General features: G+C 38.2%; 2 protein-coding genes across 2 annotated transcripts; both read left to right on the top strand.

The window, feature by feature from the left end:
- The first annotated feature begins 12,645 nt into the window (after window positions 1–12,645).
- On the top strand, window positions 12,646–34,391 carry DR1 (down-regulator of transcription 1). Its single transcript, XM_060139561.1, has 3 exons — window positions 12,646–13,602; window positions 24,075–24,238; window positions 32,006–34,391. The coding sequence occupies exons 1-3, from the start codon at window positions 13,383–13,385 to the stop codon at window positions 32,150–32,152; spliced, it is 531 nt and encodes a 176-aa protein (XP_059995544.1). The 5' UTR covers window positions 12,646–13,382; the 3' UTR covers window positions 32,153–34,391.
- LOC132514619 (protein C19orf12 homolog) lies at window positions 13,463–20,796 on the top strand. The gene is made up of 3 exons (XM_060139562.1): window positions 13,463–13,602; window positions 16,106–18,010; window positions 19,429–20,796. Exon 3 carries the CDS (start codon window positions 19,478–19,480, stop codon window positions 19,970–19,972), a length of 495 nt encoding a protein of 164 aa, XP_059995545.1. The 5' UTR covers window positions 13,463–13,602; window positions 16,106–18,010; window positions 19,429–19,477; the 3' UTR covers window positions 19,973–20,796.
- Window positions 34,392–72,089: the final 37,698 nt, after the last annotated feature.

Raw genomic sequence — 72,089 nt, 5'->3', positions numbered from 1 at the left:
TGCCCATTTTTCTATTTGGCTATTTATCTTTTTCTTACTGATTTGTAAGACTTCTTAACCCTTTGTCCCTTTTTCTCCCTTCCAGTTTTGGTGTCTGCCTTTTACTTTTTTGGTGTTTTTTTTCCCTTCCAGTTTGGTATTTACCCTTTAATTTTTTGGTGATCTCCAAAACACGTTTTAGTTTTTTATGTATTTTAAAAATCAATCTTTGCTTTACATTTCATGTGCTATAATTCCCATTTCCAAGACTATATCAGTATTTTTCTATATTTTCTTTTAGTAATTTTATGGTTTGATTTTTACATTAAAATCTGTAATCTACCAGGAATTTAATTTGGCACATGGTATATTTTTTTTCCTGTAAACAATTGGCCAGTGGCTCCTTCACTTAGTGTTTAATTTATACTTTTCTTGCTGATTAGGAATGCCACTGTTATTATTTCTCTCCTTGGGTCTCAATAACTTTGAAATTTAATGTGAAACTATAAAGCTGCTTGACAAATCTAACCATTTTCCTTCTCAGTCAGCAACTGTGTGGAAGATGAAGAGACATCGGTTCAAATGCCAGAAAGATACTGAATGAATCTCTGGGTTTTTAAAAATAAATCAAGAATGCTACAAGTATTTTATAACAATGTTATTGCTAATACAGACTTATGGTGTCAGATATTTTAAATTTTTTATTGCTCTGTATCTGGGCTGTAATGACATATATTTTATGATCATATTTTTCTCAACAAGCCAATAATCAATGTATTATATGGGATATGTGCATAAATGTATATACTATCATTAGTCAGAAGGTAAATATTATTTATGAACTTATGAAATGCTCAGCAAATTTCATATACATGGATAACTTTCTGTAACCAGTTCGTAAAGTTAAATGTATTGGTTCATGTTTTTCCAATATAATCAACATAATTACAGCACAGAAATTGAAATCAACTTTGCTATCCTTTAAATTGAAGCTACAAACACATAGAAAAGCATCTGTGTAAAAGACAGGCTTACCTTTGTGCTTTAGATGTCCTTGTCACCTAAACAAACAAACAAATCACAAAAATACATATTTCCAGTCCAAACAATAACCCTACTTTTAATTTTACTGAAGATGAAAGATGTTCACAGATGGTGAACACTGTAAACTGGGGTTTACTTGGGAACTATGACTTTCTCAACCACTTTGCCTGTAATTTATCCACAAATTAAGCTACTTACCGTTAGGTGCTCCTGAAAATACTATACATAATCAATGAATCCATTTTCTATCTCACTGTGATAAATGCTGGTCTGAACCCTGACAATGATTTAGGTCAAATTATATAACCACGATCATAAGGGTAAATCTGCATAATTTTATATGAGGTCACCCCAAGGATATATATAATTCACTTTTCTTCCTCCACATACTTCCTAAGACACTTTTAGAGCTATTTTGGTACATTTGATAAATGTTAAAGATACTTTCCATCAAAAACCAAGATTAAATCCTGCCTGTGAGCCTGACTGAGAAAATAGCTACATAGTTATTACCAAGAAAACAGTCTGTGAATTGCTTGGGCAGAATCTCTAAAGCCTGTTCTTTTCCCAGTGATCATTTACAGTTAAGAAAACAAACCGGGTAGCAAGGGAATTTAGCCTGAAAAAAGGCTTATTCTTTCCCCCCCCTTGAGAGGCAAAGTTGACTTTATCTCTTGGCTCATATTACAAAGTATGGCTGTTCTCCAAATCAGGAGGATAATTTTTTTTTAATGTTTCTCATTTTCTTCTCTTTAATCATGCTTTCTACAGTGTGTAGTGAATATATACCACTCCATCTCCACAGGTCTCTCACTTACCATTTCAGCTACTCTAACTTCCTGTGCTATGACAAGAACTTCTTGATCCATTCCCTCCACTTTTCTTGTAAAATCCCGATTTATGAACTAGAAAACCAGGCGGGTACTCTTTCTCTTGGGAGTTTTCCTGATTTCATGCCTGATCCTTGTCTTGCTCCCTTTACTCTTTTTTGTTCCAGGCTTGTTTTCTTTCCTGATCTGTGGTCTTCAGCTCCCAATCACCGTCATGTTCCCATATGTCAGTCTTGGTGTTCATAATGCAAGGCAAGGGAGGCAATTGTGTGGACCACACATTCCTGTTCTCTTTTTTTTTTTCTTTTTTTGCGGTATGCGGGCCTCTCACTGTTGTGGCCTCTCCCGTTGCGGAGCACAGGCTCCGGACGCGCAGGCTCAGCGGCCATGGCTCACGGGCCCAGCCGCTCCACGGCATGTGGGATCCTCCCGGACCGGGGCACGAACCCGTGTCCCCTGCATCAGCAGGCGGACTCTCAACCACTGCGCCACCAGGGAAGCCCCTCCTGTTCTCATTTTATGGCTTGGTTCAGATACTTTTAATTGGAAGATCCATGAGCACAGGAATTATGTCCATCCTCTGTTCCACTGTACATGCAGTGCCTACCACAGAATGCTCAATATATTTTTATTAAATTAATAATAGCCACCATTTAATAAATCTACTCATCAAATGGCAGGTATGGTGCAGTGCACAAAGGATATGCCCATTTTATAGATGAAAAGACTGAAACTTAGAAAAATTAAATAACTTGTTTTGGTCACAAGGCTAGTTAAAGCTGAAGAACCACAGCATGACTTAATCCCAGGTATGGAAGGCTCACCCCCAATACGCAATCTCCACACTAACAGTGCAGAAGCAGTATAACATAAATATGAGGAACGGTTGTTCTGGAGCCAGACAGCATGGGTTTAAATCTTAACTTTGTAGCTTAAGAGTTAATAAACTTTCTGTTTTTCAGTTTCATTATCTGCTAAGTAGAGACCATTTATTGAAAAAACATTCATTGGTTTCCAGTCATTCTACCTCAGTGTTGTTCTCCAATCTGCTACATTGCCTTTGTTTAGTTTGACACAATTGGCGCTGAAGATCACCAAAGGCTTAGACCTCTACAAATGAAGGCTTAAATTACCCTAGTAGGCAAAGTTCTCAGTCAGCTGAGATATTAGCTACAAGCAAGGAAGCTTGTAATGGGCTGTCATACGTATCAGTTATGGCTTCAATAGTAGCGGGAATATATTGCTGGAATATCTGAAGACTGAAAAATTACCCAATTTTTTCCCTTTTAAAATAACTGTCATTGGGACTTCCTTGGTGGTGCAGTGGTTAAGAATCCGCCTGTCAATGCAGGGGACACGGATTCAAGCCCTGGTCCGGGAAGATCTCACATGCCACGGAGCAACTGACCACCTGTGCCACAACTACTGAGCCCGCGTGCTACAACTACTGAAGCCTGCATGCCTAGAGCCCGTGCTGTGCAACAAAGAGAAGCCACTGCAATGAGAAGCCTGCACACTGCAACGAACAGTAGCCCCTGCTAGCTGCAACTAGAGAAAGCCCGTGCGCAGCAACGAAGGCCCAAAGCAGCCAAAAACAAATGAATAAAAATAAATAAAAATTTAAAAAATAAATAAAATAAAACAATTGTCACTGTTTTATTCTCCTTCCTTTCTTTCTGTAGCAACCACTGAGACCCCTGGCCCCCAAATTATTTACAGTGTACTGGTAGTGATTAAACTTACCATTTAGTTCTTGGATTGCAAGACCATGAGGACCCACACCTAGATGAGACCTAGAAGAATGGGCACTTTACCTCCAGAGATCAGGACTAAGAGAACAATAACTCTAAGATGTCCTTTCCAGCAGTTGGATGTACTTTTGGGCATGGAAGAGGACAAGAGCAGGGGCTGTTGGACTAGAATGGCTGGATCAAGTAGGCTGGAGGTGTTTTTGTCATTGTACATGTGGGGAAAGGCAACTAAATAATAAAATACAATGGATACCTCTTAGGCCAGACACACAGCTCACAGTGCCATCTCCCTCCCCAGCACAGGGACAGAACTGCAGCAATATCCACACATGTAACTTGTAGTCTAGTCATGGCTGAGTGACACGGGGGTAGATATCTGACCCAAACTGGCCAAACAGACTTACTCTCCTGGGAAACTGGAATTTTGAACTGAGGTGCATAGAGATGGGGAGTTGTTTACAGCCCACGAGGAGGACAGTTTATGGATTCCTACTACTGAGTTTCCCTGATTATCCAACAATACCAACATTCCGTGAGATATACCGGCATCCTTCTGGTAAAGTCAGCTTAACTGGCTAGAGTTGCTATTTGCAACTGGAAGAACCTTAAATACTACACTTCCGTGAATAGCTTTCTCTCATGCTACTCCATCTGTTCCTTTCCCTACACCTTCCACCAAAGTATCACAGCTCACCAAGAATGCCGTGATGTTCTGTTTAACCGAGCTTTTGTTGTTCCCCTGCATGAAATTCCCTCCCCCTTCTTTCTGAAAACTTTTTCAACCATTACCTCCTCTATGACACTTTGATTTGCAAGATCCTCCACTATGCCCATAGGGCCGGTTACGCCACAATCACAGCACGTAACACACTGCACTGTAGTCCCTGGTTTATTTGCCCATTAGACGGCAAGCTCCTTGATAGACGGGGTAACTTTCTAGTTTACTTTATTTCTCCAGTTCCTTGTTACAGTCTGGCACATAGGAGACTCATTGAGTAAATGTATAAATGAGTAGACAGTTTCTGCTCATGAGAACAGTTTCTGCTCATGAGAACATGCTCAGGCTTACCTGCTGGAAGAATGTGAAAGACAATGGAACCTTTCTAGATCTGATGACATCTGGTCCCCAAACACATGAAAGTCCAGCCAAAATTGGTAGAGCCATTTACCTCACTCACAGCTGACCCAGAAAATGAGTAAACCCAGCCAATTCCAGAAGAGCTGCCCAACTAATATAGAGATTCCTAAGAAATAATAACTGGTTAGTGTTTTAATCTGACCTTTGCGGTAGCTTGTTAGGCAGCATTTTTTGTGGGAATAAATAATTGGTACACTATTTGTGGGTTAGATTTCACCTGGGGATCACCAACTTAAGAGCTTTGCTTGCTAAACAAAAGAGTTAAAATCCAAGGACTGCTTTTTCAAGTCACATTGTGAATGTGAAGAACGGATACATTTATAAATCAATAGAAAAATAAATTTCTCACTACTTGCTAATATGATATTAAAAAAACTAGATTTTTTTCAAACTTTAAAGGAAAAATCAAAAGTAAAATCAATAATTTCTCTATTCCAAAAAAAAAATAATAATAATTTCTCTATTCCAACACAACTGTTAATTGTTGAATGTTTCTCTTCAGCTTTTATCCATTTACATATGTATTTTTATATAGTTCTAATAACAATAGTTATATTTTGCTTTAATATTCAAGGGAAAGTGCTAATTCATACATAATACTTTTAATAGCTACATAACAACACTTCAAACATATATACTATATTATTTCTGTATTATTTTAGACTACTTTTTTCCCCTACTATCAAGAAGATATCAGAAGAGTAAAAAGAGAAGGGAAAGTGTCATCTATAATTTCACCTCCCAGAATCAAAGGAAAAGACTCTCTGATATTTGTCTTCATTTTTTTCTGTACATTAAAAAAGTGGAGTCATAAACTTTTTTTCCCTACCGAACAATATCATAAGCATTTTCCCATAAAAAAAAAGAAAAGAAAAGAAGATGGCAAAATACAGCTTTTTTCTTTATTTGGTATTATTGCTTTAGGTATGAAGGCCAGGATGGTGTCTTTCTTATTTACTGCCAATGCAGTTATATCCCAAGTACCTAGCAAAGTGTATTGTAGACACCCAATAAACATTCACTGAATGAACGCAACGCATGAATGAATAATGGAATTTACATAAGTAGGCTTCCTAGTTTCATGTGCTTCAAATGCTTTTTAAATTAGCACAATTGAATTGTATTCAAAAGTCATATCATTTGAAAGATAAACTTATTTGCATCACATCTTAAATTTATCACCTATAGACAAAGGAATTTGTTATTCACCTTAAAAATTCCGAGTTAGTTACAAAGTTGACCCATAGAGTAGACAAAAGAAGGAATTCCAAGGTTTTTATTCATGAATTGCTTGTACAAATATCACTAGATGAACACCATCTATTCTCAGTTCTTATTCCCCTCTCTGCAACTCTTGACACTTTTGGCTACTTCTTTCTTAAACTCTGTCATGTATCATTTTATGTGACAGTGAATTTATACAACTTTCTTGCTATTTCTCTGACCCCTCTTTTGCCCTTGCCAGTGGTCATTCTCTAAAGATATCCTTTCTCCTTTGGTCATCTCCTTTTGCGATCACTGTCTATAATCACTCACTTATAATTTTGCCTTCAGCCTCTCCTCTCTGTGAAACATGCCCAGATCTGTATATCTAATCCTGATCACTCTATTTATGCCTTTTCAATCTCATCCACCTCCATTTCCTGAAGACCTTATTTTGCTTGTATTTTCAACCTACCCCTCTTTTCTTTTGAATTACACGTGTCTCCTAGCCTTTGCAATTTTTCCTTGACCCAGCTTTTCCCCCAAGCTGTCATCCCATTGCCCTTTTCCCTTTACCACCCAATTTTTGGAAAGTGTACTCTGTGCTCCTTGCCTCCAGTTCTCTCCCTCATTCCTCTCCGTAACTGTTTGCATGTTGACTTCTGCTTTTGCCTATTGACCTTTTACTTCAGTGATTGTTTGATCCCCTTCCAACAATGCCTCTCTGTGGCATCTCACACCCTTCCACCTCTCCCCTCATGGTTTCCTTTGCACTATGCTTTTTTGGTTTCTATCAAGTCTTCCCTGACATACTTGCTTCTTTTTGTCTTTGGACTTCTTTTTTACTCTACTATCCTTAAAGGTCCTCATTCACTTCCAGAGTTAACAAATATTTACTGAGTGCCTATCATGTGCCAGGAACTGTGCAGCCCCAGGGATGCAGGGATGAACAAACCAGATGCTCACTGGCTCTGTAGTACTTACTTTTCCTTCCTCACTTGCAGATGCAATTAGAAGCAAAATCCTATAATTTGTTTCCAAATGACTCTGATTTGTTCCCTCTTATTATCACTAAACTCTCTTTGTTCAGGTCTACATCATTAACTTGTTTTTTCAGCAGCCTAATAACTAATAACTAGTGTCCTCGTCTCTATTCCAGTCCATCCCACATATTATCCCAGACTAATCTTTTTAAACATTTATGTCATCCCCCTTAAAAAATGTTCACTTGCTCTTTCCACTGCCTGCAGAAGAAACACTAGACTCCTTAAAATGATGTTGGAAAGACCTGAGGCTTTGGAGTCAGAAAGCTTGGGTTGTATTCCCAATCTTCCATTTATTCACTCTGTGACCTTAAATAACCTTGCTGCATTTTGATTTTCCCACCTATAAGATGGGATTAATGACTAGTAATAAGGACCAAATACACATGAAAGTGCTTTATATTCTTAAAGTGCTAAAATTAATATAACTCTTTTTTCTTAGTTTGTTTAGAGATAGTTACCATATTGATACTAGCCTAAGCTTCAGAGTTAAACAACAACCTGGTTTCAAATTCAGCTTTATTACTCATTATCTATAAGACTCTGAACAAATTAGTATACCTCTCTAAAACTCTCTTCCCACCTGTCAAAACACTCATTTTGTACGGCTGTCTGAAAATTAAATGAAATAGTGAATATGAAAACTTCTAGCACAGTGTGTAATTTATAATAGGCACTGATTGATTCTCTTTTGGGCCTAATTTACTTTTCCTGCAGCATATCCCACTATACCTCTTCACAAACCCTACCACTCCAGACTACTTGATTTTCTCAATTCATATGATGTACTTTTGTGTTTCTTCTTCAGCTGCATACTCTTTCCTTCTCTATTAAAATTCTACTCAAGTCTTCAAGGCTCAGTTAAAATGTTGTCTTCCCTAAAGCCCTGTGTATCTCACAACTGGTGTGTTAATCTCTCCTTCCTCTGTACACTCTTAGCTTGTATGTTGATTAGAGCACTTTCTTTTCAATTCGGTTTATATTCTGATTCTCCCAACAGAATGTAGGGGCCTCGGAAACAAGGAGGATGTTGTATGTTGTATGTTTATTTCTCTCACATTATACTTACGACAGTAGACACTCAGTTATTGAATGAATGTAGAATTGGGTGCTGTCTTTCTCTTTCTACTGCTACAGGACATCACTTGCTTAAATGTCTACTGTTGCCTCAAACCCAAACATGTGCAAAAGCAAGCACATCTTCCCTAAATTGCTCCCTTTCAATTTTGCTGTTTTTGATACTACCCTAATCCCTAGTCTTAGTTTCTGAGGCTACAAATCTTAGAATTGTATTTGACTGATCTGTTTCCTTGACCACCTAGGAGCCAAACTACCAGGTTCTTCCAACTCCTTCTGTGAAATAGTTCTTGGATTCATCTTTCTTTCTTCCATTCCTAGGATTATCAATCATTATTTTTAACAACTATCACCATTTATTGAGCATTTATGTTCTGGGCTTCTTTGTATACATTATGTCATTAGATCTTTAACGCCTCTGTGAAGCAGGTACTCTTACTCTTATTTTACAGATGAGAAAAATCAAGACACAGCTTACATACTTTGCCCAAGGTTACAGTTAATTAAGTGGCAGAGTGGGGATCAAACCCAGATGTGAAGCCAAAGCCTAGAGCTGGACTCTTTCAAGTTGTGTAGAACAAAAATAGGATTTTTAGAAGAGTATTATGAAGATATACAGGAAGTAAACAAGCACAGGAAACTGCATCATGGACGCGTACTGTCTTTTTCGAAAGCAGAATACACCCACACTCTAGCGATCTAGTTGTTTTGGGGAGCTCTCTGACATCAGCATTTGAGGCCCTAAGGCTTCTCTCCTTGCTTCTGTTGCCCTTGTTACAACTGACTGACTTCTGTCCTCCCCCTCTACCTCTTGGCTTCTATTACTTCGTGACTTCTGCTGCCTCGTATGTTTGGCTATCTTACTTTTCTCTCACTATTGTGCAACACAAACGCTTTACTCCAATTAAGGCAACCTCCTCACTGTTTCCAGAACAATTTCTATCTCCACAAATTTACGTTGTTACTTTGAACACAAATATTTTGTTCTTTTCTACCTCAAAATATAGTCAAAAGCCTGTACTTCAAAGCTCCTTCATTACTTATTCTCAACAGTTCCAATGGATTTTTTGAGTGGTTACTATGCGTTAAGTCTTCTTGCTGACCCATGATGAACCAGCAACATGAGCAAGAAATAAACCTTTTGAGATTTGGGGGTTATTTGTTCTTGCAACATAATCTAGCCTATCCTGACTGATCTACTGACTTCAGGGAAGTAATTTAGCTTTACCAAGTTTCACTTTCCTTATATGTAAAAGAGATTAAAATAGTATCTATCAAATAAGGTTGCTCTGAGGATTAAATGAGGTAATACAGGTAAAAGTACGTGGGTAAAGTACAGGTAGAGGTACTTAGCACCGTGCTAAGCACAAAAGAAGTACACAAATGTTATTTAAAACTTTTGAATTATCACCAGCTAGCAATTGGTGTGTTAGTAATAACAAATGAGCATAATGGAGAGTCTTGTTTGCTTTTTCAAATGTTAACTTCAAATTACATATGGTATAATATTCTTGTCAGTAATTTTAGTTGAAAACCTAGGCATCTACAAACTAACATTTTTTTTTTTTTTTTTTTTTTCAGTACGCGGGCCTCTCACTGTTGTGGCCTCTCCCGTTGCAGAGCACAGGCTCCGGACGCACAGGCTCAGTGGCCATGGCTCACGGGCCTAGCCGCTCCGCGGCATGTGGGATCTTCCCGGACCGGGGCACGAACCCGTGTCCCCTGCATCGGCAGGCGGACTCGCAACCACTGCACCACCAGGGAAGCCCCAAACTAACATTTTAAGATAACTACTATAGAGTTAGCCTAACTCATCATAAGAAACAGCTTTTCTTCTTTTCATATCATGAATTTTTGGATACCATGAAAAAAATGTTTCATATATATGTATTCTCTCTAAAACCTTTAAAGCTTATTAAAGAGATGTTACCCTTGTTTTCAAAAGCCCAGTTATAATAGGGATATATTGTTCTATAAATAACTATTTAAATTTGGGATCCAGATGAGCATATTTCATGATATATTGAAACGGAGCAGGACCCTATGGTCTATGCCCCATGTCCTCAGCCTGCCTTTAGTCTGTGGAAAAACTTTAGCCAAATAATAACTTTAGACAGAGAAGTGAGAAAATGCAGAGACAAAGAAAAACAGTCAAAGGAGACCAAATAATAATAGTTTAGTCATTGAGCATAGTCAAGGGCCTTTAGTTCCTTCTCAAGGGCTATAGATAATATTCTGAGCCGTATCCTGTGAGCTGTCTTCTAGATACTGAAACCCACACCAGGTGGAAGAAGTTAACTACATGATGCCCAGACTGTAGCCATGACATACCCTGCCACAATTCCAAGAACTGGCCTCAAGGAAATGGGAACGAACCGACCATGGAACTGAAGATTCACTGTACCTAAAAAAACCAAGATGATGCTGGTCAGACCACCGCATGGCCAATTTCAAGATAACTGTCAGAGCTGACTGTACTGTTTCTGCATGTAGCCCTCTCCCTCAACCTATAAAAGCCCTTGCTCACTGGTTGTAGGAGCGGGGGGAATCGGTCTTTGGACAGGCGTCCGCCCTCCAACCTCCCCGCCCCCCCGTTTGCTGGCATCCAAAACAAAGCAAACTTTCCTGTCCACCAACCTTGCCCCTTTATTGGCTTTTGAGCGGCAAGCAGCCAGACAACACTTTCGGTTACAATATCACCCCACTATTTATATTTAATTAAATTTTCTCTCAGCCATGTTATGTATGGCTTATTATTAGTTGAAGACTGCCCAGACCTGGTAAAGATGACAATCATAAACACATCTGTATAATAATTCATAATGTTAAAAGTGCTTTTGCATAGTCTCACTTGACTTTGAATCTTCTGAGTTATATATTATTTCCATTCCTAGTTGAAGAAAAGGAGACTTGGACAGTGGCCTGTCTAAAGTAACGAAAAACTGGGACTGGAACCTAGGTTCCTTTACTACACATTTCTTGTTTATGCTACCACAGAACCCTGTAGTGATAAACCATTACTGGAATAACAACTTAACACATATGCTCTACTGATTTATGTATCGTAACTCTATAAGCTTATGTAGCATAAATGTTACATGAACAAGCATAACTATCACTATTACATTTTTTCAGGAACGATAATATCTGGGTCAGTGATAATAATGTGATAATTTGGGGGAAATTTATTGCTAGCTAGCTTTTTCAGTCTGACAAACTTGGTAAGGCTGAGATAAATTTAGACACTATAACTCTTTAAATTAACAGTAAACTGACTTACAAAAACACAATAGAGAGCCAACATCTGCGCCAACACATTCCTTCACATTCCTATTTTGAAGAAAAAAAATTTTTTTGAAGAAAATTTTTAAAAATATTGTTTTATCAAAGAAATTTTGTTTTGACTAAACTTAGGAACACTGAAAAAACAAGTGTCTACACTTAAGAAATTAAAGAACCTGCAAGTGTACTGGAGAAAACGTTAAATGAAAAAAAAAAGTGTAAGTAAGGTCTCCTCAAGGTGCCACATCTAGGGTCTTACACCGAAATAAAAAACTTTAAAACATTTCAAACAAGCCAGCTGCTGCCAATGTATGGAGAACAAAGTATCCCATTAACTAAAGTGCCTAAACTGATTTAAATGGTATCTTGGTTACTTTTTAGAAATTGCAACACGCTGCTATTTATATAACAGCCTCTTCTTCAAAATGACAGTATGGCAAACTTAGTTTTTAAAATAATGCAATTTTTGTTAAGAACTTGACACACGTTTGCTTCCCTGGAGAGAAGCAAAAATCAGAGTTAAGATACTTTAACACACTTTTTTTCCGCCTCATCAGAAGCCAACGTGCAATACAACATGAAAAATGTCTAAGCTGGAACCTTGTAATTTGGCTCATTGTACACTACGCCTTTCCACTACGTTGGATCTTATTTCTAGTTTCCAGCTTAGCTATTAGTAGTGGCTGGGAGGGCAAGTCACTTCTCTGAATGTTTCATTTCCCATAAAACCAGAAAATGGGTGGAGGACCATACAGAGCTTTGAGCCGAATAACGTCTATTAGATATCATCAAAAGCTTTTTCCTCCGGACGATGCAAACCCAGGCACACGGGGTTCTGCTTTGCCCGCATCCCACTCCCGAGCCTCGGCTTCGTTCCTCTTCCTTTCAACCTCAATTCGGGCTCCTGAAGGTTAGCAAAGAGTTCTTTTAACGAAATCCAGCGCTCCTTTGTCTCCAAACTTGGCTAGGAAAGGATTCCGAGGCCTCAGCTGGCTGAGAGAAGGTAGTGGCGGCGATCCACCCTCGCCGGGCCACCCACCCACCCCAACCCGAGTCTGGCGCCGAAACCCCGGCGCGTGCTTGGGGTTCCCCGGTACCGCGAGGCGCGCCCTCGCCCGGCCACTGTTCCTGGTAAAGGGCGGGAGGCCAGGACGCGTGCCGGGACAGCGGCAGGCGGAAGCCGCTGGCGGAGAAAACGGGCGGTTCCCGCCAGCGCGGGTGGGGGAAGGGCCGCAGCCACACCCGGAAGTCGGTCTGGAAGGGAGGGGGGAACATGTGGGGGCGAGGCTTCCGGTAGCGCAAAGGGTATCGGGAGAGGCTTCCAGCAAACCTTCTCTGGCTTCTGGAGGGACGGACCACCGTTTCCGCGGCTTTGGCTTCTGCGATCTGCGTTCAGGCTAAACGGCCACAGCGGCGCCACTGTCGCTCCCCTTGTGCCTGGTTCTGACCGTATTTGTTCCCCGGAGGCCGCCCCGGTTACAGCAGCGGCCGCGGCCGACATGTTGTGAGGCGGCGGCGCGGGTGTCTCAAGGATGGTTTGGCTGAGGCGGCAGCAGCGGCTGCTGGCGGTGGCGGCATTGGCAGCGGGGGCTCCGGCTCTGTAGAGCCCAGCCCGCTGGGTGTCCGTCCTGTACCGCGGCCAGACCAGTGCCCCTGGACCTTGCCTCTGCTCCGGCGCCGTTGGGGAACCGGTTAGGCGACAGCGCACGCCCCGCAGAGGAGACACGAAGGGGGTTCTCCAGTGCTCAGATTTCCGGACCACCTAGCCTTCCCCTCTCCGACCTGGGCAGTGCTGTCCCCAGAATCCTCAGCTCCCCCCCGCGAAATTTGCTCCCAGCCTCGCCCTGAATCTTTCATACACGCGGGTGTTCCACGCCCTCTCGAGCCAACCCCTCGCCCCTTAATTTTCTGCACCCTCTTCTCAGAGCGCCCCCCGGATTGCTCTCCGAGGGCAACCTTTTGAAAAATCTTCGTGGAGCAGTGGACCAGAACTGGGGGAGTTTTCAAAGTCGGGCGCGAGAGATAGGAAGGTACGATGGCTTCCTCATCTGGAAACGATGATGATCTCACTATACCCAGAGCTGCTATCAATAAGATGATTAAAGAGACTCTCCCCAATGTCCGGGTGGCCAACGATGCCCGGGAGCTGGTGGTGAACTGCTGCACTGAATTCATTCACCTTATATCTTCTGAAGCCAATGAGATTTGCAATAAATCGGAAAAGAAGACCATCTCGCCAGAGCACGTCATACAAGGTAAGTGGTATGTGTGGGATTTTGTTTCAAAGAGGGGCCGGGGACAGTGCTAATCGCGTGACCCGTTCATGTCAAAGCCTTCAGTCCTGTCCCCTGATTAGTACTGATAACTGAAAAAGCTGCGCGGGCATAGAAGCAGCCGGTGCCTTAAAATCCCTGTGTAATATTCTCGTGGTCCTTTTCAAACAGCGAATGCAGGTAAGGGTTTCAAACGATTAGGTCAGCTAACATCCCCCCAAATAAGGTAGTAGCAGCGATCTCAATTTACAGCCAGGTAAGCCCAAGCAACAAGAATTTTGCCTACCTGAAGTGGAAGCTAGACGTGACAACTGAGAAAGTGCCTGCCTAAAGTGGAACCTAGATCATGACAACTGAGAGAGGAACCCAGAAGTTCTGCCTTGGAGAATTAGAATTCAGACCAGAAGTTCAAGCATGAGTGGAAAGGGTACCCCTTCCCCACCCGACCTTTTCACCAGTGTAGAGGAAAAGATGAATTTTCAGAACACGAGTAAAAATATTCTTAACGTGCATGTTCAACGTTGTAAAGTTTATTAGTGTTGGATAGAGTGTATTTTCTGCTTTAAAAATGGTTTCATGGTCCTAACGTTAATCAACAAGTTGCCAAAGCACTCCAGTTCTATTCTGTAAGAAAAGGGGCAGTGTTCTTTAATTTTCCTTCCCCTCCTTCCTTACGTTCTTCCTTTTTTCTGTAGCTTGCTTTGTTCCATGGAGATAGATTTTTAAAGCTTGGGTTGAAAGATTGTGAGAGATGTTTTTCATGGAATATTTCCCCCTTGTTTCCTGCTGTCATCCCCATTTAGATGTAAACGCTTCAGCTTTTATTGAACAGCAGTTCTGAAAGTTTAACAGTTTCTTCTCTCATCTTGGAAAGGATTTAGTTCAGTTAATAGGGATTTGGGGGACCATATTCTGATGGTTTGTTTCAGGGATGGGGAGACATTTACTAGTCATAATGTTTTGGGAAGCACTTTCTGTGACTTGTACATGTACTCTTATGAAAAGGTTGCATTCTATTTGAGGTGATAACTTGCTTTTTATAATAACCCAATTAAAATTCTAACAATTTCTTGATTGCTTTTGAAGTCAGAAAAAAAATCATGATTAATTTAATTTTGGTAGGCAGGCGGTTGTCTACCATTTTATTTTTAAAATTTAACTTTTTAAAAGGTGACTTCCCTGTTATTCTGAAGTAGAGGACACATCTGCTCATATTCACCATATGCAGTATTTTATGGTCAATATTGACAAAAGGATTAAATGATTCATTTTTGATCCTTAATGATGTGTAGGAGATAGATTTAAAACATACTCTGCCATTTCCATTTCAGTACATAAGGAGAAAAAAAATCCCTAGGAAGAAGTATATTTGATTTTAAAGCTAGTGTTTTCTTCTACTTGTTTGGTGTACTCTGAAGTAAAATGAAAGCCAAGTTGTCTATGTTTCCTCTTGTGTTTTTATTTTTACATTGTATGTGCAGTTGTCACAAGCCTTTCACAAGATTATCCAACACAAATAGCTGTAATTACCTTTTACAACTCATAAAAGAGAAAAAGATCTTTTATCAACATTGTCTTTCTAATGAAAATTGCAAAAGATTTCAAAAGGATCTGCCTAAACATTTGTTTACACCACAGAAGTGGGGATCATTCCAAAAAATCTAAAAACACATTACAATCTGTCTTCTTGGGTAGAGTTTATTCTTTTCTAGGATATATTTAGATTTCTGATTGACATGATGGAAGAAAAGTGCAGCTGTAGTGAACAGTATGCTAAACAGCTCAACTTTGGAATATGCTAAATTCAGTTTAACATATGAGTCAAAAAGTTCCAGTGAAAGCATTTTCCCTGTGTACTGAGGATGATTTATTAATTAAAAAAAAAAATCACGCATTAACCTGCTACAGCCTTATAAATTTACCTTTTTTTTTTTAACATTGCCTGTGTTAAGTGGATAAGGACCTACATTTTAGCCCCAAATTCTCCCCAGTTAGGGGAATAGATTTTATACATTTATAATCTCATATTGATATCATATTGCTTAATCATTTAAAGAAACTTTTGTCTTGAGTGATTAAAATTTTTTAAAAGAAATCCTTAAGGTGTGTATTTTTTTAGGTGGTTAAAGTGTGTGTTTATAGACTAACTCTAGAAAGTTGGGTATGACATTTTTTATGCTGTTCTGTCAATGTTGATTATTTAAGAATGTAAGATATAGCCAAGTGGAATAATGTACGTTTTAAAGTGGTTTGATTTTCACATGTTGAAGTTTGGATTTTTTTGGTAATAAGTTTAATGAACTAAACTTTGCTTCAGAACATTTCACTTGCCACTTTGCTTTACCTTGTCAGGGCAAATTAAGCATTTGAGGCAGTTCTGTAAAATGCATGCAGAAGTTAAAATAATTTTATTGCCAGTAAATCTGAAATTATATAACCTAGTTAAAATTTTAAAAAATTATCTAACTATTTTGCTTATTTTTAGTTTAAGAACATGGACTTTGAAGATCACATACACACAACAGAGGGAGTTCTAAGCTTATAAGGTGTTCCTTTTATTTCGTTGCTGGGTTTCTGTGAACACATATCTTTAAATGAGTACTAACATGTTCTGTTGCATTATGGAAAGAATTGACATTGAGAGTTAGGAGCTGCAGGTTCTGTACCGGAAAGTCTGGCCTTAGGCAAATCTGTTAACTAAGGTTTCCCCATTTATGTATAAATAATACTTAATGGTTTCAGGTATAATTAGCAATTACTGAGAATCTGTCAGGATTGAGAAACTTACATGAAATATGCTACAATAAATAATAATTTAAAAACTTTATAGTGATACTGATTGAAATATAAAGCTGAAAGTCTGTTATGTTTAACCTTACATCATGATGCCATTTGTAAAGCCAAAGTGTATTGTAAATAAGAATATTTTAAGTGATATTATTTTATTTCTGCATTTTAAATCTCTTGCTACATTTTTTTTTCCTCATGTTTTTGAGAATAGTAACTGAAAGTAGTGAAAGTTTGAAAAAGTCTCCGAGGATTCACTTCTTCAGCAGTTGTGTTGCTCCAAGCTCTGTGTTGAAGGACTTTTTAAAAAAATTATAACCCCTCTCACACTGGTACTTTGGTAAAATACAAAAAAAATGGATCACTAGAAAAACAATGAAATTTTTTGATACTGCATTCAATAGAAATAAAATTACTTTGTCAAATTGCTATGAAGTTTCTTCTTTTTCCCCCCAGCTTTTTGAAATATAATTGACATGTAGCATTGTGTAAGTTTAAGGTTTACAATGTAATGATTTGATGTGTGTATATATTATGAAATAATTACCACAATAAAATTAGTTAACACAGCCATCACTTCACATAGTTACAGTTTTGCCGTGAAGGTTCTTAAAATGCTTACTTTGAATTTCCGTACTTAACTCATTGCAGACCATTACAGGCATTTCTGGCACAAGTCCATGGACCACACTTTGAGAATCTTGCTCTAAAGCCTAAACCACAGTCTGTTTTGGAAAGTGGATGTGGAGTAGTTTTGAAATCAGAGGATCTGAGTGATTGCAGAGAAGTTGTAATAATAAGAAGAATGATATTGTATTGCCTAAATAATCATCCATACTGAAATTTTTTTCTGAAGGGACATGTAATTTACATTGCACAATTTATCACATAATCAGGTGCTTTTCAAGTTAGGATTTTACTGTTTTCTTTAAAACTGGTATGTATTTTGTTTTTGTTTTCCTTCTGCCACCCAGCAGTTACTTTTGAATACTGCTGTGTACTTGGCACTGTACTAGATACTGCTAAGGATATAAAGATGAATGATATTTGATTCTTGCTCTGCCATCCGTCTCTCATTGTTGTCCCAGATTCCCACGAGTGGTGATACCATAGAGGGCATGATTCTTAAGGGTCTTTGTCAGGCCAGTAAGCCAAGAAGTCACTTTGGCCTACATCCTCTTAATATATTTTAAGCTAACTACATCACCTCCATACCTCCATCACCTAACATACAAACAAAAGAAAATAGAGAAATTAGAGAATGCTATTTTTTATATTTTAGTTTTTTCAAATGAAAAGCATGCATTATGCATATGAAGTATAAAGTAATTCACACAAATTCATGTTATAACAAAACTTTTTTTTTTTTTTTTTTTGCGGTACGCGAGCCTCTCACTGCTGTGGCCTCTCCCGTTGCGGAGCACAGGCTCCGGACGCGCAGGCTCAGCGGCCATAGCTCATGGGACCAGCCGCTCCGCGGCATGTGGGATCTTCCCAGACCAGGGCACGAACCCGTGTCCCCTGCATCAGCAGGCGGACTCTCAACCACTGTGCCACCAGGGAAGCCCTATAACAAAACTTCTTGAGGAGTACATCATTTTTGGTAAAATATAAGATACGACTGTATTAAAATTGTTGGGTGGACATTTTTACCTTTTTTTTTTAAGTAGTTATCTTAATATCTGTCTTTTGAATTGAAAAAAACATGCTGAATGTTTTTTTTTTCCTTAATATGCCATGCACTTTTCTGGGTACAGTTTTAAGGTAGATGGCAGAGGGTAGCAGACAGACCTCTGAGAAACAAGTGATATGTGTTTTATCCACAAATTTTAAAATATATATATTATTTTTTTTTGACTTTTACTCTGAGATCCTTAGAGCGAGGGCCATCAATAGTCCATAAAATCCCTTTGTACAAATTAGAAAAAGGCACTCCTTCTGTGTATTAATTTTGTATCCTGCAACTTTACTGAATTCATTGATTTGCTCTAGTAGTTTTCTGGTGGCATCTTTAGGATTTTCTATGTATAGTATCATGGCATCTGCAAACAGTGACAGTTTTACTTCTTCTTTTCCAATTTGGATTCCTTTTATTTCCTTTTCTTCTCTGATTGCCATGGCTAGGACTTCCAAAACTATGTTGAATAATAGTGATGAGAGTGGACACCCTTGTCTTGTTCCTGATCTTACAGGAAATGCTTTCAGTTTTTCACCATTGAGAATGATGTTTGCTGTGGGTTTGTCATATATGGCCTTTAGAATGTTGAGGTAGGTTCCTTCTATGCCCACTTTCTGGAGAGTTTTTATCATAAATGGCTGTTGAGACACTCCTTCCTTAAAAACCTTTACTACCATCTGCCAGAAAAAGTGCTATAATAAGCATACAAATCTATGATGTTTACAGTAGGAATGGCTCTCCTCAGATATGCTGCTGTTGTGCACTGAACCACCTGCACAACTGTTAACGGATGGCCCTGCTTAGGAGCCATTTTCCTTATCCTTCAAGATTCTCCTTTATGTAAAATAGGGACATTATTACTACATGATAACAGATGATGTAAAATATCCCCATTTAGAAAATGCTGTGTCCAGTTACTCATATCCGTTAGCCAAAATGTGTTTAAAATTAGGATTAAAGTCAATGCAGTTTTGAAATTAAATTTATGGCTGCTCCTGTTGAACCATTTTATTGAGAGTACAGTGTACTCAGCATTGAGAGTATAGCTCTTTCAATAATATTAAATATTAACCTTGGACTTACTTGCAGTTTTTTTTTTTTGAAAACAGTGTTTTCAACCTTAGATGTGTTTAAAAGTGAGTTTTTTGTTTCTGTTTTTTAATTTTTAACCCAAGCCCTCCATGGTTTAAGGTAGATTGGATTGAAGTTTTTAATGTCTAGTCTAGTGATTCATGACATTTTGAAGAGTTCTCTCAAGTGTATTGACTTAATTTAGTAAATTTAATATACTTGTTCAGCTTGAATTCAGTGGTGTGATAATGCATAGCTATACATTTATTTAGGTCCTGTATACTTACTAGCATACTCTTAAGTGTAAGAGAAAAGATATAGATGAATAAAAAAAGTCCCGGCGCCTGCCAGCCTGTGACCTCGCGGCGCCGCCTCTGCAGGTCTGCTGCGATGCCTGTCGCGGTGGAGAACATCATGAGGCTCCTGTGCTCCGTTTCCGAGGAGAGGAAAATGCGGGCGGCCGTCAAGCACTCTGGGAGGGGCGGCCTGGTCACAGGGGCCGTGGCCTTCGTTGGTGGTTTGGTGGGCGGGCCACCAGGACTAGCCGTTGGGGGGGCCGTCGGGGGTTTGTTAGGCGCTTGGATGACAAGTGGACAGTTTAAGCCAGTTCCTCAGATCATAATGGAGCTGCCATCTCCTGAGCATCAGAAGCTCCTTAACGAAGCCACTGCCATCGTCAGGCGCCTGGAATGGACAGACGCCGTGCAGCTGACCATCCTGGTCATGGGCAGTGAGGCCCTGCAGCAGCAGCTGCTGGCGATGCTGGCCAACTACGTCACCAAGGAGCTCCAGGCGGAAGTGCAGTGCGACGGCTAGGCCTCTGCTCCGGGAAGCGGGGTCCATTTAGATGATTCCCGCCGACTCATGGAAGGTGACTGGGGAGCTGCAAGAAGCCCCACATCATCAGAATATTACCCTAAACTGTAGCGAAGTCTCTTGCTGGAGAGGCTGGGGCTGTGCTATATCATGTTCTGGAAATTATTTAAGATGCCGTGTTTTGTGGCCGTGTGCACCTGTGTGCCCTGACAACCCTTCAACTGGGAAGCTGGTGAACAGTAAAGCCGTGACTGCTGCCACGTAGCGGCAGTTTTCTGAATCTACTCTCGCTCACATAGGGGCTGGAAGAAGGTCTTCACGTTCAGCCTTCTCATCTCATCACGTGAAGATGATACCTGTCCAGGCAGCCGTTGCCTGACCAGCCCTCCCTTGGGACCTTGGGGCTGTCCCCTGCTGGAATCATGTTTACCTCTTGAACGCCCCTTCCCCACCCAGTGACTTCTGAGTGGCCTCAGGGACGGGGCAGTTGGCCTGCTGAGTAAAGCCACAAACGTCAGTGGCACCCAGCCTCTCCCCCAGTAGCTGCCCGACTGGGCTCTCGCCCTCCCAGGGGCTTGCTTTCCCCATCTGAAAAGTCATAGTAGTTCTTGAGTGATGTTTTTTAAATTAAATATTTTCAGTAAAATTATTGCTCTTTCTGAAGTGGTAGAATTATAAACTAAGAAATGTGCCCACCCTAAATTTCACCCTAAATTTCCCCTAATTTCCCCTAAATGTTTTCTGAACAACAACAACAAAAAGATGAATAAAAGATGAATAATATGTCCAAGTTAAGGGACTCTTACATGTTAGACACTGTGTTGTTAAATGCCATAGGTTAATCACTTGTTGATTTCCACAGTCCTTAAAGTATTAAAAATATAATAGTGAATACTTAATTTTGCTCCTTCTGTGGGCCAGCCTGTGTTCTTAGCTCTTTGTTTATATTCATTTATTCTTCACAGCAACCTGATCTGATGAGATGTAGGTACTGTTATTCTTGTTTTAGAGGAACAGAGGTGAAGGAACTTACCCTGACTCACACAGCTAATATGAGGCAGAGCTGGGAGTCAGTCCCTGTGGGGCTGCAAGCTTAACCACTATAGTGCTTCTGGCTGTAGGAAGATATTATGAAATAGATGCTGTTTTCATTTTACAGATGGGAAATTGAAGCTTAGAGATATTAAGTAACATATCCAAGGTTATACAAATACAGTGACAACGAAGTTCCAAATTCTAAGTCTATCTTATTTCAAAAGGGGGAGATTACTTCTGTCTAGGAGGATCAGGCAAGCTTAATTTGAAGATATAGTTTGATCCAGGCCTTGAATGAATTACTGTCAGCACGAATGTGGGAAACTGGTGCCTGTTGGGAAACATTGAGCGGTCAGGTTTAACAAAGTATGCAGGGATTTAATGGCAGAAATAAAGCTGGGAAGGTAAGTGGGGCTAGATCTTGGAGAACCTTGTTGTAGGGCTAAGGAAATAAGACTTCTTTTTTTAATTTATTTATTAAAATTTTTGCCTGCATATGGTATTTGTTTTTCTCTTTTTGGCTGCGTTTGGTCTTCGTTGCTGTGCTCGGGCTTTCTTTTAGTTGCAGCGAGTGGGGGCTACTCTTCGTTGCAGTGCATGGGCTTCTCATTGCGGTGGCTTCTCTTGTTACGGAGCACGGGCTCTAGGCATGCAGGCTCAGTAGTTGTGGCGTGCAGGCTCAGTAGTTGTGGTACACGGGCTTCGTTGCTCCGCGGCATGTGGGATCTTCCCGGACCAGGGCTCGAACCCATGTCTCCTGCATTGGCAGGTGGATTCTTAACCACTGCGCCACCAGGGAAGCCCAAAACTTTTCTTTAGAATAAGAAAATAAGACTTTTCTTTAGAATGTGGTGGGACACCTTAAATCATTTACTGATTTCTTTTGGTACTGTCTCCAGCCAGTATTATTGAAAATGCACTACTATGCTTGTGCCTTTAAAAAGGAGAAAAGAGGGACTTCCCTGGTGGCACAGTGGTTAAGAATCCGCCTGCCAGTGCAGGGGACACAGGTTCGAGCCCTGGTCCTGAAAAATCCCACATGCTGCGGAGCACCTAAGCCCCTGTACCACAGTTACTGAGCCTACGCTCTAGAGCCCGTGAGCCACAACTACTGAAGCCTGCGCGCCCAGAGCCTGTGCTCTGCAACAAGAGCAGCCACCACAATGAGAAGCCCGCACACCGCAATGAAGAGTAGCCCCTGCTTGGGGCTTCCCTGGTGGCGCAGTGGTTAAGAATCCGTCTGCCAATGCAGGGGACACGGGTTCGAGCCCTCATCTAGGAAGGTCCCACGTGCCGTGGAGCAACTAAGCCCGTGCGCCACAACTACTGAGCCTGAGTGCCACAACTACTGAAGCTTGCGTGCCTAGAGCCTGTGCTCTGCAACAAGAGAAGCCACCCAATGAGAAGCCCGTGCACCGCAACGAAGAGTAACTCCCGCTCGCCGCAACTAGAGAAAAGCCCACGCGCAGCAACAGAGACCCCACGCAGCCAAAAAAAAAAGAGTAGCCCCTGCTCGCCGTAACTAGAGAAAGCCTGCGTGCAGCAATGAAGACCCAATGCAGCCAAAAATAAATAAATTTATTTAAAAAAAAGGGAGAGAAAAGATAAAACTTTGGCTTCTAGCATTGACACTTAAAAAATAATGTCTGTCAATTCAAGTAAAAAATTCAGGCTGCCTAATTTTCACTTAATTTCCTACTATACTCCAAACTCCTTGAGGCCAGGGATTAGGTGGTGGTTAATTTGGTAAACAGAACTCAGAATAAGAATAATGTCTTATTGAAATTTGGGGGGAACAAGGGGAGGGTCTGTAAGTTAATTAAAATTCAAGTAATACCAGTCTGCTTTTTGGCATCACATTATTTCTAAAGACGGTTTATGAAAACAGCTTAATATATGAAATAATTAAAGTTGTAAGTCATTCAAAATGCCTTAAAAAACACAGCTTATATGGGAATGTAGATTTTAAAGGTATATTTGGTATTCTCCTTGAAGAGCAAATTCCTAAAGTTGGAACTTAGGGCATCTTTACTGAGGGAGTCTGGCTCATCATAGTTGTTGAAAGACTGTAAGAACTGATGAACTAACTTAAGTTCATTTACTGTGTTTTTCACCACCTATATTTCATCAGTGGCTCAGAAAGCAAAATATGATTTTGGGGCCTTAACATTTAGAAAACTATATAATCTTAAATACAGTGAGCTAAAAGGAAATTTTATGCTTTGTCTTTCTGGATTACAGAAGGCCTTTTTTTCTTACAAATTTTTCTTTCTAAATGTGAAAAAATAAAGGGAGATAATTTTTTGTTAATGTTTCTTCCATCCTTATAGTCTTCCTTTATCCCAGTTTTTCTGCCATGTCACTTTAAATATTTTTATAGTGTTTCCTGTTAAGTTTTATTTTCAAGGGAAACTTTGGTTGAATATAAATGCTGAATTTCATAAGCTCTTTCCACCAGTATTTCTTAAACTTAGCAGTTTGAGTGTCTTTGCTAAAAATACTAGTTTCCTGTTGGTATATTAGACAAAAGAACTTATCTATTCTTTCATCTTATCCTGCTGAAAGTTAGAGCATGTGTTACCAGCCTACTTTTTCTAAGCCAAATGGTACAAAATATGTTTTATTAACAAATATATTCCAAATATTTGCTCTTTTTGTATTCTTTGAGAAAGTGATGACTTAATGGTTGATTTACTGTGAGTGGTATAGGAAAAATGTTTTCTTACTAAAACCACATGTTCTTACATTGGACTTTTTTTTTCTTCCAGGAAATGCTTTGGTTTTTAAAAAATTAGAAAGAAAAGGAAAAGTGAAGGCCAGTGCCTTGAAATGTTCCTTAAGTTTTAACTAATTTGCCATCTAATATTAAGAAAGTTTGATAAAATATTTTGTCTTAGCCATACCGATGATTGTTGTGCAGCTATAAAATAGGTAAAATTATTAGAAAGCAACAACCTTCCCCTCCAACACCCAGCCCAAAACCCTCACCAAACTTAATGTTCCATAGGTGAGAGAAAAAGTTGTGTTTTTACCACTTTTTCATGTTTTCATATTTTCATTTCCCCAGCACTAGAAAGTTTAGGCTTTGGCTCTTATATCAGTGAAGTAAAAGAAGTCTTACAAGAATGCAAGACAGTAGCATTAAAAAGAAGAAAGGCCAGTTCTCGTTTGGAAAACCTTGGTATTCCTGAAGAAGAGTTATTGAGACAGCAACAGGAATTATTTGCAAAAGTAAGTAACACATTTTAAATTATTTTCATCTGAATCTGACCCTGTTTACTAACCAAAATCATACTGGTTTCTAAAATCATTTCCTTAGTCAACATACGTACCCCCAAAATTTTCTTTCTGTGGCTGATTGTTTGATCATAGAGCCTGATGTTAGGTCTGGCTAGTTTTTTACTTTATATAAAAGCAAATATTTGCAGCAGCCTATTTTCTGAGAACAACTCCAAATAACTACTGAGATTTTATTTTGATGTTTTTTCAGGCAGAATGGCCATTTAAAAGCATGAAAAGTATACCTAAACATTCTTAAGATTTAAAATGATAGACTGGTGAGAAAATATTGTATCAAATTTTTAGACGAATGGCATATAAGAAAAATCTGATTAACATCTACTTTGTAGTTAAATTAGGTCTTTAATACACCTTTAAAACATTCTAATCTTAAAAACTTTGAAGGGCCAGTGGAGCAGAGAAAGGGAGAAAACTTTTCTGCTTTCTTGCTTGTCACAGTTCTAATGTCCAGTCTGTGAAGGATTAGCAACAAGTACTAATATCCCTTTAGTTTTTAAGAAAGGAGGGGGGCTTCCCTACTGGCGCAGTGGTTGAGAGTCCGCCTGCTGATGCAGGGGACACGGGTTCATGCCCTGGTCCGGGAAGATCCCACATGCCGTGGAGCGGCTGGTCCCATGAGCCATGGCCGCTGAGCCTGCGCGTCTGGAGCCTGTGCCCCGCAACGGGAGAGGTCACAACAGTGAGACACCCACGTACCGCAAAAAAAAAGAAAGGAGGGGACCACAGGGAGCTGGGACTGAATGGAATTTGTGGCTAGCCTCTTAGAATTTCACCAATGTTATCTCTGTACCATCTTCTGGGCCTGCCTTGGCCCATCCTTAGAATCCTGGGTACCTTCTTCATTCCCTTCCAGGTCCCCTTGGTGGCAAAATAGAAGCAAGCTCTGTAACACATTTCGGAGCTATCCTCTGTGGAAGATCATATTTTCCAAAGATGACTGCTATAGTATATCTCACCCCTCGTGTTCTCCCCATGGTTCACTGTTCCTTGGTGTTATAGTAGAGGCAACAAAGGCTGGCAGCATTTATTACCTAATAAAAATACCTAGGGATGAAGATAAGGGGATGCAGAAGCCCACACAGCACAGCTTTCACATGGAGTGAATAGACACTACAACCAGTATGCACGCATACCCCATGCTGATGGCAAAGACCAACACAAAAAAGCTTTCCATCAGTCCTTTCCACTCAGGCATGGGATACAACACCTAGAATACCTACAAGTATGCAGGGCAAGAACAAGAGGAAGAAATTGAGAGAGAAAAATTGGCGTTTCCTTCTTCTCTACCAGGTTCCTTGAAGCTGGGGAGAAGACAGTTACAGAGTACAGTGATTCTTGAATGTGACTGAATATTTACTCCACATAAGGCTGAGAGCTTAATAACCTGATTATTAAGAATGCAAATCACTGTTCAAGGCAAAACTTATCAGCTGGGGCTGAGGTACCTTAACGGTATTTTTACTTTCTCTTCTCTGTACCTCCTCCCCACCTACCCTGCAAAGGCAGGGGCAAGCAATTATGAACTTGAAAATTTATGATAACAGCTTAAAAAATAGTCCATTCCATTTTTGGGTACTACTAAAATGCTCAGATTGCTCAAGCAAAAATTTATGATAACAGCTTAAAAAATAGTCCATTCCATTTTTGGGTACTACTAAAATGCTCAGATTGCTCAAGCAAAAAGTATGTAAATACTTTTTTGAAATAAAGCATTTGACTGACTTTCCAGTGGGAAGATCTTGAAAGTTAGACCTAAATCGTTGGGCCAGAGGTTGTTCTATGGCAAACAGGATGTAAAATATGGAGTGTTTCAGTTCCATAGAGATACTTATTTCATCATGGGAATAGAGCTGTATGGTCATTTATAAATGTCTGTCCCTATCATTAGTCTGTAAGCTCCCTGAGGGCAGGACCCATTATTAGTTGTATCTCTAGCACCCACCTAACATGGTAACTAGCACAGGGGGAGTATTCAGTAACTATTTGTTGAATGGATGACTGAGTTGGGTTGGTAAGTCAAGGAAGCACAGAACTCTAGGGATGGAAGAGTCTTTTGAAAATCATTTACTTCAACCTTGATGTTCCAAATTACAATTCTGAGGTTCAAGGAGGTTAAAGAACCTATTCACCATTATTAAAAAAAAAGAGGGGAGAAGGTGATATTGTTTTTTCCCTACAAAGTTCTGGCTTCTCATTTGAAATTGAAAGACAGGTTTGGTTTGAATAGAATAAGAATTGCTACCAGTTACTGTAATTACCATTAGAACTGGGAAATACCATTTTAGGTCATCTCTTCCAGATTAGTACCATAACTGATCTCTTTGCAGTCATAACAACCAGTTTGGTTTATATTTAAAAGCATTTGAATTTTAAGTGTTATCAAGGACTAGACAGCAGATACCATTTAAACTAATAAGGAAGATAAAAGCTTACCAACATTTGAGTTCTAAACATGTGTTAATCATGTTGCCAAGTAATTTACCAGTATTATTTCATTTAATCCTCACAACAACCTATGAAATAGGTGCTAAAGTGGAAAAGCCTTTGAGGCAGGCATGAGCACATGCAAACAGTGTTATAATCCTTATGAATATGAGGTACCAAATGAGGAATGATAATTTTTTTTAAAAGCTAATGGCAGACTTCCCTGGTTGTTCAGTAGTTAAGAATCTGCCTGCCAAAGCAGGGAACATGGGTTCGAGCCCTGGTCCAGGAGGATCCCACATGCTGCGGAGCAACTAAGCCCGTGCACCACAACTACTGAGCCTGCGTTCTAGAAGTCTGCGAGCCACAACTACTGAGCCCATGTGCCACAGCTACTGAAGCCCGTGCGCATAGAGACTGTGCCCTGCAACAAGAGAAGCCACCGCAGTGAGAAGCCCACACCCTGCAATGAAGAGTAGCCCCCACTCTCTGCAACTAGAGAAAGCCCGCGCGCAGCTAGACTAGAGAAAGCCCGCTTACAGCAACGAAGACCCAACACAGCCATAAATAAATAAATTTATTTATTAAAAAAAAAAAGAGGCATGAAATAGCAAGATGTCTTAAAAAAAAAAAGCTAATGACTATTATTTATTGAGTCTCTACTATTGCAGATCACCTACAGGGTGCCAAAGGAAATATTTGATAAAAGGAAAATGATGCTCTGCTAAATACGTTATATACTTTGCAGAGTTCTTAATGAGTAATACAAATTTTACTATACCCATTTATGCCTTAAGAAACAGACTCAGAGATAGAGAAGCTTGCATGAGATCAGATCATTTGTTCTACGGACATTTATTAAAGTCTTCACTATTTACCAGATATAGTGCTAGGTGCTAGGCTTCTAACAGTATAAAAAAGAGATATGGTTCCTATCATTATGAAGCTTAGTACTGGGAAGGATTGACTTAAACAAATGAAAGGGTAAGTATCTTTTGACTCCAAAACCTGTGCTCTTTCTACTATACTGTGCTAATGCTCTAGCCACCATTTTGTTTGCTTAAATTTATTTTGGAACTTTTAAGTGAAATGAACATGCTTTATCGTTTCTAGGGCAAAAAGATGAATGAAAAATAACTGACTGACTGCCATATCTGTCTTCAGCTCTCTACCCTTGTTATCTATTTTGTTTTGTTTTTTTCCCCTTATCTCCCTTCTTTCTTGCCCTGACCTATGGGTGAAAATACCCTAGTATTTCTTTGCTATTGTGAGAAAAATCAGAAGAGAAGTAAAATTGTAGCAGCCGCTTAGTACTTTTTTTCCTAGAGCATAAAGTACTTTAGTCTTAAATATAAAAGGAACTGATAAATTATTATAACATCTTTTACATAACTTTCATTTCACTTAATCATTTAGACTTTATTTTATATGCCAAAACAATAGCAGCCTCATTTGAAGCTATCTTTCACTGTTAGCAGCAAATATTTGTTTGTTTGTGGTTTTTTTTGCGGTATGTGGGCCTCTCACTGTTGTGGCCTCTCCCATTGCGGAGCACAGGCTCCGAACACGCAGGCTCAGAGGCCATGGCTCATGTGGGATCTTCCCGGACTGGGGCACGAACCCGTGTCCCCTGCATCGGCAGGCGGACTCTCAACTACTGCGCCACCAGGGAAGCCCTAGCAGCAAATATTTGAAAAGGAGGTAATCTCTAATATGTTGAGATTAAAGTTAGCTGTAAATTATAAATGAGTTATTTTAGTGTGTGGAAGTGGGAAACTTAAAACACAATGAAAATCTCCAGAAGAAGTGAATTAGGAAGTATATGCCTACTTACTTCTCTTTCACTCTTCCATTTTAGAAGGAAAATACTTGGGATGGATTGGGTGAGAAGCAAAAGGGAAAAAAAGAAAGCAGAATAAATACACTGAAATTTTTAATTTGTGGAAATGAATACAAATAATATTTACCAATCAACATTGATTTTAAAGACACTGGAATGCTTTTATGTTCAGAGAGAAAAGTATGGGTGCTGATATGAGGTGATGATACCTAAAAGTCAGTTAAATTTTTAGTGTAACCAGTACATGTCTTTGTAGGTCATTGAGCAAACTACAAGATAAAGCAACTTTGCAATAAGACCTGTGTAGAGACTTGAAATTATTTGAATTATCTTTTATGTGCCACAAAATTGTATCTATTTATAGTTGATTAGGCCACAAAGTAGGTATTATTAAGTTGATTAAATCAATATATTTGGTTTGCCCTACCATTTTCAAGTATTTTCTTGAAGCATTCTCAGTCTATTTTGAACTCTGGGTATTCCTGCCATAAAAGTAAACATGCCTGTGTTTTATGGAAATATTTTCTATATTTCTTTATGAAAATAGGTAGAAGTAGTTACTAGAATACCTGGTCTTTAATTTCCTAAAAAAACACAAATAACGTTTTTGTCTTGTAGGGAAGGTATAATATAGGTATATTAACAGCTGTATTATGATGTTGACTAGTCTCATGAGGAAGATGTAAAGAGATCCTCAAGTACAGAGATATCACATTAGATTTTAATGATATAGGAGTGTGCCAGTTACTAAGCAATTATCTCAGCATGAAACCATCCTTTCTATGTTCTGCTTTGAGACTGGGCACAGCACTCTGCAAACCACGTTTCTGTTTTCTAGCTGACTTCCTTTAGACTGTGCGGCCAGTAGGGGGCTCTAGAGGGAGATTACAGGGCTGGGTGAAAGAAGGCACATGTTCCTTTCTTTTACTTTCAGTTGGCTTCAGGTTCCTTTGAGCAACCCAGCAATGCATCACCCTGGCTGCATCATTTTTTTCCTGTAGTGGGAACTGAATCTGGTTTGCAGTTTCTCTAATACAGAAGCAGCCTGAACATGCATCCCCTTCCTCAAGGATTTGGGTCTCAAACCTTGAGGCCCTCCTTGAAGCTCAGAGATGGTAGTAGTACCAGCCAATTTATGCCCTTTCTTCAGAAGTCTGAGTTTCATTTCCATGGGTTGCTCCTCTAAGCTTCCAAGTTTTAAAAATCCCAGCCTCTTCCCTTGTTTCCCCCAGTTTTAGGGTTGGTGGCTGCTTTCTGTAGTTGCCACCCACATATCTTAGTGTTCATTTCTTGCCTTTTCAGTTACCTAGTTACCACCTTTATACTTGGTTAATAATCTTTTATATGACATTCTTTCTGTTTCCCTGACTAGTGTAACTTCTATCTCCTGATTAGACCCTGAATGATACTGGAAGGAATCAGGAACAAACTTAATGGAGAAACTAGTATTTCAGTTTGACTTGAAGGAAGAGTGGAATTTCAGTAGGTGAAAATCAGATTTCAAATAGAATGACTATCAGCATGAGTAAAGGTAGCAAAAGTGGGAGGGTATGATGTGTATTTAGGAAACACTTTATGTTTATCTAGGGGTTTTTTTGGTTTTTTTTTTTTTGGAGCACAAGACAAATGTTTTGAAAGAATATTAGAGAAATACATTGGGGCAGACAGTAATTTGGAGGGTCTTGAACTCTAGGCTGAGAAATTTGGACTTAATTGGTAACAATTAAATGATTTTTTTTTAAATTACAGATTAAACAAATTTATTTTATTTTATTTATTTATTTTTATTTATTTATTTTTGGCTGCATTGGGTCTTCATTGCTGAGCGCAGCTTTCTCTAGTTGCGGCGAGCAGGGGTTCCTCTTCACTGCAGTACACAGGCTTCTTATTGTGGTGGCATCTCTTGTTGCAGAGCATGGGCTCTAGGCGCCTGGGCTTCAGTAGTTGTGGCACGCAGGCTCAGTAGTTGTGGCTCGCAGGCTCTAGAGCGCAGGCTCAGTAGTTGTGGCACACAGGCTTAGTTGCTTCGAGGCATGTGGGATCTTCCAGGACCAGGGCTCGAACCCATGTCCCCTGCATTGGCAGGTGGATTCTTAACCACTGCACCACCAGGGAAGTCCCTAAATGATTTTTTTTTAAGTGTAGTAATTTTCCCCTAGGAATGTTTGGATAATACGTTTATGACAGATTATTAAGAAAAATTAGGGATTTACATGGTAAAATCTTAAGGTTGTGCTGAGCCTCATTGTTTTCCCACAAAACATTCATCCAGTCAGAAACTACTGGGGGCCTGTATGTTGGGAATGCAGCAATGAATATGGAAACATTTTCTATTCTCCACTCTAGTGGAGAAAAAAGACGTATACTTACATAATTAGAGAACAAAATGGATAGGTATGGAAATGCATAGAGAATTACAGAATATGAAATAGAGCAGAAAATGTGACCTAGAAGGACCAAGAAAAACTGAAAACTGATGTGTGTTTTAAATGATGACTAGCAATTGGCCATTCATAAAGGAGGGTATGAGCCAGGCTTAAAGAATACTTCTGAGAAAAGACAGAAATGGAGAAACAACATTGTTTTGGTAAACTCTAATGGGAAATTATATGATCTTTTCAAAAACAGATTCATTTTTCCCTTCTTGGTGTGGTTTTTCTGCTAATGGATGAAATTAAATTGGGAAGGAGCCTTAGCTCGTGCAATAGGGCATGTAATGCATATGTATGCATCTTGGTTTCTCAAATCCTGTGGTGGTTTTTATAGAGGATATTTCAAAAGAATGGATTTTAATTATCCCACTTAAATTCAGTACTGGATAAATAATTTTCACTAGTGTGTATGTGGGAAGAGTATGTTCTTTGTGTGTACATACGTGTGTATTTACAGAGAGAGGGGAGAGGGACAGAGGAAGAAAGAGATGTATCTATAGAGTAGGGAACTGTGATAGAAACTTAAAAGAAATTCAAGGTAGCTGGTGCATTCACGTACAGTACTTTTCCCTAACAGAGGTATTGTACTAGTGAACTTTTAAGCCACAGAAATAATTTTTAGATTGCAAATGTTTACGTCAAAATTATGAGTTGAGAGGACAGAAGAATCAAGTGAAACAGAAGAGAGAGAAACACAGGGAAAAGGAACCAAAGAGTGAATGTTGTGATTTTTCTTTAAATTTTTTTAGGTTCTTCAGTTGAACCATTATGTAGCATAAAAGGAAACTTTTATCGAAAATTTTTATGGAAACTCTCCTTAAGAAAATTGAGAAGAAGCAATCTCTAATTATATTTTCTTATAGAGTTCATGTTGTCCTCATGTACAACAACTATATCATGGTTGGAAAATATAGAAAATTGATAATGACTGAGTTTATGAAAGTGTGCATGTTGTAGGTTTTTTTAAAAATTACTTTTTTTTTTTATGTTTTTTGTGTTTAGGCTAGACAGCAACAAGCAGAATTAGCCCAACAGGAATGGCTTCAAATGCAGCAAGCTGCCCAGCAAGCACAGCTTGCAGCTGCTTCAGCAAGTGCGTCCAACCAGGCAGGATCTTCTCAGGATGAAGAAGATGATGATGATATCTGAAATTCACCAGCTGAGTTTCTATTTCCTCTATAAATGTTTTTCCCTGCACAAGAAAACAGTGAAAGAAATGCTTATCTGTAATTTTGTATGCATCTTGGTGGACTTGCCATTGGTATTCTAGGGATGTCTGCCGTTAAGTTTCATCTATTGTGTGCTATTCATGTAAAAACTGTCTCTTCTAACTATTGAAAATTTAAGGCTCAGTATAATATCAATTTTGAATTTTTAATGGTGTTTATGAAATTTTAGATAGCAGTGAGTCCTTTATTTGATCAATAAACAGTGTTACAGAAAACTTCAAGTTTATAAAAATACAGTGAAATTTATACAGAAGCTCTAAATCTTCATTTGCATTTCCTCTGCCCTTTTAACTAAACTAAAAATTGGGAATTTTAAATTATTGGGGGGGAGGTGCTATGTGATGCAGTAGATATTAGATCAGGCTGGTGAAAAAACAAAGACTTCAGTTCTGTAGTATTTGGATTTTTTGTCTTTTAAAATGAGTATATATACAGGCACTAAATATATATGCTCAGATGAATATACTTGTTTTAAAAAAATCTCAAACAAGACATTCAAAAACTAGGGTGAGTATGTTCAGTAGTAGTTGTAAAATTTGGTAGGTTATGTTTTGATTTTGTTTTTGTTTTATGTGGAGGTAAAAACTAAAGTTTTATTATAGCATAATTCATCTTGAGCTACACTATTACATTTCAAAGACTGCCCCGTTTTGAGGACTGTCATGATTCTTAGTATTTCACTCCAATGATTGTTAATAGTATTACTTGCTTAGTCCATCCATGTTTATTGGAACTTGTGAAACAATTGCTTAGGTTCCGTTGGTTTAACTAAGGTTCATGAATATTCAAACCTTTGCTGGGGGAAAGAAATGAAAGTTAATGAGCATGCTTGCTATAAGACGGATTTTTTTGTAATTTAACTTGTAGTCATAGTTTACTTATTGTTTGTTTTTAGCATTACTTTTACAATTTCTTGACTAGATGGCCTAGAGTGTCCAATGCTTCCTTTTGAAATGGCATCATTGTCTCCATCATAATTGAGCTTTAAAAAAATGATTGTTTTATTTTGTTTAAGAAAGTGTATCATAATTGATCAGCCCTATATGAAACATAGTTTCAACCTGCTCATTGCAAGGGAAGAGCTTTAATTTGGTTCCAGTAAATAAACTATGGTAGTGATTTTTATAGGAATCCAGTGTGTTGAAGAACTGGCCTATTGTTTGTATTTTGAAAACAGAATGGAAAGCCACTTAAGATAGTATGAAGTAATCTAAATTCCTATGTCAGTTGCCAAATCACTTAAATTTGTATATTCACCAGGTCTAAAGACAGATGGCAGATGCCAGGATTCCAATTTTAATTGAAGAGCTAAATAAGTGAAGTTTACAAGTATTAGATTTCTTAATGATCATATTTTGCAGTTTTAGAAAAAGTGAAATATTGTCATACATTTATTAAATACACTTCTTCCATGCCACAACTAAGTGAATCTTGCTTAATGTTTTGAGTTGAAGTTGGTATTGAATCCGTGAAGTGCATTTGGACAAAATAGAAGGGATTGTTTTTTTAAAAGTTTAAGTACCAAAGGTAGTCTAGTCTAAGAAATAATAAGTTAATAAGTGTTGGCTTTTCTAACTTGTACTGTAACATCCTTATACTTTCTATTTTAAGTATATCTGTTTCTTATGTAAACAACTTAGATATTTTTCCATACTTTTTTTTTTGATGCAGAGTTCAGGTTAATTAATATTTTACTGCATCTGATAATGTATTATATGTTTGAATCCTAGTGACTTTTCATTTTGACATTCTTGTGATTTTCATATGCTATATTCTTCAAGCAATAAAATCTGATGTGTTTTATAAATTGTTTTTATATTTAATAATCTAAATAGATCAATGGCATGAGATTTCTATTATTACCATTTTTACTAGTTTCAAGAATCCTAGGCCCAAAAGACATTTTGATCAATTGGTATATAGTACTTGACTTTCTCCTCTGTTTGCTGTTATTTCAGAAAATGTGGTTTTACTTGTATTTTTGTAATTTACAGTCCTAGGGTGCAGGCATAACAGAGCTAATTAAGCAGTATTTTACTCTTAGCTTATTTTTTAGCAGTTAACTATTACATTCTGTCTGTTGAGATTTTTAAAATCCTTTGGAGAGAGAAACAAAATCTTTACGGTTGTTGAGAAATAAAGTTATTGTTTAGTAAGTATTTTCCCCACCTCCTTGAATATATGTCTTTTTCAGCAGATTATCAGGTAAGTGTTGAAAAGGCATCAATTTTTAAACTTACATATACCATACATATAAGTACATAAATAAGGGTTTTCACAAATTAAACATACTCATTTTGCCAGCCCTCAGATCAAGAAACAGTGTTAAGAACATCCCAGAATCCCTCCTTTTGCCCCTGTCTCAGCACTATCTTCTTCTTCCTCCCCAGAAGTAACTACTATTCTGACTTCTAAAATCAGTTCTGCCTGTCTTTATTTTATGTAAATGCATACATAATACACTCTTTTTTTGCTCATCATTATATTTGTGAGTGATTGGTTTCCTGATGCCACTGTAATGAAGTATCACAAACTTAGTGATTTAAAACAACACAAACGTATTCTCTTGCAGTCCTGAAGATCAGAAGTCCAAAATCAGTTTCATTAGGCCAAAGCTGAGGTTGGTTCCTGAATCTGGAAATTAATTGTGAGTGGAAAATCTGTTTCCTTGTCTTTTTTTCAGTTTCCAGTGTCTGCCTATAATCCTTGGCTTGTGGGCTCTTCCTCCATCTTCAAAGCTTCTGCTTTTATCATCACATCATCTTCTCTTGTTTATAGTCAAATATTCCTCTACATCTACATTTAGGGCCCACCTGGATAATCCAGGATAATCCCCCATCTCAGGATCCTTAATTTAATCATATCCACAAGGTCTCTTTTGTCATATACGGTAACATTTACATGTTCCAGGGCTTCAATCCTGGATATCATAGGAGGCTGAAACTCAACCTACTAGAGTGAGATTCATTCATATTGTTGCATGTATTTGTAGTTCATTCATTCTCATTGCTGAATAGTATTTCATTATCTAGTTTTATTATATACAAAATTTATCCATTCTACCATTGATGGGCATTTGAGTGGTTTCTGATTCTGGGCTATTATGAATAGTGGTGTGGAGAACATTCTTATACATGTCTTTTGGTGAGTGTATATATGCATTTCTGTTGAATATATACTTGGGAGTGGAGTTGTTGGGTCATGGGGTGTGCATGTATTGGTGTTTACTATGTACTGTCAGTTTTCCAAAGTGTGTGTAAGAAGACACCATTTTAATGTGTACTATAATAATGAATTCCTATAATGGTCTAGTGGCCTGAGAATGTTAATGAATTTCTTGAAATTCTTAAATTATACCAAATGAGTTATACTTGCTACAGCAGGTCTGTTATTTAGTATGAAAGCAAGAGGAAAATAAAGCAAAAGTATTTGTTCTTGTTATTATTATTTTTTTTACATCTTTATTGGAGTATAATTGCTTTACAATGGTGTGTTAGTTTCTGCTTTATAACCAAGTGAATCAGTTATACATATGTTCCCATATCTCTTCCCTCTTGCGTCCCCTCCCTCCCACCCTCCCTATCCCACCCCTCCAGGCGGTCACAAAACACCGAGCTGATCTCCCTGTGCTATGCGGCTGCTTCCCACTAGCTATCTACCTTACGTTTGGTAGTGTATATATGTCCATGCCTCTCTCTCGCTTTGTCACAGCTTACCCTTCCCCCTCCCCATATCCTCAAGTCCATTCTCTAGTAGGTCTGTGTCTTTATTCCTGTCTTAGCCCTAGGTTCTTCATGACATTTCTTTTTCTTAAATTCCATATATATGTGTTAGCATACGGTATTTGTCTTTCTCTTTCTGACTTACTTCACTCGCATGACAGACTCTAGGTCTATCCACCTCATTACAAATAGCTCAATTTCGTTTCTTTTTATGGCTGAGTAATATTCCATTGTATATATGTGCCACATCTTTATCCATTCATCCAAGGATGGACACTTAGGTTGTTTCCATCTCCAGGCTATTGTATATAGAGCTGCAATGAACACTTTGGTACATGACTCTTTTTGAATGATGGTTTTCTCAGGGTATATGCCCAGTAGTGGGATTGCTGGGTCATATGGTAGTTCTATTCGTAGTTTTTAAAGGAACCTCCATACTGTTCTCCACAGTGGCTGTATCAATTTACATTCCCACCAACAGTTCAAGAGGGTTCCCTTTTCTCCACACCCTCTCCATCATTTATTGTTTCTAGATTTTTTGATGATGGCCATTCTGACTGGTGTGAGATGATATCTTATTGTAGTTTTGATTTGCATTTCTCTAATGATTAATGATGTTGAGCATTCTTTCATGTGTTTATTGGCAGTCTGCATATCTTCTCTGGAGAAATGTCTATTTAGGTCTTCTGCCCATTTTTGGATTGGGTTGTTTGTTTTTTTGTTATTGAGCTGCATGAGCTGCTTATAAATTTTGGAGATTAATCCTTTGTCAGTTGCTTCATTTGAAAATATTTTCTCTCATTCTGAGGGTTGGCTTTTGGTCTTCTTTATGGTTTCCTTTGCTGTGCAAAAGCTTTTAAGTAACATTAGGTCCCATTTGTTTATTTTTGTTTTTATTTCCATTTCTCTAGGAGGTGGGTCAAAAGGATCTTGCTGTGATTTATGTCATAGAGTGTTCTGCCTATGTTTTCCTCGAAGAGTTTGATAGTTTCTGGCCTTACATTTAGGTCTGTAATCCATTTTGAGCTTATTTTTGTGTATGGTGTTAGGGAGTGATCTAATCTCATACTTTTACATGTTCTTGTCCAGTTTTCCCAGCACTACTTATTGAAGAGGCTGTCCTTTCTCCACTGTACATTCCTGCCTCCTTTATCAAAGATAAGGTGACCATATGTGTGTGGGTTTATCTCTTGGCTTTCTATCCTGTTCCATTGATCTATCTTTCTGTTTTTGTGCCAGTACCATACTGTCTTGATTACTGTAGCTTTGTAGTATAGTCTGAAGTCAGGGAGCCTGATTCCTCCAGCTTCGTTTTTCCTTCTCAAGATTGCTTTGGCTATTCAGGGTCTTTTGTGTTTCCATACAAATGTGAAATTTTTTGTTCTAGTTCTGTGAAAAATGCCAGTGGTAGTTTGATAGGGATTGCATTGAATCTGTAGATTGCTTTGGGTAGTAGAGTCATTTTCACAATGTTGATTCTTCCAATCCAAGAACATGGTATATCTCTCCATCTATTTGTATCATCTTTAATTTCTTTCATCAGTGTCTTATAATTTTCTGCATACAGGTCTTTTGTCTCCTTAGGTAGGTTTATTCCTAGATATTTCATTCTTTTTGTTGCAATGATAAATGGGATGTGTTTTCTTGATTTCACTTTCAGATTTTTCATCATTAGTGTATAGGAATGCCAGAGATTTCTGTGCATTAATTTTGTGTCCTGCAACTTTACCAAATTCATTGATTAGCTCTAGTAGTTTTCTGGTAGCATCTTTAGGATTCTCTATGTATAGTATCATGTCATCTGCAAACAGTGACAGCTTTACTTCTTTTCCGATTTGGATTCCTTTTATTTCCTTTTCTCTCTGATTGCTGTGGCTAAAACTTCCAAAACTATGTTGAATAAGAGTGGTGAGAGTGGGCAACCTTGTCTTGTTCCTGATCTTAGTGGAAATGCTTTCAGTTTTTCACCATTGAGGATGATATTGGCTGTGGGTTTGTCATATATGGCCTTTATTATGTTGAGGAAAGTTCCCTCTATGCCTACTTTCTGCAGGGTTTTTATCATAAATCAGTGTTGAATTTTGTCAAAAGCTTTCTCTGCATCTGTTGAGATGATCATATGGTTTTTCTCCTTCAGTCTGTTAATATGGTGTATAACGTTGATTGATTTGCATATATTGAAGAATCCTTGCATTCCTGGAATAAACCCCACTCAATCATGGTGTATGATCCTTTTAATGTGCTATTGGATTCTGTTTGCTAGTATTTTGTTGAGGATATTTGCATCTGTGTTCATCAGTGATATTGGCCTGTAGTTTTCTTTCTTTGTGACATCCTTGTCTGGTTTTGGTATCAAGGTGATGGTGGCCTCGTAGAATGAGTTTGGGAGTGTTCCTCCCTCTGCTATATTTTGGAAGAGTTTCAGAAGGATAGGTGTTAGCTCTTCTCTAAATGTTTGATAGAATTCGCCTTTGAAGCCATCTGGTCCTGGGCTTTTGTTTGTTGGAATATTTTTAATCACAGTTTCAGTTTCAGTGTTTGTGATTGGTCTGTTCATATTTTCTGTTTCTTCCTGATTCAATCTTGGCAGGTTGTGTATTTCTAAGAATTTGTCCATTTCTTGCAGGTTGTCCATTTTATTGGCATAGAGTTGCTTGTAGTAATCTCTCATGATCTTTTGTATTTCTGCAGTGTCAGTTGTTACTTCTCCTTTTTCATTTCTAATTCTATTGATTTGAGTCTTCTCCCTTTTTTTCTTGATGAGTCTGGCTAATTGTTGATCAATTTTGTTTATCTTCTCAAAGAACCAGCTTTTAGTTTTATTGATCTTTGCTTCATTTCTTTTTCATTTATTTCTGATCTGATTTTTATGATTACTTTCTTTCTGCTAACTTTGGGGGTTTTTGGTTCTTCTTTCTCTAATTGCTTTAGGTGCAAGATTAGGTTGTTTTCCTGTTTCTTAAGGTAGGATTGTACTGCTATAAACTTCTCTCTTAGAACTGCTTTTGCTGCATCCCATAGGTTGTGGGTCGTCGTGTCTCCATTGTCATTTGTTTCTAGGTATTTTTTGATTTCCTCTTTGATTTCTTCAGTGATCACTTCGTTATTAAGTAGTGTATTGTTTAGCCTCCATGTGTTTGTATTTTTTACAGATCTTTTCCTGTAATTGATATCTAGTCTCATAGCGTTGTGGTCGGAAAAGATACTTGATACAATTTCAATTTTATTGAATTTACCAAGGCTTGATTTGTGACCCAAGATATGATCTATCCTGGAGAATGTTCCATGAGCACTTGAGAAAAACATGTATTCTGTTGTTTTTGGATGGAATGTCCTATAAATATCAATTAAGTCCATCTTGTTTAATGTATCACTTAAAGCTTGTGTTTCCTTATTTATTTTCATTTTGGATGATCTTTCCATTGGTGAAAGTGGGGTGTTAAAGTCCTCTACTATGAATGTGTTACTGTCAATTTCCCCTTTTATGGCTGTTAGTATTTACCTTATGTACTGAGGTGCTCCTATGTTGGGTGCATAAATATTTACAATTGTTATATCTTCTTCTTGGATCGATCCCTTGATCATTATGTAGTGTCCTTTGTCTCTTCTAATCTTTATTTTAAATTCTATTTTGTCTGATATGAGAATTGCAACTCCAGCTTTCTTTTGGTTTCCATTTGCATGGAATATCTTTTTCCATTCCCTCACTTTCAGTCTGTACGTGTCCCTAGGTCTGAAGTGGGTCTCTTGTAGACAGCATATATATGGGTCTTGTTTTTGTATCCATTCAGCTGGTCTGTGTGTTTTGGTGGGAGCATTTAGTCCATTTACATTTAAGGTAATTATCAATATGTATGTTCCTACTCCCATTTTCTTAATTGTTTTGGGTTCGTTATTGTAGGTCTTTTCCTTCTCTTGTGTTTCTTGCCTAGAGAAGTTCCTTTAGCATTTGTTGTAAAGCTGGTTTGGTGGTGCTGAACTCTCTCAGCTTTTGCTTGTCTGTAAAGGTTTTAATTTCTCCATCAAATCTGAATGAAATCCTTGCTGGGTAGAGTAATCTTGGTTGCAGGTTTTTCTCCTTCAACACTTTAAATATGTCCTGCCAGTCCCTTCTGGCTTGCAGAGTTTCTGCTGAAAGATCAGCTGTTAACCTTATGGGGATTCCCTTGTGTGTTATTTGTTGTTTTTCCCTTTGCTGCTTTTAATATGTTTTCTTTGTATTTAATTTTTGACAGTTTGATTAATATGTGTCTTGGCGTATTTCTCCTTGGATTTATCCTGTATGGGACTCTCTGTGTTTCCTGGACTTGATTAACTATTTCGTTTCCCATATTAGGGAAGTTTTCAACTATAGTCTCTTCAAATATTTTCTCAGTCCCTTTCTTTTTCTCTTCTTCTTCTGGAACCCCTATAATTCGAATGTTGGTGTGTTTAATGTTGTCCCAGAGGTTTCTGAGACTGTCCTCAGTTCTTTTCATTCATTTTTCTTTATTCTGCTCTGCAGTAGTTATTTCCATTATTTTATTTTCCAGGTCACTTATCCGTTCTTCTGCCTCAGTTATTCTGGTATTGATCCCATCTAGAGTATTTTTCATTTCATTTATTCTGTTGTTCATCGTTGCTTGTTTCCTCTTTAGTTCTTCTAGGTCCTTGTTAACTGTTTCTTGCATTTTGTCTATTCTATTTCCAAGATTTTGGATCATCTTTACTATCATTATTCTGAATTCTTTTTCAGGTAGACTGCCTATTTCCTCTTCATTTGTTAGGTCTGGTGGGTTTTTATCTTGCTCCTTCATCTGCTGTGTGTTTTTCTGTCTTCTCATTTTGCTCATCTTACTGTGTTTGGGGTCTCCTTTTTGCAGGCTGCAGGTTCGTAGTTCCTGTTGTTTTTGGTGTCTGTCCCCAGTGGCTACGGTTAGTTCATTGGGTTGTGTAGCCTTCCTGGTGGAGGGGACTAGTACCTGTGTTCTGGTGGATGAGGCTGGATCTTGTCTTTCTCGTGGGCAGGTCCACGTCTGGTGATGTGTTTTGGGGTGTCTGTGGACTTACTATGATTTTAGGCAGCCTCTTTGCTAATGGGTGGGGTTATGTTCCTGTCTTGATAGTTGTTTGGCATAGGGTGTCCAGCACTGTAGCTTGCTGGTCGTTGAGTGAAGCTGGGTGCTGGTGTTGAGATGGAGATCTCTGGGAGATTTTCGCTGTTTGATATTATGTGGAGCTGGGAGGTCTCTTGTGGACCAGTGTCTTGAAGTTGGCTCTCCCACCTCAGAGGCACAGCACTGACTCCTGGCTGCAGCACCAAGAGCCTTTCATCCACACGGCTCAGAATAAAAGGGAGAAAAAGTAGAAAGAATTAGTAAAAGTAGAAAGAAAGGAAGGAAGGAAGGAAAGGAGGGAGGGAGGAAGGAGGAAAGGAAGGAAGAAAGAAAGAAAATAAAGTAAAATAAAATAAAGTAAGATAAAATATAATAAAGTTATTAATAATTATTAAGAAAAAAATTAAAACAAAAAACGGACGGATAGAACCCTAGGACAAATGGTGGAAGCAAAGCTATACAGACAAAATCTCACACAGAAGCATACACATACACACTCACAGAAAGAGGAAAAGGGGAAAAAATAATAAATCTTGCTCTCAAAGTCCACCTCCTTAATTTGGGATGATTCGTTGTCTATTCATGTATTCCACAGAGGCAGGGTACATCAAATTGATTGTGGAGCTTTAATCCGCTTCTTCTGAGGCTGCTGGGAAAGATTTCCCTTTCTCTCCTTTGTTCTCACAGTTCCCGGGGCTCAGCTTTGGATTTGGCCCCGCCTCTGCGTGTAGGTCACCGGAGGGCGTCTGTTCTCGCTCAGACAGGTCGGGGTTAAAGGAGCAGCTGCTTCGGGGACTCTGGCTCACTCAGGCCGGGAGGAGGGAGGAGCACGGAGTGCGGGGCGAGCCTGCAGCAGCAGAGGCCGGCGTGACGTTGCACCAGCCTGAGGCGCGCCGTGCGTTCTCCCGGGGAAGTTGTCCCTGGATTCTGGGACCCTGGCAGTGGCGGGCTGCAGAGGCTTCCCGGAAGGGGGTGTGGATAGTGACCTGTGCTTGCACAGAGGCTTCTTGGTGGCGGCAGCAGCAGCCTTAGCGTCTCATGCCCATCTCTGGGGTCCGCGCTTTTAGCCGCGGCTCGCGCCCGTCTCTGGAGCTCCTTTAAGCAGCGTTCTTAATCCCCTCTCCTCGCGCAGCAGGAAACAAACAGGGAAGAAAAAGTCTCTTGCCTCTTCGGCAGGTCCAGACTTTTTCCCGGACTCCCTCCCGGCTAGCCGTGGTGCACTAACCCCCTGCACGCTGTGTTCACGCCGCCAACACCAGTCCTCTCCCTGCGTTCCGACCGAAGCCCGAGCCTCAGCTCCCAACCCCCGCCCGCGCCAGTGGGTGAGCAGACAAGCCTCTCAGGCTGGTGAGTGCCGATCAGCACCGATCCTCTGTGCGGGAATCTCGCTGCTTTGCCCTCCGCACCCCTGTGGCTGCGCTCTCCGCGGCTCCGAAGCTTTCCCCCTTCCCCATCCCCGTCTTTGCCAGTGAAGGGGCTTCCTACTGTGTGGAAACGTTTCCTCCTTCACAGCTCCCTCTCACTGGTGCAGGTCCCGTCCCTATTCTTTTGTCTCTGTTTATTCTTTTTTCTTTTGCCCTACCCAGGTACGTGGGGAGTTTCTTGCCTTTTGGGAGGTCTGAGGTCTTCTGCCAGCGTTCAGTAGGTGTTCCGTAGGAGTTGTTCCACGTGTAGATGTATTTCTGGTGTATCTGTGTGGAGGAGGGTGATCTTCGCGTCTTACTCTTCCACCATCTTCCCCTCGTCCTCTGTTCTTGTTATTGACACAGTAGTATTATGCATTCATTAGATTATTGCTCTTCAGAAGAAATGCAAGTTTTAGGTAATCATAAGCAGTATGTTGAGTTTAAAAATAGTATGTTGTCGGGCTTCCCTGGTGGTCCAGTGGTTAAGACTCCACGCTTCCAGTGCAGGGGGCAGGGGTTCAGTCCCTGGTCAGGGAACTAAGATCCTACATGCCGTGTGGTGTGGCCAAAAAGTAAATAGATAAAACAACGTAAAAATAGCATGTTGTAGAAAATCCATGATTTAAATTTTTAATTGAATTAAAAAAATTTTTTGTTACAACTTTATTTGGTGACATAGATATTTCCTCTTATCCAAACGGCCACTGGGAAGAATTATCCAATTCAGATAGGATAGGCGCCTGCCTTCCCCTGGCTTCATGTGGATTTTTTTTTTCTTTCTTCTCTGTCCCTAACACCTTGTCCCCCTCTATTTTTCACCTTGCCCCATGGCACAGAGTTTCATGGGTAGGATTGGCCAGGGTGAAGAGAATGGCAGCGTAAATGTAAATAGCCTCCTCTCACCTACCCCCACTTGTCACAAAAGCATCACCACTGATCCTTATCCTGTTTCCACAAAATAAAAGACCTACCCTTAGCATAAGTGCTTATTTTTGCTTTTTCCTGTAAAAGATGTAAATGAAAAGAGAAAGTAGGGAATCAGGAGGTAACTTTTAATTTATGATCAATTTCTACCAGAAATCAAGGAACTTAGTAAAGCCTTAGAACAGGATCTTGGAAGAAGATTCTCAACCCAGCATTATCGGCATTTTTAGCCAGTTAATTCCTTGTTGTGAGAGGCTGTCCTGTGTCTTGTGGGAAGTTTAGCAGCATCCTTGGCTTATACGTACTGGATGCCAGTAGCAACCCACTGCTCTCCACCCCATTGTAACCACTTAAAAATGTCTCCAGACATTGCCATATGTCATCTTGGGTTGTGAAATCACCCCCTGTTGAGAACCACTTTCTCAGAACATCCAGGTTTTTATTTTTAGGATAGGGTACTAGGGGAAAGACTGAAACTGAACCTCTGTTAGAAGCAAAACATGAATGATGTCGGTTGAAAAAGACAAAAAGAAACAAGGTGATTTGGAGAGAACAGGCCCAGGATTAAAATGTATTTCCAGAAGGTCAGATCTTAAAGGTGGCTCTTAACTTCACATCTGCTGATTCCTGCATCCCCTAGGACCGTAAGTCCAGTTCTTAGAAATTTACCTCCTTGATGTTTTTCACTCAGAAATCCTAGCCACACCCAGTTTAAGGTAGATCAGGTATACTGTTTCATTACTATATATATCTTTTAACAATCATGATTTTTTAAAATGTTTTTATTGTTAATTGTACATATAAGAGTTACCATTTTAACCATTTTTAAGTGTTCAGTTCAATGACATTAAGTGCATTGTTACTGTACAACCATCACCGCTATTTTCAGAACTTTTTCATTATCCCAAACTGAAACACTGCACCCAATAAACAATAACTACCCATTCTTCTCTCCACTCAGCCCCTGGTAAGTATTCTGTTTTCTCTAGGTACCTCATATAAGTGGAGTCATACAGTGTTTGTCTTTTTGAGTCTGGCTTATTTCACTTAGCATAATGCTTTCAAAGTTCATCCATGTTGTAGCATGTATCAAAACTTCATTCCTTATTAAGGGTGAATAATATTCCATTGCATGTATATGCCATATTTTGTTTATCTATTGATCTATGAATGGGTTGCTTCCACCTTTTGGCTACTATGAATAATGCTGCTGTGAACATGGTTATGAATACCTGTTTGGTCCCTAACAAGCATGATTTTTGAGCGTACTGTATTGAGAACTGAAAGGAAAGCAGTATAATATGAATGCACATATATATAAAGACAAGTTATAACATGGTAGGGACTTCCCTGGCGGTCCAGTGCTTAAGACTTCGCCTTCCAATGCAGGGGGGTGCAGGTTCGATCCCTGGTCAGGGAGCTAAGATCCCACATGCCTTGTAGCCAAAAAACCAAAACATAAAACAGAAGCAATATTGTAACAAATTCAATAAAGACTAAAAATGGTCCACATGGAAAGCATCTTTAAAAAAAAATTTACAACATGGAAAATGTGACATGAACAAAGGGAACCAACACTTTTGTACTAGATCTTTTTTTTTTTTCTTTAATTTTTTTTTTTAACATTTTTTGTGGTACGCGGGCCTCTCACTGTTGTGGCCTCTCCCGTTGCGGAGCACAGGCTCCAGACGCGCAGGCTCAGCGGCCATGGCTCACGGGCCCAGCCGCTCCGCGGCATGTGGGATCTTCCCGGACCGGGGCACGAACCCGTGTCCCCTGCATCGGCAGGCGGACTCTCAACCACTGCGCCACCAGGGAAGCCCTGTACTAGATCTTTACGTATGTTATTTCATTTTCTCATCACCTCTGTAAGGGTAGGTAACGATAGTCCAGAGTGGCAAACTGGTAACATAGCTATACCGTTAAATATAGTAGATGTACAAGCTGCAATATTTTATTTCATTTATGAAACTTAATGTCTTATGCATAATGTGAGTGTGGAAAATAATATAGTCCGTGGTTATTTATTTTCAATTTCATCTTATCTAGTATGTTTCTTGCTTTTGTTATACTTTTATATGAATAGCACTTGTTTGTCACCAACAGGGAATTAGTAGTGGAGCTAGAAGAAGAATTGTCAGAGAAAGTTTTAGTGTGATTGAGAGGTTTTTATTGGGGATTGAGGGTGGAGGGAGAGAATCAGAAAGGATATGTCTCATGATGGAAGAAGAAACTATGCTTGCTGTTCAGGCAGCTAAGGCTTGGCTCCTCTGACTACTAGGGGAAAATATGGCAAACTCAAAATGGTCTGGTTATGCAAGTATCTTCTAATAAGTTTCTTGCTCTTATTGAACCTATAAAAAATACCATTAACTTCATATTTATGTCATTAATAAACTTCTAGGGTGTGTAGTAGGGTGTAGTAGTATATAGGTATAGTTGAGATAAAAGGAGACAACAATGGTATTTTTTTGAGAAGCATCTGTTTAATGTATTACGTAGGATAGGGTATGTTTTATAAGCCTAATAGCGTTAGGTTTATATGTGCAGTTGAATCATACATATAATTGTAGCCCCTATGTAATTTGATCTGTTTTTATTATAAACATTTTATAAATAAGGAAACTAAGGTTAAAAGAAACTAACATCTGGCAAGTGAAGGCATCAGAATTTGAACCCCAGTCTAAGTAGTTCTGAGGATTATGTTTCTTCCACTAGATCATTCTGCTTTCCCCACAAAAGTGTTCTGGGAATACTGGGATGAATCTTTATACCTTTATTTGAAGGTCATTTTAAAAATTGTAAGTCTGACTGAAGATAGCAAAATTGTGTGCTATTGCAAGATAATTGTAGAGCTCACTCTAAGGAAGCCGAGTTAATGTCTGGTAATATTTTTAGCATCATTTTTCTGTTCACTGTTGTCCAAATAATTCACTCAGTGTTATGCAGAATATGAAGTATTGTTACACAAGCTATTTTATAAAGTTCATTTATGGTATAGGCTTTATATAGGACGTTTCTTTTGATCAAAATACTTGGAAGCCTATAGAAAAATGTGACTTGGCATCATGTTTTTACAATTTCATCTTATCCAAATGTTGTAGAATTTTGAACTTTTTTGCAGTAAGCTCTCAAAAACCAAGTCCAAATTAAAAATTTTAATTGCAAGTCCCCTATTCTTATCCCAATAACAAGCTTACTATTGTACAAATAGGAAACAAGATCTGGTAGCTATGGCCTATTAATTAGAATTTTGAAACTAAGGATTGTGTTCTTAATGGTACTGATAAGTCAGCAGCTGTTAATATATGAGGAAGTGCTTGGGGAAAGTGCTACCTCCGCCTTCAAAGTAGTATTTATTTTTACAGTAGTCCAGTCATGGTGCCTTGGAGGTTGAACAACTATAAATCCTCATTTCACACCCTATCTATAGTCTCACCTGAATCTTGCTGTAGCCTCCTAACTGGCTTTGCTGCCAGTCCCTCCTTGTTCTGATCCATTCCTCACATTGCTACCTGTGTTATTTTTCTAAAACACAAATGTGAACATGAGACTCCTCTGCTTCTTGGTGATCATAGTATAAAGTCCAAACTCCTACATAAAGTATCTTTCACAGTTTGATTCAACTTTTTCTATACTTTCTCAATTATACTGAAATCTGAGCTGAATAATGCCATCTCTTTTCCACTTTCCTGCATTTGATGTGCTTCGTCCCCCTCTGGAATGACATTTTCTCTTCTACAGCTGGCAAATGTCTAACCATACAGCATGATCCAGCTTAAATGTTAGCTTCTAACAGTTTTCCCTGAAGCCTCCATTCGTAGTCACCCTTTCTCTGACTGTCTTTGCCTGTGGTACACATTTCTATTTTTGAATCCATAATACCATATTATAATTTATTTGTTTACAAATCCATTACAGTGGCAGCTCCTGGAGGACAGACCATATCATCGTTATTTCAGTATCCCTAGCAATGACATAGGATAGAATTTTCCAGTTGAAATTATAAATATCTGTTTGGTCAGTCCTCATTTCACCTGATGTTTCATACCATCTGCTCTTAGAGCTATTATACAATACACAACAGGTACTCAGTAAATATTTGATGGTGACGATAATGGAAAAGGAGAAAAATTATATTTCATGTGCTTTGTTTAAGAAGCAATGTTCATGTATAAATCATTTAGGAAAAAACTTCAGGAAAATCGTATTTCAATACTATAACGGTGGAAATTACCAGGAAACTCCACCCCCCAACCCCACCCCCGCCCCGGGGCATAGCACACTTCTTTGGTTCTAGGAACGTAAGATAACAAAATGTCATACCACATGATTAACCAGAAAAACAGAAGCCACTCAAGGCATTTCAAGCAAATAGTGATTTAATACAAGGAATTAGGTAATACAATTATTGGAAAAGCAAAAAAGGGGCAATATTACTCAATGATGAAGAACATCCCGACATCTGCTGACTTTCGCTCCTGCAGGAGCCCTATTACTGCACGAGAAATCACTTAAAACTCAGCAGCTTAAGACGACAGTCATTTGTCACAGTTCTGTGAATTGTCTGGGCTCAGCTGAGTAATTCTGCTTCACATGATGTCGTCTGAGGCTATAGTCATCTGGGGGCTGAACTAGAAAGAAATGTCCAGATGTCTCACACACATGGCTGGTGGCTGGCACTGACTGTCAGTTGGGATCTCAGCCTGAGTGGTCAATTGCAGCTCCTTGATTCTACTCCATGTGGTTTGGACTTCTTAGAGCATAGTGGGATTCTAAGGAGTATCTCAAGAGTGTACCCAAGGGAAGGAAGTGGAAACTGCTGGTCCTCTTAAGCCCTGGGCTCAGAAGACCCAGAACATCACTTCCACCACATTCTGTTGGTCAGAGCAATTTCAGGGCCAGCCCAGATTCAAAGGGAGAGGATATAGCATACAGGAAAGGGAAGAATTGTTGGGAGCTGTCTCTGGAGACTAGCTACCACATTTGTCTTTGCACATGCTGCTTCTCTGCTCTGGAATGCGTTTTTTCCCTTTTCCTGACAAACCTATTCATACTGCAAGATCCAGCTTATGTTTCAACCCACATCTAGGGCCTCCCCTGATGCCGCCAATACATAATCAGTAACCTCTTCCTTTGTACAGTCTGTGCCTGTGGTGCGTATTTCTATTTTTGTATCTATCATTCCTTATAATTAATTTTCTTACATATTTTTCTTTGAGAATGTCTTGGGTACAGGAATCATATCATCATCATCATCATCATCTGTCTCTAGTAACTGTCATAGTAAAGGTTTTTGCAATTGAACTTAAGTATCTGCTTTTAGTCAGAACTAATTAGCCTGGTATTGCATACCATCTATTCCTGGAGCTTTAATGTAGGGCCTAAAACAAGGGAGATAGTAAATATTCAATGGTGATAATAATAGAAAAGGAGAAAATACTGTATTTCAAGTATTCCATTTGGAAGAAAGGACCACATATGAATCATTTAATCAAAATTTTCAGGAAAATTGGTACTTTAGTCCTGAAACTTTTAACTTATCTGGAAAAATAATTTTCCTAGAATAGCACATTCTCTGGTTCTAGGAATACCAGATAAAACGTTATACCACATAATTAATCGGAAAAATGGAAGCTACTTGAGGTATTGCGAGTAAGGAGGGATTTAATACAGGAAATTAGATAGCAAAATTGTTGCAAAGGCTGGAGGAGCAAAAGGAGGTGATGAGTAACTATAGGAAGCTTCTTCTTCCCCCAGAGCCTACAGTTGTTTGTAGAATGCAACTCATCCAAGAACCCATACTACCCACGACTTCACGGAATTGTGCTCCTCTGCTTCCATGATGCTAATGCAGCCACTACAGGGAACCCACGTCCAGCTGCTACCCAGATGCCACAGGAGCCTACTGTTATGAGAAAGGGTACAACAATTTGCCGGTGCCACCACTGCCTGAGCTAGAAGATTGTTTCTGTCTTCCTTTAGCTTTCCCATCTCTTGCATATGGCCACAGTTGACAGAACTCTAAACAAAAACCCTGCTGCCAAGAGGGTCTGAAGAAACTTCTAGGTTTCCCAGCCCCTGCGATAAAGGTGTGGGTGTGATGCTGAACACATCACGGTATCTGGAACATGGCATTATAAACATAGCTTATAAAAGGAATATAGTGATTAAAGCTCTTGCCATAGTTCTGTCCAGACTGGAATTTTAGGGTGGAGGCATTTCTGTCTTATGCTTTAGATATTTGATACAGTAAAAACTCTTTTGAACCAGTATCTAGAACTAGTTATGCTTTTGGAGAACTAAGTGATCTTAGGCAACTTTCAGCTTTAGTTTTCTTACTAGTATATTAGAAAAGCTGTGTGACTTGGCAGTCTTTCAAAGATACAGAGGTGGAAGGATCTTTAAGGCTTATCAGGGAAAAAAATTATGTGTACTTATAAATGTGTTTGTGTATAAATGTACTGATACATGCATAGTATATTGTGTGACAAAAAGAATACTGTATTTTGTGAAAAAAAATTTTTTTTTTTTTTTTTGCGGGGGGTGGCGCTTCCCTGGTGGCGCAGTGGTTGAGAGTCCGCCTGCCGATGCAGAGGACACGGGTTCGTGCCCCGGTCCAGGAAGATCCCACATTCCGCAGAGCGGCTAGGCCCGTGGGCCATGGCCGCTGGGCCTGTGCGTCCGGAGCCTGTGCTCCGCAACGGGCGAGGCCACAACAGTGAGAGGCCCGCATACCACAAAAAAAAAAAAAATTTTTTTTGCCACATAGTGACTGTATGATTTTGGTAGAATACTGGTTAAAAGTTGAAATACAGCTCCGCTAACGTTTATTAGGCATAGGAACTGTGCCGAGAACTAGGAACACAAAGATGCATATTATACACCCCAATTCAGTAAATATTTATTAAATATCCATCCACTAGGTACTAGGTCTACCAAGATGAATAAGGCCAGATTTTTTTTCCTGTGAGGGCCTCATAATCCATAGGGAAAGACTGGTAAGCAAGTGATCACAAAATTTTGATTTGTGTTGATAAGAAATTGGAAGTAGGACCAAAAAATTGAATGGTGGAATTTTAATTGACAATGAGAAACTTGGACTTTACTTAAAATTACTCAAGAAGATGCCATTTCTAGGGGGGAAAATATTGGTTCTTGAATGAAAAACATCTCAGGCAGTTAGAATCGAGGGTTTTTTGGTTTTTAAATGTATGGAAAATACTCACTTTGGGAAATACTGAAAAGTATTTTGAAAAAGATATATAATCTCACCACAAAGACAGTCACTGATAACATTTTTATGTATTCCTTTCTAATCCAAGGACATATATATATATATATATATATATATTTTTTTTTTTAATGGAAATAAAACCCCCAAAGGGAGGCCTTGGAAGTCACAACGCATGACAGATTGCATGTAAGTTAGAAGGAATAAAAAAAGGAAAGAAGGATCCATTTGGGTGAGGTATTTCACACTTCAGAATACACACCTGAACTCAGTATCATTTTCCTAATTCTCATTCCCCCACTTTTACTTGCCCTGTTTAGGAATGGCACCACCATCTTCCCATTCTCCCAATCAAAAACATCCAGCCACTGTCAGGAGTAATCCTAACAATCTAATTTGATCATTCCTTTGATCGAAATCCTTCAATTGCTTCTATTAGACTTTGAGATCAAGTGTCACTTTCCTATTTCAGTATATATGGGCCCTTCACTATCTAGCTCCCACCCACCTCACTAGCTTGACCTGCCCTCCACACAACTCTCCACTCTAGCTTCATTAAAATGTTTGTAGTTCCACTTAGGTATGGTGGTAGTCTCCAATCATCAGTGTTTTTCTACATGCTCTTTATCTAAAACACCATTACCTACCTCCACGTTTTCTCTGTTTAATTGCTTCTCAAAAACTCAAGGGTTGCCTTTCAAGATGCTGCAATCTATTCTATTCCCCCACTGCCCCATACATGTATCTCTAACATAGCATTTGTCATGCTGTCCTGGAATTATAAGTGTATTTTTATTCACCTCATCCAAGAGCTCCTTGAGGATGTGGACTGTGTCTTGATGATCTTGAGGCTCCCACTTCTATCACAGTACCCAACATACAGTAGATGTTATAAATATTGATTGAAGGAAGCAGTGTAAATTGGTAGATAAAAGGGCTGGTGAGTTTTTTCATTAGTGATCTTCAGGAAACACATTTAGGAATTGTAGCAAATATTGGTTAGTTGCTACCCAACAGCCATCCCCTCTTCTTTTTTGTTATCAAAACTCAAGTTTCCATGTGGCAGTGCACCCCAGGGCATGTAACTTGATAGATGGAAAGCAGTCATGGCATCCCATATTCCCCTCTGCCAATAATACAACTGGGTTGGGCATGATGGGGCATAGAGGGAAGCTGTGGAAGTTTCAGGGAGAGGTCTTCTTCCTTAAAAGGAGAAACAGTCACTTTTTTTTTCTTTCTCTCTTCTCCCTTCCTGCTATGTTTACTGTTCTGTAAGGGATGTGAAGCCTGGAGCTGGGGCAGCTGTTCTGTAATGATAAGGCAGCAAGCTTGAAAACAAAAATAACATGCTGAGAAGTGTGGAGGGAGAATGGTGGAGAGTCTAGGTCTTTGATGAGATCATTGAGCCACATCATTTCTAAACTGCCTGTTGCATACAGACTTCTTTTTATATAAGATAATTAAAATGGCTTCATTGTTTAAGCCACTATGTGGTTGATTGGTGGCCCTAATAAAAAGATATATCTATGTCCGAACCCCTAGAAACTGTGCATGTGACCTTCTTTGGAAAAAAGATCTTTGCAGATGTAATTAGTTAAGGATCTTAAGATGAGATCATCCTGGATTATCTGGGTGGGCCCTAAGTCTGATGACAAGTGTCCTGTAAGAGATACACAGAGGAGAGGAGAAAATGGACACAACGAAAACAATGTGAAGACAGAAGCAGAGATTAGAATTATGCAATGACCAGCCAAGGAACATCTGGAGCCACCAGAAGTTGGACGAGGCAAGGAGGGATTCTCTACAGCCTCCAGAGGGAGAACGGCCCTGCTGACAACTTGCTTTTGAACATTTGACCACCAGAACTGTGAGAAAATTAATTTCTGTTGTAGGCCACCCAGTTTGTGCTAATTTGTTATAGCAGCCTCAGGAAGTAATACAAACCGTAAGTCAATTCTTCTGTTGGTTGCAGGCAAAGATATCTTAATTAATGTAAGGATTTTTAAAAAATTTCAAACTAACCGTATGAAATAATTGGTAATAATTGATACTGGTAGTAATTCAGGAAAAGATCCTAGAGTCCCTGAAAATTCTTTCCATAGGACTTAAAACTAAGATTGTTACAAACGTTCAGGTATCCCAGGGGTCAGGGGTTAAGAAGACACTGTCACACCTTTATATAAAACCGTGGGGCATACCTATTAAAACCAAATAAAACATAGTAATTCCTCTGGGATTCCATTCCAAAGAAATAACCAAGTGCACAAGGATAGATAATAGATAGATGTAGATATAGTTACTGCAGTAAACATCTGTATAACAAAAATTTGGTGACTGCACTAACTAATCATTTTTAACAGATGTTCTCTTTTCTGTTGGATTGGCCAAAAAGTTCGTTCGGTTTTAAGTAAAAATATTTTTCACTGTTACCCAGAATTTTATTGAACAATGTATTCATTAACCGAATGAACTTTTTGGCCAACCCAATAATTAACTATTAGGAGAGTGGATAAACAAACAGTGATACTCTCTGCCACAAAATACTATGTGATCTTTTATTTATTTTTTCCCAGGTTTATTGAGACATGATTGACATATAACATAGGTAAGTTTAAGGTGTACAACGTGATTTGATCATGTATATATTACAAAATGATTATCATAATAATGTTAGTTAACATCTTCATCCTCTCACATAATTACCTTTTGTGTGTGTGTGTGGTGATAACTTCTAAAATCTACTTTCTCAACAACTTCCAAGTATATGATACAGTATTGTTAATTATAATCACCATGCTATACATTAGATCTCCAGAACATACTCATCTTGTAGCTGGAAGTTTATACCCATTGACCAACATCTCCCCATTTCTCCCACCTCTAGCCTCTGGCAACCATCGTTCTACACTCTATTTCTTTGAGTTCAGCTTTTTTAGATTCCACATATAAGTGAGAACATACAGTACCTGTCTTTCTCTGTCTGACTTATTTCACTAGCATAACTCCCTCAAAATCCATCCATGTTGTTGCAAAAGGCAGGATTTCCTTCTCTTTTGTGGCTGAATAATATTCTTGTATGTGTGTGTGTGTGTGTGTGTGTGTGTGTGTGTGTGTGTGTGTCTCATATTTTTCTTTATCCATTCATTCATCAATGGACGCTTAGCTTGTTTCCATGTTTTGTACTATGTGATCTTTTAAAAGTGGAAAATCAGTGTGGAAGTTATCTATAATTTATTTTTGAGAGAGAAAAAGGAAGATGCAGAATAGAACGTATACCATGACCTCCTATGTGTAAAAATAGACCTAAAATTCGTATATGCACAGGATGAAAGGTCGAGAAGGCCTAAAATTGTTAACATTTCTAGGAAGTGGGAGTGCAAAGGAAGACACACACTTTTGTACTTGCATTTTGCTTTTTTTTAAATAAATGTGCATTGCTTTTATGATTAAGTAAAACCATTGAGTATCAACACCTAGAACATTGTGGGTGATCTCCAATTTAGGAAGGACACTGGGGAAAAGCTGTAGAATTAAAGCCTGGAGAAAAGCAATTAGGAGAACAATAGAGCAAGAAAAACAGCTTTACGATGAACGATGAACGGTCTAAGGGCCTTCTTCAGCCAAGACGGGTGTGAACCCAATCTCAAAGTTATGAACATTATGACAGTAAATATAAAATTTACTAAAGCCCAAAATATTGGAATAAGAGGAATACTTTTTGAAGGGAAAACACAGTATGGGTTCTGTTTGGGAAGTACTACTTGGCACAATGAAAAATTAACTTATATAATTAATTTAGATCTGGTTGCCAACAAATAGACTTAACAAAGCTTTCAGCAAATTGACAGATGACAGATCCTTCAATAGCAACCAAGAAAGGACTCCATATGCCTAACATGTGATGATGATTGTAAGAGGTAACTATGTGCTGGACATTTATTTATTTGGGCATTTTATATATGTTATTTACGTAGTCTTCATAATTCCCTGTAAAGTAGATGTTATCAACGCTTAAGGTAGTAGGAAACTGGTTAAGCTCACATTAAGTAACTTGTCCCAGGTGATATTGGTAGGAATTGGCAGATCCAGGATTTAAGGATATCTCTAACTGACTTCACTTCACTTTCCCTTACACCACTGTCCCTCAGGGAGTAATGACTGATAGCAGGAATGAAAATTATGCCTTCCTTAAGACCATTTTTGGTAACAATATCCAAGGTTAGATTTATTCCTGGTCAAGCTCAATATGGGAATTTTTTGTTCCTGTTTTTAAATATAGTCAAAAGAGATTGGGATTTGAGGTAGCTTCAAAAATACATATACTTTGAAAAATAAAAATAAACGTTTAAACATCAGGAAAAGAATTAAAAAATCAAGACCAGGAAGAATTTCAGAATGAAGATATGCAAACTATCAGATCTTACATAATTAAAGTTGCAAAATTGAAATTACTAGGGGCCAAAGAAAAAGTTAACAATTACTTGATTCATGTTGTCCTTAAGAAGAAACACGTTAGTTTCAAGTATAAGGAAAGCTTTGCTTTTCCTGGCACTTATTCTCTAAGAAATTAACCATGTGTGTTTCAATTTAGAGGATCACTTCCTCTAAGAAGTCTTCCCTGATGACCTCTTCCCTCCACATTTGGTACCACTACTATGGCTTGCCATTGTATCACTGGTAAGATCCCTACAAGACTGTAAGCTCTTTGAGGGCAAAGACTGTGATTAGCTTACCCTTGTATCCTCGGTACATGTTCTGTTGCCTGGCACATGGCAGTATTCAGTATTCGTTGAATAACTGGATTCATGAGGCCTTGTGTTGTGGAGTAGGAGAGTCTAGTTCCCATTCTAACAGTGCCTTGAGTTATGATCCAAGCTGCAAGTGGTACCAGAGTTCTTTTTTTAATTATTAAAAAGAAATACAATATTATATTAGTTTCAGGTGTACAACATATTCAATATTTTTATACATTATGAAATGATCACCACAATAAGTCTAGTTACTATCTGTCACCATACAGAGTTATTATAATATTATTGACTACATTCCCTATGCTGTACATTATATCCCTATGACTTATTTATTTTAAAGCTGGAAGATTGTACCTCTTAAATCCTTTCACCTATTTCTTTCCATCCCACCCCACCCCCAGCAACGACTGGTATGTTCTCTGTATCTATGAGTCTTTCTATTTTGTTTTGTTTGTTCATTTGTTTCTCTTTCTAGATTACACGTGTAAGTGAAATCATGGTACTTCTCTTTCTCTGACTTATTTCACTGAGCATAATACTCTCTAGGTGGGACAGAGTTTTCCTTAGAAAATAGTTTGGGATTTGTTCTAGGACATGAAATTTCATGTCTTCATGACATCAACAGTTAAAGCCTGTTTAAAATTATTTTCCCCTACAAAATGTTCAAAATGACCTCAGTAGCTGCTCTCTGAAGTCATAGAAAATTCTCAGTCATGCACACGTGGAACATGGCTTTTTTGTTTGTTTTTTGGCCAGTCCCGCAGCATGTGGGATCTTAGTTCCCCGATTGAACCTTCAGCCCCTGCATTGGGAGCGTGGAGTCTTAACCACTGGAGCACCAGGCAAGTCCCAGAACATGGCTTCCTGTTGAACCCAGCTGAACCTGCTTATCAATCTTAGTATTATTTAAAGCAGGACAACCAGGCAATCACGTGCCTTCTAATATGATCCATATGAAAGTGACAGTACTACTAATGAGGTATTCTTGCTCCCCAAAAAGTTGAGTCTGAACGTTTCTAAAGCTAATTTCCGTTGTAGGAAATAGAGGAGATAATGGAACACAACGAGGAAGCAACAAATCCAGAATGTGGGAAATTCTACAGAACAACTGAGCTGGTCTCTGCAATCAAGTCAATGGCATGAGAAAAGAGAGGTGAGGGAGAAGAGACTGCTCTAGATTAAAAGAGGCTTAAGAACAACCAAATGCAATTTACATTTAAAAATATGGGGCTTCCCTGGTGGCGCAGTGGTTGAGAGTCCGCCTGCCGATGCAGGGGACACGGGTTCGTGCCCTGGTCCGGGAAGATCCCACATGCCGCGGAGCGGCTGGGCCCGTGAGCCATGGCCGCTGAGCCTGCGTGTCCGGAGCCTGTGCTCCGCAACGGGAGAGGCCACAACAGTGAGAGGCCCGCGTACCGCAAAAAAAAAAAAAAAAAAAAAATATATATATATATATGATTTCAACAAACCAACTGTAAAAAGATAACTTTGATACAATTAGGAAAATCTCAATAAGATCTGGGTATTAGATGACACCAGAGAATTATTATAAGATTCTCAGTTTGGGTTCTTCCCGACGCTGAGAAAAGATTCAAAGCAAGTAGCATATACAAGAGGGGAACTCAGGAAACACTGGAAGAGGAGAAGGAAGTGAGATGGGGAAGGCATGGAAGCTAATAAAAGCTGTGCTGTTAAGCAAATTAACCCCTGTGGGCAAGTGGAAATTAATCTCACTGATGTGCTTTGGGAAATAACTTAGAATATACCTCAGAGCTAATCTCCACCTCCCAGGCCAAGGGAGCTGAGGCAAATTATACACTGATTCCTATCAGACCTTGGTTGAATGCTGCTCCCACAGTGGAGGGAAGGAGGGCCCTGGACCTTCTGGCCTGCTCTGTGCAGGCAGAGTGGGCTCCAGGGGTGAGAGAAAGCCCTCAGCCAAGCACGTACACCGAAGTGGGAAGGACCAAGATGTTATGGGAGAAAGCTCCAACACCATGTGCTGCAATGCGATGAGAGCACAGTGGTCGTGTGAAAGCATGTCCTTTCTTTAAAAATAGACTGAAGTATGTGAGAGTGAAATGATGTCTGAGATTTCCCTTAAAATACTTTAGCAATGAAGAAAATAAAAGGGACAGATGAAACAAATATGGTAAAACTTGATAATTATTTAAATCAGTGATGGGTATATGGGAGTTAATACTAACTTCTGTGTTAACTCCTGTGTATGCGAGAATTTTTTGGAATAAAAACATTTTTTAAAATAAATTTATTTATTTTATTTATTTTTATTTTTGGCTGCATTGGGTCTTCATTGCTGCGTGCAGACTCTCTCCAGTTGCGGCGAGCGGGGGCCACCCGTCGTTGCGGTGTGTGGGCTTCTCATTGTGGAGCACGGGCTCTAGGTTCGTGGGCTCAGTAGTTGTGGCTCACGGGCTCTAGAGTGCATGCTCAGTAGTTGTAGCACACGGGCTTCGTTGCTCTGCGGCATGTGGGATCTTCCCGGACCCGGGCACGAACCCGTGTCCCCTGCATTGGCAGGTGGACTCTCAACCACTGCGCCACCAGGGAAGCCCTATACTGTTTTTCATAGCATTGAAAATATGAACTATTGAGGAATAAATTTGACAAAAGATGTTGAAAACCTGTACACTGTTAAGGACAATACATTACTAAGAGAAATTAAGGAAGATCTAAATAAATGGAAGATATATTCATGGATCAGAGGACTCAATATTGTTAAGATGTCAATTCTCCCCCTATAGATTCAATACAATCCCAATTATTAAAAAAGGTCAGCAGAATTTTGTGTAGAAATTGACAAGTTGATTCCAAAATGTATATGAAGATGAAAAGAATCTAAAACAGTCAAAACAACTTTGGAAAAGAATAAAGTTGTAGGACTTACACTATCTGATTTTAAGACTTATAGAGCTATAGACATCAAAGTGATATGGTATTGGTGTAAAGATAGATAATAGAACAGAGTAGAGAGTTTGGAATTAGAGCCACACATACATGGTCAATTGATTTTTCATAAATGAGTGATGCAAATCCATGAGGAAAGGACACTATTTTCAACAAATGCTACAACAATTGGATAGAGCCATATGTAACAGAATGAATCTCACACTATATACACCCTATATACCCTTATCTCACACTATATACAAAAATTAACTCAAAATGAAGCATAGACTTAAATGTAAGAGCCAACACTTTAAAATTTCTAGGAGAAAACATATAAGAAAATCTTTATGGCCTTGGGTTTGGCAAAGATTTCTTGAATAGGACGCAAAACGCATGAAAGAAAAAAATCCATTTTGTTCATTATCTACTGTTTTGTAACAAATTACCTAAGATCTCAGTGGCTTAAAACAACATACATTATAACCTTTGTGAGTCAGGAATCCAGGCATAACATAGCTGGGCCCTCTGCTCAGAGTCTTTCACAAGGCTACAATGAAATTGTTATTGGACCTGTGGTCTCATCTGAAGTCTCAGCTGGGTAGGGGTCTACTTTCAAGCTCACTCATGTGGTTGTTGGCAGGATTCAGTTTCACAAGGGTTGTTGAGAGAGCCTTAGTTTCCTGCTGACTATTGGCCAGAGGTCACCCTTGATTTTGCCAGGTGGGCCTTTTAATACAGCAGCTCACAACAGGACAGCTTGCTTCATCAGATGAAGGATGAAAGAAGAGCCAGAGAGAGGATATAAGCGAGAACAAGTCACAGACTTTTGTAGCATAATCTTGGAAGTGACATTTCATCACTTTTGCCACAGGCTTTTCATTGGAAACAAATCACTAGGTCCAGCTCACACTCAAGGGGGGGAGATTACACAAGGGCATAAATGCCAGAAGGTGGGATCATTAGATGCCATTTCAGAAGCTGCTTACCATAAACAACAAATTGAACTTCATAAAAATTAAACCTTTTGTTCTTTAAAGACACTTTTATGGGGTGGAAAAAGATGTTTGCAAGACATATATCCAAAAAAGAACGGGTATCCAGAATATATAAAGAACTCATACAACCCAATAATAATAAGAAAAATGATCCAGTTTTTTTTTAATGGGCAAAAGATTTAAGTGGTTACTTCACCAAAGAAGATATATGAGTGGCAAATAAATACATAACATGATGCTCAACATTGTTATTCACCACGGAAATGAAAATTAAAACTCCAATGAGATACCAGTGCATATCCACTAGAATGTTCAAATTAAAAAGACTGATTATTCTAAGTATTGGTGATCATGTGATGCAACTGGACCTCTCATACACTGCTAGTGGAAACTTAATATGGTACAATCTCTTTTTACAACAGTATGGAAGTTGTTAAAAAGTTAACTGTAAACCTACTATATAACCTAGCCATTACATTTTATTACATAATTTTTATATTGCTGCTGTAACAAATTACCACAACCTTAGTGACTGAAAGCAACCTAAGTTTATTATCTTACAGTTTTGGAGGTCAGAAGTCCAAAATCCATTTCACTGAGCTAAAGTCAAGGTGTTGGCAGAGCTGGTTTGTTCTGGAAGCTCTAGGGGAGAATCAGTTTCCAGCTTCTAGAGGCTGCCTGCGTTCCTCGGCTCATAGTCCCATCCTCCATCTTCAAAGCCAGGAGCACAGCATTTTCCAGTCTCTCTCTCTGTTCCTCTACTCCATTGTCACTTCACCTTCTGTCTGACTCTCTCTCTACCGCCTCCCTCTCGTAAGAATGCTTGTGATTACATTGGGCCAACTTGGATAATCAGGATAATCTCCCATCTCAAGATTCTTAACTATCACATTTGCAAAGTACCTTTTGCCATATAAGGTAACATATTCACAGGTTCTGAGTATTAGGACATGGACATCTTTGGTGGGTCATTATTCAGCCTAGCAAACGCTACTAAAATAATCATTCCCCTAAAATGAAAGCATATATTCACACAAATACTTTTGTACAATTGTTCATAGTATATTTATTTGTAATATTTACAAATAGTTAATTTGTAAAACAAAAAATAACCCAAATGTCCATCTAAGTGAACGGATAAAACAATTGTGCTATGTCCGTACAATGGAACACTACTCAACAATAAAAAGGAATTAACTATTTATACAGCAATAACATAGATGAATTCAAAATAATTATACTGAGCAGAAGGAGGCAGACAGTAAAGAGTACGTATATCATAATTCCATTCACATAAAATTCTAGGAAACACAAATTTATCTATAATGAACAGAAGCAAACCAGTGACTGCCTAGGGACAGAGCTGGATTGGGGGAAGAAGTTTTGGATTACAAAGGGTCACATGGCACTTTTGGGGACGATGGATATATTCATTATGTTGATTGTTATGATTATTTAATGACCATATATATATATATATACATGTCCCTTTAAAAATGTACAGTGTTATATGTCAGTTATACCTCAATAAAGCTTTTAATACAAACAAAAAATGATTAGTTCTATTTGGATTAAATATAACAAGGCATTGGGGCATTGCTGGAAGATGAAACTATTCCTCTTGACTACTCAGGAATAAAACCGAATTTGATAAAGAGAGGGGTGATAGAATAAATGTAGCCAAAACTTCCTCTTTTTCATTTTTCGCTTCACTTTTTGTTTTTCCATAGAAGTTGTTGAAATCTACCAGAAAGATTGCTAGTTATCTTAAAGATTCTTTCAGAGAGCTCTGTCTAGGGAAAAGCTTCTTTGCTTTCAAAAATATCTAGTTAATACTTGAGGCTCAAAAATGCTTATTCTCACCTAGAATTCTTTACTTTTCTTTTTTTAGTTGTAGAGTTCATCATAGTGCATATTTCTCTGTTTGGATCTTCATGGCAACAGGAATATATATCGTGTTGCTGCCTGATATTTGCCGTACCAAGTGGGCTGTAGTCTGTAAGGACTCTAAAGTATGGCCAAAAGAAAGAATAAAAAAAAATTAGAGTCGTTAACTTCTTACACAAAGTAATGGAAAATTCTGTTATATTTCAGATTTAACACTCCTAAATGAATGTCATATTTACATCACGTCCTAATATTTACATGTCCTAATATTATACTTAATATTTACATAAAATCCAAATACTTATCTAATATTTGCAGATGATAAATTCAACAGAAGAGCAGTCCTGCAAATTGTAGCCAAAGTCAAGTTTCTTTTGCTCACCACAGGGACAGATTGTTTGCTTCTGTGTAGTGAAGCATTCTTGCCGTTAGGTGGCAGGCAAAACCAAGGTAATGATTAAACTCCCCTACCTATGTTTAATAATGATTTGCAATTTGTTATTCAGTGGATATGTTTCTGAAAAGTTCTGTGAAATTTGAAAGACATTGTAAATGATCCAACATTTTTTGAAACCAGAGTTGTTTTACAAGGCAAATAAGTGTCCCTAAGAGATCAGTTTTTTTTAAAAATAAACTTTCTAAAAATTGAAGTATCACATATAGGAAATGCCCAGATCTAAGTACTGCCAGTTTGAAGTATCGCTACAAAGTGAAAACACCTGTATAAGCATCACCCAGATAAAATGAAAGAACATTACCAGCACCTCAGAAGACCCACCTGTGTTCCCTCCCAATCATTACCCTCCTCCTTCTCTCCAGAGATAAACAATATCCAGACTTCCAACATTATAATTTAGATTTTCCTGTTTTGAGAAATTATACAAATGTAACTGTATTTTATATTCTTTGTGTCTGGCTTCTTTCATTCAATAATTTTTTGTTACTTTTACTTGTTGATATATTTCATTCTTTTTCTTTGTGGTAATATATTTTATTATATGAATGTAGCTCTATTTATCCATTCTACTACAGAAGGAAATTTGGGTTGTTTCCAGTATTTAGCTATTACAAATAATTGCTGCTATGTACATACTTGTACATGCCTTTTGTTGCACATATGAATGTATTACTTTTGAGTATATATCTAGAAGTAGAATTATTGGGTCATATAGTATGTGATATCTGATTGTTCCACATTTTCACCAACACTTGGTATTATCAATCTTTTTAATTCTAGCCATTCTGATAGACATATAGCAATCTTTCATTGGGGGGTTTAATATGCATATCTCTGATATCTAATAAGGTTAAATACTTTTTAATATATTTATAGACTACTTGAATATTTTCTTATGTGAAGTGCTGATTCAGGTATTTTGCCAATTTTCTATCATGTGTTCTATTTATTGTTTTGTAGTTCTTTACATAGTCTAGATATGAGTCTTTTGTTGGGCATTTGTATTGCTAAATATTCCCTCATTCTAGGCTTTTCATTGTCTTAAAAGAACTTTTTGATAAATTTTAATATACCCTAATTCATCACTTTTTCCTTTATGGTTAGTGCATTTTGTATCCTGTTTAAAAAATTTCCACCTATACCAAGTCATGAAGATGATCTCATATGGTATTTTCTAGAAGCTTCATTATATTAATTTTCACAGAGCTAAAGTCTACCTGGAATTGAATTTTTTGTATATCATATGACGTAGGGGTCAGATTTATTTTTTCCATATGGGTATTTTGTTGATGTAAGACCATTTGTGAAAGAGGCTGTAGCTTTTCTACTCTGCAGTGCCAACATGGATGTTTTACGTTCAGATTTTTTTAAGCTGTATCAGGTTTGTGTAAAGTAGAGTACGTCCATATTTAACAAAGTTCATCATTTGGTAGAGTTTTTCTGGGGAAAAAATGCCATTAAAATCCTTTAATATGTAGACAGTTGCACGGCTTTGACAAAACCTGAACACATTTGATTACAATAGGGTATAGTTTCATCATTATCCAAAATGTATCACATTTTCTGGGGAGTTTAAAACTCTCCTTTCTTGGGGGAATTTAAAGTAAAGGGTAAACAAACAACTTTCTTGAAGTGAAGCAGATTATATAGGCTTAAAAATGATCCTGTTGGCACTTTAAAATCAATTAATCAACCTCAAAGCTTGTATTAAACATCCTTATTACTGACCTGATGCAAACCTTTGAAGATGTTACCATCAAGTTGGGGAAACAAGAACACATTCAACCATTAGAAAACAAACAGAATAAAATAAATAATATAAAAACAATAATATAAAATCAAGTGTTTTCATTCCTACCTCTTCACAGTAGGCTTGGTAAAGAAGAAGAAAACAAACCAACCTTGAATCCTGTCCCCAAATGTTTAAAAAACAAGACTGTGTGATTTTAAACAAGAGGTATTATATTCTAACATTATTTCTGTACTTTATAATTTTTTTCTTGAATGTAGATTAACTCATTTACGTTTTTTGAAGTTTATGATTGTATATTTTCACAGATGGCCTTATCTGGCTCTTTCTATTTAAGCCTTGTCAAATTATCTCTTGTACTTAAATATGTTTAAATGTGTTATTTTAATTCAGTATATATCTGCACATATACTTCCTCAGGAAAGCAACAGTAGAAAAAGATAACATGTTTAGATTAGAAATTTGGGAGTCATAGTTGAATTGACTTTCTCCCTACTTAAAAATAATCAGCCTTAAGCTGGCCTCATTTTTTTGTTCTTTGTTTTTTTTTTTTGTGCGGTTCATAAGCACTTAACTCACCTCAGCTGATCTTTTGCCAGGAATGTGGAGGTCATGGTTGCTTTCATGGTCTTTCTGAATTCCCTTCATTAATTTTTAAAGTTTCTTTTAATCTGGATTTCTGAACAAGTTTTAAAACGGTAACAAACTGATGCCATTTTACATGCAATTTCAAAAAAATTCTAATTTATTGGTAATTTGAAAGCAAATAAATTAAGAATGAGATAACAGGTATTCGACATAAAAGAATCTAAAAATCAATGCTGGAAATATGACTTACCTTTATCTATAGTCAACTTTTTTTTTTTTTTTTTTGTGGTACGCGGGCCTCTCACTGTTGTGGCCTCTCCCGTTGCGGAGCACAGGCTCCGGACGCGCAGGCTCAGCGGCCATGGCTCACGGGCCCAGCCACTCCGCGGCATGTGGGATCTTCCTGGACCAGGGCACAAATCCGTGTCCCCTGCATCAGCAGGCGCACTCTCAACCACTGCGCCACCAGGGAAGCCCCATCCTGCGCTCTTTTAACCAACGAAATATTTAGGATCTATCAAGGGAAAATTTGGACCACTGTCTTCCAAAGAATCAATGAAATATGACCTCAGAAATTAAATTTGGAGGCTGAAGAAGGATTTCTAAGAATGCCCAGGACTACTGTCAATAGAAGAATACCAGACACTATTTTCTACGACACAGGTTCATAATAACATCCAGAGTTGTTTTTGTAAATGAACCAAATGCATTGCATACATTGTGGGGCAGTCATGTAATCTGTGGCCTTCATTTCCTCTGGATACAATGGACCTGAAATAGAACACTAAGAAAAGGGAATAAAAATTAATTTTTTCTCAGATTTTATGTTTGCCAATTTTGCTGAAATGGAGAGAAGCATGGGTAAAGAAGAGACACCATTTCTTTAGGCTGATTTCAGGAGAATGACCCAAGTACTGCTCTAGCACACTCAGGTGGGAGCAGTTTTCTCTTTGCAGATTTAATCCTGAAAACTGTAGTCATTCGCTGAACATTGAAGGACATCTGCTGAGTAGTGGGTAGGATGAAGTTGTCAAAGTTCAGAAAGAGCCAAAGTAAAACCAATGAATCACTGAAGTAGTAATTAGTAAAAGTTTATTGTGCACACACCAAAAAAACAGCCTGCAAACCAGGAGCACTCAAACCAAAACATGGAATGAGGCTCAGCGGTATATTATTATAAAGCAGTTTATATAGTGAGAAAACAATACTATTTGTTCTTTGCAGTGGTTCGTTATAATATTAAAATTTTCAGTGGTAACGTCATACCAACCTTGGGAAACAGTTCAAGTTTTGCTTATGATTTCCAGAGGCATAAGCAAGAAATGACCCAGGTCGGCTTAGTCTCCCCCAAACAAGCTAAATTAAGCTTAATTTCTAGGCCAAACTGATTTTGTCTGCTAGGAATTTTCAAGGCTGGTCTCCTTTTGTTTTAACAAGGTAAATTGTGAACAGGTGGGGCTGTCTCCCGACCCAGGCTGGTAGAATTCCTATGATTCCTGAACACTAAGAAGAGTTTCCAGGAGTGGCAGATTCTTGCTAAGCCTGGCCCCACCCACTAGAAGTGCAGAAAAGGCAGGTTACTTAATAGAGGGGTAAGCAACTCCTCAATTACTCCAGGGTGTACTCCAGTGGCCCAAAACATTAATCTGGAGTCTGCTCTCTGGAGCCTTCAACTTAAACATCGAGCTGTTTCCTGTCTTACCACCCCAGAGTGTGGACGGGTTTGACTCACCCCCTGTCAGTTCTACACAGATACCCTCCAGCATAGCTAAAGTGAGTCATTCATGGTCTGGGTCTTTCTTGGGAAATACAGGGAATGGTATGTGTGTGAGTGTGGAGTGTGTATATTTGCCTTTTTTTTGGCAAATTCCATAGAACAGTGTGTGTGTGATTTCGATGTATAATCAAAATACTTTGGGGAGTTAAAAAAAGAAAAAAAGAACCACAGACATACACAAACATTATGGCCCAACCACTGGAAATTTAGAAATTCTGACTTAATAGGCCTAGAGGCCTAGGCACTGTTGTTATTTTTGTAGTTTTAAATAGATAACATGTAGACAATATAATAAAATTAAATGGTACAAAAAAGTAATACTGAAAAGTAAGACATCTTTTCACCCCAGTCTCCAAATTCCCTTCTCCAGAGGGAACCACTACCTTCAGTTTCTTGTGTGTCCTTCCAGAGGTATTCTCTGCATATATATGCATATTTAAAAATTCCTCCCTTTAAACAAAAATGATAGCATCCTCTAACCACTGTTCTCAACCTTGTCAGGCACAAAATTTTTAATAAACTCTCCAAGAGATTTTGAAGCAAATTCTTCATTAAGAGCGACTGAAAAAAGCTATGCTTTTGTTCCTCAAAAAAGCTATAAACACATTTATTTAAAATCTTTTACATCCAATTTCAAGTGTTTACTGACTTCCTCAAACCCATGGTCTAAATTCATCTGGTGAAAAGTCCCTGACCTAGGGTGTTCAAGATCAGCCTGAGTACTTAGCATTGACAGATAAAGTACAGGATGTCCAGTTAACTCTGAATTTCAGATAGAAAACAAATAATTTTTTACTATAAGTATGTCCCATGTAATATTTGCAATATCTGAAACAAATTTAACTGGGAGTCCTGTATTTTTATTTGCTAAATAAGGCAACTCCACAGAAAATTTTGATCCACTGGAAGCTATTTCAACTAATTCTCTCTAGAATGTCCTGTATTAGAGATGACCTAGCTTATAATTATAGGACCAGGCTCTTCAGGCTAAAGCCAAATACTCAGAGTTTAACCAGAAATTGGATAGCTGTTGGCTTATTTCGAAATACATGGCTTTAACTTGCTGTTTTACCTAATAAGATACAACTGTATTATACAATAAAGTGATCACTGAAATAAAAATACCTTGAATTTACATATAGTAGATTATTTTACTTTCAAAGAACTTAAAATATCTAAGGTCTGAGCTATTTTGGTCCTTAAAATGAGCATTAAAATCTTAGCTAATTGGGTTTGGATAAGAATGAAGAGAACCAGCCTAGAGGTAAGTTTTTGTTGTTGTTGTTGTTTTTAAGTGTAACTGACATACAACATTATATTAGTTTCAGGTGTACAACATAATTTGACATTTGTATACATTGTGAAATGATCACCACAATGTCTCATTAGAGGTAACTTTTCCTTATTAATTATTTAAATCATTTTTATTATCAACAAAAGTAATATTAAGCATCGACTTAATATTACTTGATTAAGCATGGGTAGTATAAAATCCTGACATGGAGGATGCAAAATTGTGATTTATGACTTTTAAAGTAAATCAGTAACATATTAATAAAAATAATAAATATCAAATGACAAAGACTTACAAATGTTAGAATCCTAATATGAAGACAGTAGAAACAAGGGTTACCATAATGGGTATGATTCTGTTACACAGGAAATGAAGAAACAATTATAATCTGGTTAGATCCTGAGTATTCCAAATACATCTGAATGGACTCAGTAAAATTAAATTTTATTATTCCATTTTGGAATTGTTCTTACTTAGTAGCTAACAGTATATTTTCATTTCCTTCACTGTTAATCTGCATAGGATTTCGACAGTGGTGTGCTGACGTTTAGCAATTAGTTCTCCAAGGGAAAAACCAACCCTGATTTATAATATTTGCCAATTTCCGTGGGGTAAGCACTCTCACCATGACAGATGCTAATCTAACATTTTTAACAACCTGTTTGCAAAATTCCTGAAAACGTAACAGTGGCTCTTAAGAGCCTGTAAAAGCTGGTTGTATTTCTATAAGTGCATGTGATACACCTGATTGGATTTCATAAAAAGAAAATAGAGAACTAGGTGTTCTTTTTGTTAACTGATGTGCATATCTTGAAATTTTGTCAACAAGCCCCCCACTCGAACCCTACAACAGCAACAGCAAGAAAAGGAGCACTTTAAGAATTTAATCAGTGGAAATTTTGGATGGGTTTGCGAAGGTTTAATAAACACCTGAAGAAATCTGCTACTTTTGTTCTATCAGGTCTCCTGGCTCTAAGGAGAATTTAACTTAAATAAATACCTAAATGCTTTTAGAGTTACAAAGTTCCATAACGACCAGTGGGAAAAAACCAATCATCATAGAAAACCGGAAATGAGTTACCCCTTTAAGCAAATCTATTCCGTTTGATTTATGTGGAATTTTCTTTTACTTTTACTTTTTGCCAAGTTTCATTAGAGCCGTTATATAAAATGCTTTAACTGGATTCAATAATGGAGAGCAGAATCCCCAAAGAAAAAACAGTAGGTGGTTTTCTTTCTTTTCAGTGAGCCACCTTAAAGTATGCTCTTGACGTTTTGAATTTCTTCCTATTCTTGGTTAGGAAAACTGTTAGTGCAGAAAGTAGTGATAACTGTTAACTAGCCAGTACCATTCTTCATTTGCCTGTGTGGATCAGTATTCTAGTATGATCCCATTCCTGGTGTGGTGCTCCATTTGAAGCATTAAAACAGAGGTGCCAAGTACACTGCCTTGATATTCTTCCTAAAGGTAATTTTAGCTTGATTGTTCTGGCCATCCTATGTAGGTAATAATCCTATTTGTGGACACTGCCTCCATAGTTTTATTTTTAAGACATATTTTTAAGATATTTAAATGACAAGAAAGGAATTGCCATTGTTTATGCCAGAGATTGTTTCCTTTCAATGGTGGAAATTATGTATGATTGGTAACCATTTGTGGATGGGACATTGATGCACATATGCATAGGAATGTTCTCTATGCTCCAAATATTAAGTTGATCTAAAGCTTTGTTTTTTCTTTGGAAACACTTTTCAAAAAAGTGGTTAAGACATTACTAACTTTATACATGGAATAAACTTTTGCAAAAATTTAATTTTGACAAGAGATTGATTTATGGTTGGAGGTTGATACATTTGGACAAGTAAATTATTCTATATTCCAGAATGTAGCAGTGAACAACTGTGTTTCACAATTTGACTTAATAAGGAAATTCATGCCAGGAATTTTTTTATTGAGGTATACTTGATGTGCAATATTACATAAGTTTCAGGTGTATAACATTGTGATTCACAATTTTTAAAGGTTACATTCCATTTATACTTATTATAAATATTGGTTATATTTTCTATGCTGTACTATATATCCTTGTAGCTTATTTATTTTATACATAGTAGTTTTTACCTCTTAATCCCCTACCCCTACCTTGCTCCTCCCCCTTTCCCTCTCTCCACTGGTAACCACTAGTTTTCTATATCTGTAAATCTGTTTCTTTTTTGTAATATTCACTAGTTTGTTTTATTTTTCAGATTCCACATATAAGTGATAAAACAGAATTTGTCTCTCTCTGTCTGACTTACTTCACTTAACACAGTACCCTCCAAGGCCATCCGTGTTGTTGCAAATGGCAAAATTTCAGTATTTTTTATGGCTGAGTAGTATTCCATTGTGACATATATATATATATATATATATATATATATGTTTATCTGTATCTATATCTGCTATGAACATTGGAGTGCATGTATCTTTTCAAATTAGTGTTTTTGTTTTTTTCGGATATTTACCCAGGAGTGGAATTGCTGGGTCATCTGTTAGTTCTATTTTTAGTTTTTTTTTTTTAAATTTATTTCTTTTTGGCTGCGTTGGGTCTTTGTTGCTGCGCGTGGGCTTTCTCTAGTCGTAGCGAGCAGGGGCTACTCTTTACTGTGGTGCACAGCCTTCTCATTGCAGTGGCTCCTCGTTGTGGAGCACAGGCTCTAGGCACGCAGCCTTCAGTAGTTGTGGCACATGGCTCAGTAGTTGTGGCTTGTGGGCTTTAGAGCACAGGCTCAGTAGCTGTGGTGCATGGGCTTAGTTGCTCCGCGGCATGTGGGATTTTCCTGGACCAGTGCTCGAACCCATGTCCCCTGCACTGGCAGATTCCCAACCCCTGCACTGGCAGATTCCCAACCACTGCGCCACCAGGGAAGCCCTAGTTTTATTTTTTTGAGAAACCTCCATACTGTTTTCCACAGTAGCTGCACCAATTTACATTCCCACTAACAGTGTGTGAGGGTTCCCTTTTCTCCACATCCTCACCAACATCTGTTATTTGTGTTCTTTTTGATGATAGCCATTCTGACAGATGTGAGATGATATTTCACTATGGCTTTAATTTGCATTTTCTGATGATTAACGATGTTGAACACCTTTTCATGTGCCTGTTGGCCATCCGTATGTCTTTCATGCCAGGAAAAATTGAAACTGAAAAGAGCATTAGCTAAATATTTATTACATAAAGAATTATAAAAAGGGCTTACATTTGAATTAATACATGATAAAAATATGCAAAAGAAAATGCAACACTTTAATGGCTTATCATGGAGTAGAGTTCAAGTATATGCCTGAGGGTAAAATGCATTAAATGAAAGTTATTTTTCATAATTAATAAAAAGACAGTATAATACTTTTTAAAATTGCAATAAGCTTGTGTTTATTGTGTTATTGTGTTATTGTGTTTGAGCTCCTTCAAGTTTACTTGGTATAGTGACTCCATTGTAAAAATATATAGAGAAAGTTAGAAGAATATTATTTCCTCGATTCCTTCTTAGTGTTGATTACCATATAAAATATGTAATTTGAAACAGAAACTATGTGGTGATGGATTGCCAAAATAGGTCAAGTAGCAAAAAGATACAAGATAATTGGTTGGACAGAATTTTATCACTTGATGCAAAATATGATTTGGAGGTAGTATCTGGAATGTATTAATAATAGATTGCTGTTATACCAAAGAGATTTTGCTTTCAAGATGCTAAAAGTTATGTTTTACCTTTTTTAGAGATAAAAATGATGTGTTTGAACTGCTCACAAAATACCTTGTCATGGGTCCATAAAGAATAAATCTTATATACAAAAATAATTTAGTACCCAGTGTATTCTGATTATGTTAAAAATCAGCAGCCTTATAAACTGCCATGCTGATAATATATATTTGTGTATGTGACTATATATGTGTGTGGAAAACACCTCTGATGTTTATTAGCTAAAATGCCCCTATACTATTTTAGAGATTTGTTATGAAAAGGAACACTCTGAAATCTGATTGATCTTCATTATTTTCATAACAAAATATAACACAAAACATATATATTTTTTGTGATAGTTTCCACTTTTAATAAGTTTTGCTTAAAGAGTTTGTTGAAGTAAATAGTGAATTTCAGTATCATGAAAGAATTTTGTAAGTTAAATAATTTTTTTGGGATTCTCAATTTAAGTTGCTAATATTAATTATATTTAAATTTATGATAATGTAGACTAACAGAATTTTTTTCTGAATTTGATGCCCCCAAACCTAACTTTTTGAAGAGAAATTAATTGTTCTAAGTGTGGAGTTCTGTTCAGAAATTTTGGAAGAAGAAAAATGCTCATCTAGGAGATAAAACTTTATGTTCAATTGGGGAATTGTGTAAACAGTATGGTTGAGGATAATCTTTATTGTGAATGGTAGATTATTTTACTTTGAAATGTAAAGCACAATTTTTTTAAAGGGATAGGAGAGGTAGATAGTAGTGTTAGGTGACATAAATAACTTTGAAGGAAATAGAAAAATGTTGGAAAGAGAAAGTGTTTAGTCAATGCTTAACAGCCTTTTCAGTGCATGGCACATGAGCATTTAAATATTGGTGACAACCCACTTGGAAGAGGTATTTGTATCCTGGAGCTGGACTCAGAACTGCAGCAAACAATTTAGCAAGAGTCGTGGCTGGAAGGTCAGGAGGGCTCAGGATATTTGCCTCAAGGCCAAGAGGAAATACAGCTAGGCAGGGACAAGGATTAAAGCGGAAGAGATTGGGGCACCTGAGCAGGCCCTATAATGGGGGGGAGTTTCGAATGCTGACTAGCCGGTTGGGAGAACTTAAGAAACAGCTGTCAAGACACACTGAGGAGTACTTTACTACTAGTAACTGGACTGAACTCTGTGTGTGTGTATGTGTGTGTGGGTTTCGGAGACAAGCAATTAACGCTCAATCATAAGTTAGGGAGTTGCTAAGCGTACTTGATGTCTTAATAGCAACAAGTCAAACTTGCCGACTGCAGTTAATGATTATTCAGAGAGGCCAGGAAGTAACTCCACAGAGAAAAA

Source organism: Lagenorhynchus albirostris, chromosome 2, assembly GCF_949774975.1.
Source record: "Lagenorhynchus albirostris chromosome 2, mLagAlb1.1, whole genome shotgun sequence".
In the NCBI taxonomy this organism is placed as follows: Eukaryota; Metazoa; Chordata; class Mammalia; order Artiodactyla; family Delphinidae; genus Lagenorhynchus; species Lagenorhynchus albirostris.
Note: the sequence above shows the minus strand (reverse complement) of the source record. Positions and strands in the feature narration are given on the sequence as shown.

What these genes read in the sequence shown, in the direction of transcription:
- DR1 (XM_060139561.1), top strand. Translation starts at nt 13,383, where the DNA reads ATGGCTTCCTCATCTGGAAACGATGATGATCTCACTATACCCAGAGCT. An exon ending in GCCAGAGCACGTCATACAAG is followed by an intron (nt 13,603 to 24,074) that starts GTAAGTGGTATG and finishes TCATTTCCCCAG; the next exon opens with CACTAGAAAGTTTAGGCTTT. An exon ending in AACAGGAATTATTTGCAAAA is followed by an intron (nt 24,239 to 32,005) that starts GTAAGTAACACA and finishes TTTTGTGTTTAG; the next exon opens with GCTAGACAGCAACAAGCAGA.
- LOC132514619 (XM_060139562.1), top strand. Translation starts at nt 19,478, where the DNA reads ATGAATAAAAAAAGTCCCGGCGCCTGCCAGCCTGTGACCTCGCGGCGC.